Source organism: Lathyrus oleraceus, chromosome 3 (assembly GCF_024323335.1).
Source record: "Lathyrus oleraceus cultivar Zhongwan6 chromosome 3, CAAS_Psat_ZW6_1.0, whole genome shotgun sequence".
In the NCBI taxonomy this organism is placed as follows: Eukaryota; Viridiplantae; Streptophyta; class Magnoliopsida; order Fabales; family Fabaceae; genus Lathyrus; species Lathyrus oleraceus.
The window spans coordinates 239,098,900-239,170,988 of NC_066581.1; the positions used below are offsets into that span (position 1 = coordinate 239,098,900).

The 72,089-nt window shown below is 35.5% G+C and overlaps 2 protein-coding genes across 6 annotated transcripts; both read right to left on the minus strand.

Annotated features, from left to right (window-relative positions):
* Positions 1-20,725: 20,725 nt before the first annotated feature.
* LOC127126584 (uncharacterized) lies at positions 20,726-25,200 on the minus strand. Its single transcript, XM_051055537.1, has 7 exons — positions 25,013-25,200; positions 24,605-24,793; positions 24,002-24,082; positions 23,809-23,856; positions 22,492-22,581; positions 21,683-21,739; positions 20,726-21,108 (listed from the first exon to the last, which is right to left on the minus strand). Exons 1-7 carry the CDS (start codon positions 25,013-25,015, stop codon positions 20,890-20,892), a joined length of 687 nt encoding a protein of 228 aa, XP_050911494.1. The 5' UTR covers positions 25,016-25,200; the 3' UTR covers positions 20,726-20,889.
* A 20,950-nt stretch (positions 25,201-46,150) lies between these two features.
* LOC127126583 (uncharacterized) lies at positions 46,151-68,632 on the minus strand. Of its 5 annotated transcripts, none has more exons than XM_051055531.1 (18): positions 68,282-68,632; positions 67,999-68,080; positions 67,156-67,231; positions 66,312-66,394; positions 66,132-66,208; positions 64,982-65,038; positions 64,742-64,854; positions 64,401-64,480; positions 64,179-64,265; positions 49,016-49,096; positions 48,739-48,900; positions 48,550-48,654; positions 48,324-48,390; positions 48,163-48,227; positions 47,668-47,748; positions 47,394-47,522; positions 46,662-46,742; positions 46,151-46,398 (listed from the first exon to the last, which is right to left on the minus strand). In XM_051055531.1, exons 1-18 carry the CDS (start codon positions 68,341-68,343, stop codon positions 46,327-46,329), a joined length of 1,560 nt encoding a protein of 519 aa, XP_050911488.1. In that variant the 5' UTR covers positions 68,344-68,632; the 3' UTR covers positions 46,151-46,326. The 5 variants fall into 5 exon arrangements, with proteins under 5 accessions (XP_050911488.1, XP_050911489.1, XP_050911491.1 ...); XM_051055532.1 differs by having other exon boundaries at positions 46,662-46,739; positions 68,282-68,630; XM_051055534.1 differs by lacking the exon at positions 67,999-68,080 and having other exon boundaries at positions 68,282-68,631.
* Positions 68,633-72,089: the final 3,457 nt, after the last annotated feature.

Here is a 72,089-nt window from a genome sequence, read left to right on the forward strand (position 1 = left end):
GGGAATCCGAAGCTTTTTGGGGCACGCCGGGTTCTATCGGCGCTTTATCAAGGACTTCTCAAAGGTGGCTAAGCCTTTGAGCAATTTGCTAGCTAAGGACCAGGTATTTCTCTTAACAGATGAATGTTTTCAAACTTTTGAAACTTTAAAAGAAAAATTGGTTACCGCTCCGATTATAGTCGCTCCAAATTGGAATTTAAATTTTCAGCTAATGTGTAATGCTAGCGACTATGCAATTGGAGCGGTACTTGGCCAAAGAAAAGAAAAAAAAATTCATGCGATACATTACGCAAGTAAAGTTCTTAATGAGGCTCAAATTAACTATGCCATAACTGAAGAAGAATTACTTGCGATAGTGTATGCGCTTGAAAAGTTTAGATCTTATCTTATAGGGTCTAAAGTCGTAGTGTATACCGACCACGCGGCGATTAAATATTTGCTCACCAAATCGGATTCGAAGCAAAGGCTCATCCGTTGGATCCTCTTGTTGCAAGAATTTGATGTTGAAATCAAAGACAAGAAAGGATCGGAAAATTTGGTGGCGGATCATTTATCCCGCTTGGTGAATGTGGAGGTTACCGCATCGGAGAAGGAAATCCGGGAAGAATTTCCTGATGAAAAACTGTTCAAAGTTCAGGTTAGGCCGTGGTTTGCAGACTTTGCGAACCACAAGGCTAGTGGTTTTGTGCCTCCCGACCTAACTTCGAACCAAAAAAGGAAGTTTCTTTCGGATGCCAAGTATTACGTATGGGATGACCCGTACTTGTTTAAGTTGGGTAGTGATAACCTTTTAAGGAGATGCGTTACTGGCGATGAAGCGCAGAGCATCCTTTGGCATTGTCACAACTCGCCTTACGGCGGACACTATAATGGGGTGAGAACGGCCACTAAAATCCTTCAGTCAGGATTTTATTGGCCCACTATTTTCAAAGACGCACATACCCATGCGCAAAGTTGTGATAGTTGCCAGAGAAGCGGTGGGATTAGTAAGAGAGACGAGATGTCTCTCCAAAACATCCAAGAGGTCGAAGTATTTGATTGTTGGGGCATTGATTTTGTAGGACCATTCCCACCCTCTTATGGTAACGAGTATATGCTTGTCGCAATTGATTACGTTTCTAAGTGGGTTGAGGCGATTGCCTCACCTCGGGCGGATGCGAAAACGGTGATAAATTTTTTGAAGAAAAACATATTTTCCCGTTTCGGAACCCCCCGAGTGTTGATAAGTGACGGAGGGTCACACTTTTGTAATGCACCGTTGGAAAGCATTTTAAAACATTACGGTGTATCACACAGAGTGGCAACTCCGTATCACCCACAGGCTAATGGGCAAGCTGAGGTCTCTAATCGTGAGATTAAGAGAATCCTCGAAAAAACTGTGTCAAATTCGAAAAAAGAGTGGTCACAAAAATTGGATGAAGCGTTATGGGCATACCGTACCGCCTTCAAAGCTCCAATTGGCCTAACTCCTTTTCAATTGGTGTTTGGTAAAACTTGCCATTTGCCGGTTGAATTGGAGCACAAAGCCTTGTGGGCTCTGAAATTTTTAAATTTTGAAAATGATTTGGCCGGTGAGAAAAGGAAGGTGCAACTGCTTGAGTTGGAAGAGATGCGCAATGCCGCATACCACTCAAGCTGGTTGTACAAAGAGAAGGTAAAAAAATACCATGACAAAAATCTCTGAAAGAAAGAATTTGTGCCGGGACAGTTGGTCCTCTTGTTCAATTCCAGGTTGAAGTTATTCCCCGGAAAGTTGATATCAAAATGGTCCGGGCCATTTCGGGTCAAAGAAGTTAAGGAGTACGGAGCTATTGTCATTGAGGACCTGGAAAAGAAGGACAGTTGGACCGTTAATGGCCAACGTTTGAAGGTTTATCTTGGCGGTCATGTGGATCGCGAGAGCTGTGCTATTCCGTTGGATGCTCCTCTGTGAGCATCACACCGTCGAGCTTAGCCGACGTTAAACAAGCGCTTGTTGGGAGGCACCCCAACATTGTAAGTATTTACAGTTTTTTCTGTTCTGTTGTAGTGGGATTCCAATTTGTAAAACCTTGCTGAAATGTACCTGGAATGCTGTCTTTGAAAAGGCAAATGCTGTCATGCTCGCTTGATGCTCGCTAGGCGAAGCAGTAGCGAGCAGATTCGCTAGCTGCTCGCTAGGCGAAGCAGCAGCGAGCGCTGCGTGACAGCACTAATTAAATCTCAGCAGGCCATGCATTTTGGGCCCAAACAAAATTTTGTTTTTAGCAGATCTGCTCTCACGAACACTCAATCACTCTATCACTTTTTCATCTCACTCAAACTGTAAACCCTAGCATTGCATCCCTAACCTCCTGTGCATTTCAAATTCAAACGATCTCAAAATCAAGTTTGCCTCTTCTTCATTACTTTCTATTTCTTTCTGTTTCCAAAATTGCTTGAAATTTCATTTACATGAGACATTTAGGATGAAGTTGTGGTGTGGGAAACTTTAGGTTTTGCATGTGGGAAACTTTAGGTTTTGAATATGGGAATTTTAGGTTTTGCATGTGGATTTGTAATTACATATAGCATAGAACGATTCTTTTCTTGATAGATCCTTTTGTTCTGAAATTGACACCATGAGAGACTTGGGTTTTTGGAAAATTTCACTGAAAATACTGCAGAACCAAAAAACCCGTAAGGTTCGCTAGCAACTCGCTAGGCGAACCAGAAGCGAGATTTCGCTGCCACTTCGCTAGGCGAAGCAGCAGCGAGCATGGCAGTAGTTTGAATTATGTGTTGCTTTCTAATCTGTTTGTGTGTTGTGTTGCTTCCTCTTTATGTTTTGCAGATGAAATCAAGATTCGGAGCTTCGAAGAAGAGAAAGGGAGGGAACACTTCCCGTCCCGTAACAATACAATTTGACACCGACAAGTTTGTCGGCCCGAAGCAAGCCGCAAGATACGTTGCTTTGGAGAAGCGGAAAATTCTACCGGAGAAGAGATTCATCATCAACCCTGAAGGCACGAACCGAACATTCGTCGGGTTGATTGACACGAAAAAGTGGGATCGATTAATTAACCCCCTGGAGCATTATGATATTGCAACGGTGCGTGAGTTCTATGCGAACGCACTTCCATATGATGACGAGCCATTTACATGGACATCTAGAGTGTCCGGTCGTCCTGTTGCTTTTGATCGGGATGCTATTAACCGCGTCCTTGGTGAACCGCTCCAACTGGGAGCCGAGGAGAGAGACACCTACCACACAGAATTAAGGCTTCACCGGGATATGGATGCCATTTCTGCTGTCCTGCTTTTAAGAGGGAAATCAGTTGAGCTGAACCCATCTGGGGTTCCTATGAGATACCATAGGGAGGACATGACTCCCTTGGCTCAACTGATCCTGCTGTTGGTTCTGACAAACATCAAACCTAAGTCCCACACTTCTACCGTGTCGATCCCAGTGGCACACTTGGTACACTGTATCCTCACTAACGTCCAGATCGATGTGGCGAGGATTATTGCTTTGGAATTAAAGTCCGTGATTGAAAGCGGGCTAAAGGCGGGGGCACGAGTGAATTGTCCCCTTGCTTTCCCTTGCCTAATCATGAGTTTGTGCATGCAAGCGAGGGTGAGACTACCTTCTAGGGGTCAAGTAAGGATCCCGCCACCCATCGATGACCGTTACGTGGCCAAGTATTGCAGGGCGAAGAATGTTAGAGGTAGTGCAGCTGCTGAGGGTACCTGGGCTTCTGATGGTCCTAGTACTTCTACTCTCGGACCCGATCCTTACCAGCAAGCTGTCTGCAATTACAACTGGGACTGGATGGCGGCAACTCAGCATGCCATGCTCGATATGCATGATTCTATGCAGCGGTTACAGCTGCAGGGAAGTGACCCCACCGGTGATCACTCATTGATAACGCGTGAGCAGTTTCTACTTAACGCTAACTGGCCTGTGGACAGGCCTGTGTTTGGTGAGGGGGCGGGTGCTGGTGCGTCTTCTGGTGTTGCTGATGGTGATGATGATGATGATGATGAGGCTACCGGTTCTGAAGCCGGTAATGAGGAGGGTTATGAGTCCGTGGAGGGCTAAGTTATTTTATTTTTTGTTTTATGTTTTATTTCTACTGTATTTCCAGAATTCTGTATTTTGATTTTGGCTTTGTACTTTTGGGGTGTTTCGTCCCCCATGAACAAATTTAAATTTTGAAGTTAATATCATTATTTATGTTTTAAATTTTGTTTGTTTTAATAAATTTTTGGTTGGTTGAGTGGCAAACCTTCTAGATTGGTTGCTCCTCAAAGAAGTATCCAATGAAGGTGCATCCGAGCTTGGATGGCAATGATAAGAATAAACAAGTGAATAAGGCTAAGGTACATGGTTACCTCCGGCTAGAATTTTAGAATGCACTAAGAACTTTACTCTTTTTTGTAATTGAGTATTGTCTTTTTGCAACATAATTGAATGAATGTTTCATCTAGGACTTAAAACCACAAATTATGAGGAAACCTCCATTGTACACTTAAATGCTGGATTCTAATAAGTTTTGTTGATTCATTTGATTCATGCTTTGTCTTTTATTATTATGAATATGTGGAAGCAATTAGAAATGATCAAGGCACTTGTTTTCTATCGAGCACAACCAGTTCCAAATACAACTTACCTGTGAGCAGAGAGAGTATTCGTTAACCCCTTTGAGCTTAAACAGTTGAATCTCAGCTTGAAATAAAGCGAGATTTCAAAAATCTTTTTTTTACAACCCGAAAAATCTTGATTATTGTTCTTTTGCCGTAAAAAGTTAAGAGCATTCACTTAGGGTGAGTAAGAAATAAGTTGGGGAGAACGAATATGAGAATCAGTAAGTGCCACAACTCTTGAAAAACCGAGCAAGCATTGAAAATAAAAATTAGAAAAGAAAAACATCTGTTTTGTAAATATGATGTGAAAGAAAAGAGAAAAAAATATAATATAGAGAAAATAAAAATGAATGCTTGCTTGGAAGAAAAATAGTGAAAAACAAAAATTGAGTTGTGAAATAAGAGTTGTGAAGGTTTCAAATGAGAAACAAATGGAACGAAGTTGAGATGTGTGAATAATGTACAGTGAATGTCTCTTTTGCATCGGCAATTTCGTTTTCAATGGCCTTAGAAATAACCCTTGTTTGTTAACCTAACCAAGCTTCAACCGAAAAGTCCTTAGTGATCTTCGTGCTTCCACATTACCATTTATAATTGTTAGACATTGTATGAATCGAATTGATTTCTTCATTATTTGTTAGAGAGTGAGATTATTCCCGCGGTTGCAAACGCGTAAATTCTTCAATCCTTTTTCGAAGAGGAGAGATAGAGTGATTCATTCAAGATAATATTGTTGTAGATAGATACATATTTCGCATTGCTACTAAGTCTTAGTTCTTGTGTATTATTTTATTCGAACCGTTGGAAATTTGTATCTGCTGATTCGCTTGTGTTTGAGCCGTTTTATCCGACTTCGGAGAAACCTTTTTCTTAAAGCAAATCCTCTTGTCCTTCAAGGGGCATACTTTGCTTGAGGACAAGCAAGAATCTAGTTGGGGAGAGTTGTTAGATGCCCAAAAGTGCTTATTTGAGCTATCAAATGTGGGCATCTTTCACTCCATTTCCTTGCTAAAGTGTTCGAAACCACCTTTGTTTTGGATGAAATGCAATTCAATGATAAACGATCTTGGTACCTTTGATTTGTGTGTTATTGTGCAGGAAGTAGGCATGAAATAATAGAAAGTGAAGACACAAGAAATTTGGCAAAGGGATCAAATAAAACAAGCATTCATCAGCTTGCTCGCTAGGCGAGGGCTGTGGCGAAGGACTCGCTAGGCGAGCGTCCAGCGAGAGCCCAGCGAAAAGCTCCAGTATTTTACAGTGGCAAACATGACCACACTCGCTAGGCGAGCTTCCAGCGAGGTGTGTGGCGAACACGTCCAGACTTGGTGAAAAGCGCAGCCAGCACTCACTCGCTAGGCGAGCCTTTAGCGAGCTCCCAGCGAGCATTCCAGTAGCAAAACCTCTCAACCTCGCTGGAGCGAAGGTTGAAGCGTGGCCTTCGCTAGGCGAAGGTTTTATTCGCTCAGCGAACATGACAGTCTGGCAATGGTTGTTTCTCTGGGCGCAGGTGCCTCAGGTGCCTCATTTAGGGGCTCGCTAGGCGAGCCATTTTGCTCGCCTAGCGAGCATGACAGCCCAGTAGCAGCTCTATAAGTAGCAAGGGCTACTTTTTGGAGCCATACCTTATTTTTCCATACTTTTGTACTTTTTCTAGATATTTTACAGCATTGTTCTAAGGATCTTTTGTGACCTAGAAACCATTTTTCTTCATCTCTTAACCATCTTTCACAAAAAGAAGGTGGATTCCCATCCAATCTCGATTATTCGACTCGGATGTTGATCAACCTTCTTCCGAAACTTGTTGACCAAGCTACCATGAAAATGAGTAGCTAAGTCCTTCATTTTGTCAAGGTTAGATGTAGATGATCATTAGCTTTGTGTGTAAATGCAAGGATCTTCATTTGTAAACTCTTTAATGGTGAACATATGGTGAAAACTTTGTTCTTATTGAAAACTCTTTGTGTTGGTTTATGATCGAGAGATGTTTACCAACTCTTAACCTAGGTTTTCATCCAATCTTGTTTGTTAGCTAGAGATAGTAATGAATGATTTTGTTCACCATAAGGTTGAACCAAAAAGTTGTCATTTTGATAGATTGTGTTAGAGATAAACAATGGATCAAAATGGGAAAACTCACAATGTGTGTTAGAGATAAACACATTGGGAGGACTTTGTGAAATAGTTTATCATCTAAAGGAGTTTATAAGTTTTGTTGATCTAACATATACATGCAAAGTGATCGTCGAACCCTAACTTTGGCAATATTTCTCAAATATTCAAACCAAAACTTTTACCGCATTTTATTATACTTTTATGCAAGATACCGTGACAAATACCAAAACCCCATTGTTACCTTAAGCTAAGAATTAAAACAACTGTCGAAAGGCGGTGATATCTCACAATCCCTGTGGATACGATAACAAAAACCCGACACTTAAAATTACATTCAACAATTATGTTGATTATATGATTATTATGACTGAATCCATGTGTGAATTATCATGTTTATGAATATGTAATTTTCTACCATTGATGAATATTTGAATCTTTGATCATGATTATGAATGTTAGTGAGAATGATGATCTAATTGTATGTCAAATTGGCATGCCCATGATTGATTGTGCACTATAATATGTTTAATTGTGGTGATATTGTTGTGTGATGTCCAATTTGAGTTATGGGGTATTTTGAATGTGAAAATAATAATTTGAATGATGTATGAGGGTTATAGAAGAAGGGGGATTAAGATCATGGGAAAACGAGGATTTTCTGGAAAAATAACTAATGTCAATCGATTGCATGTGTACAGTTTTTGAAACAAATAACTATGTTAGTCGATTGTTATTTGGAATTAATTTATTGCATGGACTCTATAAGTGATTTTTAGGAAAGGCGGAATGAAAATGTATTTGATGCCAATCGATTGACATCTCATGTCAATCTGTTGCAGGCCAAATTTTGGAAAATTTCTGTTTTGAACTATGTTGCATTACCCGACGATTTAGGCCATAACTTTAGTGTTGTAACTCCAAATAAGGTGTCTTTTGAAGAGTTGGAGAGCTAACATACAAAGCTACCTCATGGTATTTCTTGGTGAGATAATTGATGTGCAGGCGTATGTCCAATATAGGAATGTATGTTATGAAATGTATGGATAATTATATGAATCGGTGTGTTTACTTAATGATGAATTAATGTTAAAATGATTTAACATGATTGAACTTCATGTGAATACACATTTGATGTGGTACTTCTATTTAATGATGATTTTAGTGATATTTCATGTTATTGAAAATCATGCATCATGGTGTATGGACTTCGATCCAGTTTTGGTGTGCTCTAGTCCGATGGTGTGGATCCAATAGTGAGTAGCTTGTTCGAAATGAGAATCAGTTAAGCATTACTAAAGGTGTTAGTGGCAAATTAGTGTGCTCTGGTCTGATATTGTGGATTTAGGAGCGAGATGGATATGTGTTGACCATAATGGTACCACATGCACAAGTGTCATGTTGTGTTGTGAGTCACATTTTATATAAATGTGCATGTTGTTATGAATGAGTGTGAGATTATGGTGATGTTGATTATAAATGTATGTTATGTTGTATGTTTCTCGACATTCACGTTCTTTACATTGTTCATATTGAATGTTGTTTCTCACTTTTTTGCTTCATAATGTCCATCATGGACATCTTGTAGATAATCTGGAGTGAGAATTCTTGTTATGTCTGGAAGGTGGTTTGTTAGAGCTGTTTTTCGTTTTATTTATTTATCGCTTTATCTCACTTTAGTGTTCTGATCGTGTAACATCGGGGGCGGGAGTTTGTTATGCTTTGATTAACGTTGACTTTGGTGTTTGAGAAGTTCATTAACTAATTATGAAGCTTTATTGAGGTTGTTATAATATGATTTCCGCTTAATTATGATAATTGTTTGACGAATTTTTGGAGGGATGCCGTTGCTGACACCTTAAATTGTTGAGTAAACCTTTTTAAATACGTTTTGGGGTTTAGGGTGTTACAGGGATGATTATTCATATATGGGTGGTTAAATAGAGGGATATTTAGGGGTCCTTACCCTCATATCTTCTCCCTTTTTACTATAATTTGTAATTGATGTTTTGTTCGTGGCCAAAGGGGGTTTTGACAAAACCTCTTTGAGGAGATTGATTGATAATCTTTTTACTCTCAAATATGATATGTATTCTCATAGATATATCTTGATGTCTTGTTTAACCTTGTTGATAACCTTGTCGATAACCTTGTTGATGCCTTGTTGATATTATTATCATGTTTGTGTATGGTGGTTTCCTATGATTTGTCAATCTATTCAATAGGGCGGGAGTTAGAATGTTTAATTTTGAATGGCTATGTTTATCGGTATGTTTTTGGGGCGGTGGGACCTCAAATAGTCAAAATAGGCTAGTTTCAGAAATAGATTCAAATGCGGAAATGAAATGGGGCAGAATACTCGAACTTGCTTCAAGAAGATTTAGAGTTCAATTAATTATCTTTATATGGATTTAGAGCTCAAAACGAATATTTAACTAGAATTCAAATTTGAGTTCGGGAAAGGTAAAACTCGTCCATAGCTCGCCATGTTAAGATGCATATTAACATTCTCACTCGTAAACACCACATATACAATTTTCCTAAGTTCTAACTATTGACTATTATAGGGTTCCAAATTGACCATTGAGAAAACTAGCATAACATAGAGGCCACATTTACTATCATCAATTTTTTTCATACATTGGTTGATTGTTCTTATATCTTAAATTTTCTAATGTTATTTAATTATATTTTTTTAAATTAAAATAATATTTTTTATAAATCCAATTACTCGATCCATACCAATTCAAATTGTTCATCATCAAATTGGATTGGTTCGAGTCTAATGTATAATTGATTCAATTCATAAAACTTAAGGGCATTATTTTTTGCACCTTTAGTGTTACTCACATTACCTTTGTAAAAAAATACAAAATGCCTCTCAAATACGGGAAGATATTTTCGGGTGCACCAAAACATCAGAAAAAATCTGGAACTATATTTTCGGATACTGGCATAATTTGATGACAGTCCGTCATTGCATGAATTTAGTAGAAGAATTGGATCAAAACAACTACAGATAAGCCAAAATGAAGAAGAAAGATCAAAGAATGAGGAAAAATAGTTAAGTGTGAAGATTGTTGACTTAGTGAAAATTTGGATGAAAAGGGAGCAAAAATAGTGCAACTTCCGGAAAAATCACATGCACCACCAGAGAGCATCGCGTGCTCAATAAGGGCCAGAAAAACGGCATCGCACGATGCAGGTCATCACGCGTGCGATGGTCCCTTTTCTAGGCTTTTTCTGACACGTCTGATCCATTCTGAGCTCTTTTTAAAGGGAATATTTGCACTTTTATAAGGGTTACGAAGATTTGAGAGCAAATCACAATTTGGAGAGCATGAAAAGAGATTTTTAGTGCATTTAAAGTCATTGGAGGTCATTACTTCATGGGAATTCATATGTTATTTTCATCAATCAATTGTGGTATTGTAATCTGAATTATGAGTAGCTAAGCTCCCCTATGTTAGGTTGTGTTATGATGAACTTATTTCAATATTATTGTGTAATATGTTGATTTGACTTTGTATGAACCTTTTAATCTGTAATTTCATTCAATTGTTTATTGTTCTTAATGCTTTTTTATGTGACATACTCTTTTAAATTAATTTTGGGTACATAGGGAATACTGACCCTTAGCCTATGTGTTGGACCAAGGGCAATTGTTGTACTTATGCTAGTTAAATAGGAATTGGAGACCCTGAGGAGTGACATAGGGAATTAACATTTTGTGCATCGCCCAACCCTGTTTACGCTGGCGGACTAGGGATAGAAAGCTCTGAGTAGTGGTTAGTGAGTTATTTCATGAAGGATCGGTTATAACGGTTTTATTAATTTGTTGTGGGGTTATAGTCAAAAGATCATTCATATAGGGCATCAAACATCAACAATAGAAAAATAAGGGATTCTAAAACACAATTTGGCCACTTTCGTAATTCTGTTTAATCTCTTATTTATTTTTTGCATTAAAACTCGAAAACCCCCATTTTTACTAGTTTTTATACAATGCACACATTTTGTCTTGTTAAAAGCAGTCCCTATGGATTTGATCTTTTTATTACTACAGCTTATCGGTACACTTACCGAGAAGTCATCAAGTTTTTGGCGTCATTATAGGAGACTATTAATATCTCAACAAGACGATGTTTATGCAACGTTTTACTTTTAGTCTTTTTGTATTTTTATTTTTATTTTCTTAATAATCATAGTGTTACTGAGGTATTTCCTTTTTGTGTATGCGCAACTCAGGATCGGTGTTGACACCGTTTAATCCAGAAATTGAAAGAACCGCACGTGCTATCAGAAGAGCAGTCAGGGAAGAAAATATAGCTCAAGAGATCTTAGTTAAAGATCAACCACTGATTTCTTCTGACTTTGAAGAAGAAACCATCATGGAAGTTGTACAACCCTTAACTATGGGGGATTATTGTAAAAGAACCGATGAAGGACAAGTTTCTAGAGGGTTTGTACCGGCAGACCCTGTTAACTTTGATATCAAGAGTTCAGTACTTTCATGTTTAAGATAAAATTCGTTCGACGGGAACACGATTAGAAACCTGTGGTAGCATCTAACACGCTTCTACGAAACAACTTCAATGTGCAAACCAACTGATGTCACTGAAGACCAGGTTAAATTGAGGTCGCTTTGGTTCTCACTGATTGAAAGGGCAAAAGATTGGTTACTTTGCCTTCCAAATGGAACAATCGAGACTTGGAAGGAATTGGAGGGCAAATTCCTAGAAAGATTCTTCACTACTACTCAGTTTACCAAACGCCGAGCACAAATTGGAAATTTTGAGCAACAGGAAACTGAGTCACTTTATGACTCTTGGGAAAGATTCAAACTTTTGCTACGCAGATGCTCAAATCACAATATGAATAATATGGAGAAGATGCAGAATTTTATTAAAGGTCTTAAGAGTCAAACTCATATTTTGTTGAACGCTTTCCAGGAGGTACTATCCGATCAATGACCAAACCACAAGTGAAAGACCTTATTGAGAAGATGTGTATGAATGAGTATCGTTCAAAAAGCGAAAGGCCGGTCAAGATTGAAACCGTGGGAACGCCTAAAGATATGTTAGTTGTTGATACCTATACTGCTCTTTTAGCTCATATTGAATTGTTAAATAAAACGCTAGCTGAAAGCATCTTAGATAAAGCTAACGTGAGCCAGGTACAAGCACTTAGGTGTGATTTTTATGGAGGAAAACATGCGAATGGAAGGTGCTCTTTGGAAGGCCCAAGTGAGGAAGTCCAATTTTCTAATTTTCAAAAGAATAACCCTTATTCCAACACCTACAATTCGGGTTGGAAAGATCACCAAAATTTCCGTTGGAGAAATAATCAAAATGAAAATGTCAACCAAGGTATGCAACAAGGCCAACAAGCTTTGTTTCAAAGGAAACCATCACAGTTGGAAGAGATCATGCAGAATTTCATTAAAATCACTCAAAGTAGCTTTGATCAGGTAAATAAGAACCATTAAATAATAAGTAAAAACCATGATGCGTTAATCAAGAATCTGGAGACGCGGATTGGTCTGTTATCCAGACAAATAACTGCTTTGCCAAACTCAAGTGGAGTATTTACATGTAACACTGTAATCAATACTAAGAATGAAACATGCAAGGTTGTGGAAACATATTTTGGGGTAATTACTGAAAAGGGTAAAGCTAAAATAATTAAAGAGGATGTGATTGAGAAAAAAGAAAGTGGAATTGAAAAAGATGATAGTAACAATCAAGGTGACCAAGAGGAAAGAGGAGTCACCATTAATCAACTCATTGATAAAAACTCTCCTTGGAGAAGAACAAAGAAGCATATCTTGAATGAACCAAACCCTCCTTGACCGAATTGCATAAAACCCGTGTACCCTATAATTAAAAAGAAACCAGTTCAAGACGATGAGGCAGGGATGTTTACAAAGTTCAAGGAAATGCTAGCTACTCTCCAGTTAAGTATTTAATTCCATGAAACTTTAGAGCTAATGCCTAAGTTTGCTAAATTTATGAAGGCATTACTAAAGAGTACGAAAGATAAAATGGTCAAGAAACATGTAAACATGACCGAAAAGAATGATATGATAATACCTCAATCCTTGCCACCAAAGTTAAAAGACCCGGGTAAGTTTACTATTTCTTGTAATATTGGTAGAGTGAAGATTATGCATGTTCTATGTGATCTTGGATCTAGCATAAATATCATGCCACTGAAAAAGGTTAAAGAATTGAAAGTGGATGAGATCACACCAAGTAACATGAATCTCACTCTAGTTGACTCGTCTGTTACTCAATCGCTTGGTATCTTATGAGACATGTTAGTACATGTCGATGAATTAGTGTTTCCTACAGGTTTTGTAGTGCTTGATACAAAAGGAGATTCATGAGGGTCTTTTATTCTTGCACAGTCATTCTTGGCAACTGGGAAAACAAAGATAGATGTAGAAACAGGTAAACTTATCTTGAAGTTCAATAAAGAAAAAGTGGTTTTCAAGGTGTATGACTGGACACGTATGTGGAGGACTTGAATACTTGCCACCATATGGAGGAAAAAGAATAAGTAAAGTGACCGACGTGAGGGTATCCCTTGCGTCTGATGTGCCTTAGGCATGAATCGTCAAGCTAATGACGGAAAAGAAGCGCTTGATGGAAGGAAGTCCATCGGTAAAAATTTAATTTTATGTCGTAGTGAATTTTAATTTTTAACATTGTCAATTTATGTGTTATGTTGTTGTAAGAGAAAATAAGTAAAACAAGGAAAGAAAGAAAAAGAAAAAGGGAAGAAAAGAGAAAAAGAAAAGAGAGAGGAAAAAGCTTCAGACCATGGTATAATCATGCAGGCTATCCGCGCGTGATAGGACTCTATTGCGTGCAAGATATATGCATCACACGTGTGATAGAGACATTGGGAAGATCCATAGTTCTGTTGGCATCGTGCGCACGATGAGGATATGACACGTGCAATATGAACGTTGGAAAGAGACACTGAAGGTAACTGTTTCTATTGCATGCGATAAAGGTATAATGAGCGCGATGAGCAACGTCTAGTTGCCCTATAAATGGTGATCTTCAAATCACTTTTTCTCATAATTCGTATTCTACTCCTCTACTTTCTATTCTTATCTTTGAGCTAAAGTTTTACGTAATTTTCTTCTTTTTCTCTGTGTTATATTGTTATTATTGTTGTTTTAGGTATCATGGCTTCCAAAAGAGGACGTGTATCAAGAGGCACATCATCAAGGGCTGCCCCAATGCCTAGCAATCCTACCTTCCCAAATCTAAAATTTCTCTCTAAGGCTCATCGGAAAAATATCTTAAGCTTGTGGATTACCATATTATGAGGGAAAGGGTATTTGATTTGAATTATTTGCAAGGTTTTGGAGAAGTTGGAGAGCTTTTGCAACAAAGGCAATGGATAAGTTTCAATAATTTGATTCATGAAACAAACAAGAGTATCAATCTAGAGTTTTACGTGAATACAACATTTGGAGATGCGAACTCTTATACCTCCTATGTGCGAGGTAAGTATATTGATTATTCTCCTTCTAAAATAAACTCGCTTTTAAATTTCCAACCTCCTCTAGTGTGTGCTATCATGAAGTATAGACACGAGCACAAAGTCATAAACAAGGAACTGACCCAAGTAATGTTAGATGAATTATAGACCAGAGCACAAAGTTATAGAGTGTGGTTTAGCACCACGTCTCAAGACCACCGAATTCTGCCAAATTTTGAGGGCGTGAGCCTTATTTTTTGTTCAAACTTTAGAGGCTGCATCTAATCAATCACAATTCATTATGAAGCGGTGTTTAGGTTTATTAGCTCTTTTAAGGGGGGAACCTATTAAGTTGGGGAGGTTAATAGCTAAAATTATCAAATATATGGCTAACGCTGCACAAAACGCTTGTAGGAATTTTTTTGTTATAAGTAAATTATGCAGGAGAGCAAGTGTGCTAGTTTACCCTGACGATGAGATGATCATCTTGAAAGCACCGCTCAACGCTTCGACCATTAGAAGGTTGCAAAACATCCATCAAGGAGAAGCTGCTCAAAATGATCAATACGATAATCAACCAGAAAATGATGAAGGAGTCAACCATCCAAAAGAGAAACAAGAACCATAACAAATGCAAGGTCAGCAAGCGATAGAATTTCAGAGAAGAATGGAAGCTCGCGCAATGGGGGTTACAAGATGGATAAAGGAAGTTTCACCCACTTTGCATGTTGAACCTCCGAGATTCACTCCTGCGTTTAGAGACTTCTATAATCAACAAGAAGGCCATATGCCAGCTCAGAGCTTAAGAGCCAGGTTTACATCAGCATAAGAAATGGAGAATTACTTCACTAACCAAGATAAAGAGCAAGCAAGGAGGAGAGACCACATGCGCGTAGAATGGACGAGGCAAAATAATGACTTAAACAACACAATGAATGACATGTATGATCTTTCCCGCAACAATGATATGTGAAAGGACATGTAGTTTGTTTTCAATTTTTGGAAGATTTTATTTTTAATTTCAAATGTAACCTAGAAAAGAGTAATAGCCATTATAAGTGCTTTTCCCCTTTGTACTATTCTAATAAGTGTCTTTAATGAACAAGTTTGTAGCTGTTTTTTTCCTTCATATTTGCAAGTTTAGAACTTTAGCATTGAACAGATGATTCAAAAGAAACTTTATCATCACAATAGCAACTAGCAACTTGAAGGCGAGGGATGAGAAAAGAATCAACGGACTTGTACTCAACCTACAGATACCTCATCTAGTAAGGTTTGAGCCAAATAAACTCCATTATTCACATTTCTTTCTTTCTTTATGAGTGTATCCGTGCATTATTATTTTATCTGGTTTGATCTATTTCTGATTAATTTCATCTGGCTTGACTGACACAACTGAGGCAGATTTTTGTTTATAACTTTGAGCCTTTTTAAACCATCGTGTAGTAATAGGTATATCCATTGCTAACCACTTTAAGATTAGCCTTTCTTTCAGTGACGTAGCCTAAAATTCTTAGCCATATGACTTGAAATATATTTTATTTCCACCCTCTCTTTGGAGTTAAGTAGAAGTATAGTTCCTAAAGTGTGTGAAAACGATTAAGTTTGGGGTTGCTCTTGGAAATGAGCAAAGTTTTAAGTTTGGGGTTGGGGTACTAGAGAATAGTGGCCAAAAATTTCAAAACTTATGAGAAAAAAGAAGTGGAAAAAGACACTTCTTCAAAAAAAATGAAAGTATAAGACAGGCCAAAAATATCTAGTATCGTCAAAAAGGAACAAAGAGGTATAATTATAGAAGGAGAACTAGGTATCTAAGTCCAAAGGTTTAAACCTATTTTCCTAAAATATCCTACCCAAACATAAGCCAAGTTACAACATGAAAAGACCTTTAATGTGTGTGTTGTAATTTATGTGATGAACTATATTAGAACATGATTAAGCTAAGCATAATTGATTTTGCATGTTGATTTAGAGATAACCATGACCATTGAGTGAGTCAAAGTGAGCTGAGGGACAGGTTGAGTACTCGTCAATGTTGAGGACGTTTTCCAAATTTTCCAGATGGAAGTTGGAAGCTAGAACGATGGTCAGGTAAAAGAAATATTTAATTTGGTGATGTTCAATTGTAATTGTGCGACTTGTTTTCTGTTGAAATGTGCAGTTGCAGGCGAGTTACTTGAGGACAAGCAAAGATTCAAGTTTAGGATTGTGATGACAGTCTGTCATTGCATGAATTTAGTCGAATCGGATAAAAACAAGTGAAAGATAAGCCAAAATGAAGAAGAAAGACCAAATAATGAGGAAAAAACAAATAAGTGTGAAGCTTGTGGACTTAGTGAAAATTTAGGTGAAAAGGGAGCAAAAAGAGTGCAGCTTCGGGAAAAATGACACGCACCGTCGCACATGCGATAAGGGCCATAAAAGTTGCATCGTGCGCGTAATGTAGGTCATCACGCGTGCGATGGTCCCCTTTCTGGGCTTTTTCTGGCGCGTCTGATCCATTCTGAGCTCTTTTTAAGGGGAATTTTTGCACTTTAATAAATGTTACAAAAATTGGAGTGCAAAGCACGATTTGGAGAGCATCAAAAGAGATTTTTAGGGCATTTAAAGCCATTAGGGACTATTACTTCAAGATAATTCATATGTTATTTTCATCTATCAATTATGGTATCGTAATTTGAATTATGAGTAGCTAAACTCTTTTAGGTTAGGTTGTGTTATGATGAACTTATTTCAATATTGTTGGGTAATATGTTGATTTGACTTTGTAAGAACCTTTTGATCTATAATGTCATTCAATTGCATATTGTTCTTAATGCTTTTTATGTGAGATACTCTTTAAAGTTAATTTTGGATACATAGGGAATACTGGCCCTTAGCCTATATGTTGGACCTAGGGCAATTGTTGTACTTACGTTGGTGGAATAGGAATAGGAGATCCCGAGTAGTGGCATAGGGAATTAACGTCATGTGCATCGCCTAACCCTGCTTACAATGGTAGACTAGGGATAGAAAGCTCTGAGTAGTGGTTAGTGAGTTATTTTGTGAGGGATTGGTTATAACGGCTTTGTTAATTCGTCGTGGGATTATAGTAAAAAAATCATTCATATAGGGCATCAAACATCAACAATAGAGAAATAGGGGATTCTAAAACACAACATGAACGCTTTCGTAATTCTGTTTAATCTCTTATTTACTTTTTGCATTAAAACTAGACACCCCCCCCCCCCCCCCCCCCCTTTACTAGTTTTTATACATTGCATGCATTTTGTCTTGTTAGAAGCAGTCTGTGTGGATTCGATCTTTTTATTACTACGACATTATCGATACACTTGTCGAGAAGTCATCATATTTGTCAAACCAAAAACAGATGCAGAAAACTAATATAAATTAACATTACATAGATAATGGTTAATGTAAATCTAACATTACATTTCATCATTAAGTGATGGTTGAGGACGTTTTAACATCTTTAGAATACTTTTGGTCGATCTCGCAACCTTTGCATCCACCTCGATCGAAAATTTTATTTCGTAAAGGTGAAATGTACTCCACAAAATAGTTAAATCTTCATCCGTCTTAGTCCAAACTTTATGAACTATATATTCCCTTCGTTGTCAATCAATTGTAATGATAATAGAGCTTCACGACTCTTTAATTATCCGGGTAGGGAATAGATTCTCTAGTGTGGATTTTAGATCAACAAGACGAATGATCTATGTGAACCTAAATTCAATAGTGGGGTCTCTCGCCATTGAAGTAAATAAAAGCGAGATATGAATGAACAAAATTTGACACACTTCTAAAGCCCAATTAACATTATCCTCTTTTTACTTTCTAAAAATGAAAACCCGACTGAAAAAGTCATCTTCGTATAAGTAATACCAACAATTTCCAAAAGTGGAAGCCTGTAGTTGTTGGTCTTATATGTTGAATCAATAATTAGCAGAGTGGTAAGTGTGTTGAACAACTTGATGAAATCAGGATGAGTCCAAAATATATCTCAAACGATATCTCCATCCTCGCACACTATGTACCTAGATACATAATGGTTATCATCCAAAAGCTTCAATAGTTGTTTCATTTTAGTTCTTGGACCTCTTATCGCCTTGTTATTTCGGACAAACATTGTATACTTGCTTGGTATTAGAGATATTTTGAGGTTTTTTCCGTTTCAAAGTTACAAATATGTTTTTGGGTTGCACCATGTTCAATGACATGTCAAAAACAAGGTCATTCTCTTCAAGTTTAAGGCGACATGCAATAGGATTATCGGCTAACTTGCGACACATGTCATGATTAAGTACACCACAAATCACATTAAATATCTATGTATTCTTCGTCATAAGGTGCACACACAAGTTAACAGGACACTCACATCTCCTCAAACCGGTGTCATCCCATTTTAATTTTTGAATAGAATTTGTGTACTTGTCACTTCTTTCGCATCTCAATGTCACAAGTGACTGTCTTCTATCCGAACCATTATTTGACCTCCCGATTATAATGTTGAACCCCAATTTGGCAGCCTCCATGTGCATTCATTAGAGCATATGTTCCTGAACATTATTCATTTGTAAATTGCTTACCAACGTCTACATTGACATTAACCGGTTTGACATCTCTACACATAATAACTTTGGGGACAATATCATGGTGCACGATATCTAAGGTCAATCATAACATAAAATAATTAAAAAGTGACCAAATTCGACGTTGAACTAATCTGGAAATACACTCTCATATTACATTCAACAACAATCTAGAAATGTATTTCCGAACGCAACGTTTGTTTTTTAGATACAATATCAAATTATAGGAAGTAGTGGGGTGAAAATACATATATATTACCTTAAATTCAGTTTCTTTTACTCCTTTCGATGTGAAAAAACATATAAATATTATTTTAAAGTAAAAAACTTGATTAAATATAAAACAAGGTTTTAGTATGTTTAAAAAAGAAATGCTATATGATCATGAGTAAAGCATACATACAAGATGATATTTTATTAAATTTTTCATATGACAATTTTAGAAATGTACTTAATTTGCTATTGAGTTGTTAAATTAACAAAATCATGATTATACACTTCCAAAATTAATATGGACATTTTTTTAGGGTTTTCAAATTGTGGTTCTTCACTAGTAAGTATGGGAAGAGCAATGCCCAAATTTGATTGGATTTGAATAACAAATTTGACCAAAATTAGACTGACCCATATCATAAATATTCTTAGTTTTGCTAATAAAAATTGTGTATCTGGCTAGGTTGAACCAAACATCTGAATAAATTAATGTAACATAGATATTATAAATTATGTAATTTAGATTATCCAACATAGTAAAAAAATTAATGAGCAAGCACATACGCCATCAAGCTGTTTAATTATTTATGTTGTGCAGTCGAGTAAATAAGTATAAGACTGATAAAAATTAACCAATTTAACATTTAAATAATATTATGCCGCTCTAATTTTCTATCAAATACATATTTTTTAAAAATGTTATACCATCCAATAACTTGCGGTAAATTTGTAAGTAAATCTAAAACTATTTATCGTGTATTAAATTACTTCTAATTGATATAAAACTTACATAGATTTTATGCAATACAAATTTTAATAATAATTTAAAAAATTTATCGAGCAGAATAATACTATCATAGTTAATCAAGCTAGTCTAAATTTTAAAACCTTACTAGAATGTGATTATTCCTTGGAAAGGTGTTTTTTTTATTGATATAATATAATGCTAGTTTGTGTTCACAGATTAAGAAATTCAAAAATAAAAAATTTGTATTAAAAAAAGTAATAAAAGAATTTGATAAAACTAATACATAATTTTCAAAAAAATATTTCTATATTTAATTGTTAACTCACACTACTCATAAAATATAATATAAGGAACGTCTCTGGCGCAGGTACATTTGCAATTCCATTAAAAATAAGAACCTAAGCTTACGTTTTTTTCTTTTGCCAAAATGTGGAGCTTGATATTGCTTAAAAATATAATTTAGAGCATGTAGAATGAATTCTCTTTCCATAAATCTTAACCATTAAAAATAACATTTTAAGATTCAATCCCAACTAAAAAGTAGTGAAAAGAACACAAACCAACGGAAAAGACAAAATCCCTTAAATTTGATTTAAATAGTTTTAAATTAGGTATTTTATTATTTTTCTATGACTTTTTGTGTATATTAAAATTTAAAACAAAAACTTAAATTTAAAGTTATTTAAAAATAAAAATCATTTTTAAAATATATATCTTCTAAAAAAATTGTCATTTTAATTATGTTAAAATTTTAATAATACATATTTAAATTATTAGATGTCAAAAATAGTCTTTCAATATAAAAAAAATAGTTATAAATAACTTCTACTGTTTTTTATTTAAAAAAATCACTTTTTATAAATCTATAACAAATCATGTATAAAAATGTTTTATGTTAACGTTGTTTTCCCCTGCATATGCAGTAGTAGGTTATTAAAATTTAAATTTTTCTAATACCTTATTAAGACTCACCAAAAATATCGGTACTCATTAGTCACCTAGTGATGCCACAGCTTACAAAATAGAGACAGTTCAACATCCAAAAAACTCAAAAATCTTCTGTTCCCTTGCTTCCAGCCATGTTGAATATGGATTGCAATAGAAACAGTATTTAGCAATTTATCAGTAATGATCATCATCATAATAATTATAACCATCTTCATCAGGGTAATATGTTTCATCCATATTTTCATTATTATACCAATCTTTGTCACCATCCTCATAATAATTCCCTGATCCCAGCTCACCATCCTCTTGGTCATCGTCAACCTTAGACTGAAATTTGCTGTGATTATCCGAAGGTAGATCAAATCGTACTCTCTTGGGATTACGCTCACCTGCCTGTTATATACATTAATCATGAGAAAACAGCTTCCGAAACAACCAACTGTCGATAATACCTATCGAAAAAGTTTCTTTTAAACATGTAAAACAACAAACAAAAGAAATCTCAACATTTCAATTGAATTTAGATTCATGTAACTTTTAAAGATAAGATCTGCGATAACAGCTTTCATTCATAAGATGAGTTGTGTAATAGTTATTTAGTAAAAAGTTGTTAAATAATGTAACAATACTAAGTATTATTGTTATTGAACCCATAAAGAGAAAACTAATTCAAGACTAAACTTTTTCATATCTATTGAGGTTCCAGGTTAGTGTAAAAAGTTATAGATGAACATTTTCTTTCACTAAAATATTCTTATTTAGTTCCTTAGTATTTGTCCTTAAATGCATTACAGATTTAAGTTTTTCCTCCCGGAGTATCCTTGGAACTTGTTCAAACTAAAGATATGATAACAAGCAAATGACAGAATAGATGGAACGGCTTTTACGTTTCTGCTATATCATATAAATGTTTGTCCTATAGGCAAAACTCAAGGTTGTTCAAGTAAACAGTTCAAGAGAGAATTACCGGTTCATCTTCAAATAACTTTGCCAGGCAATCGTGATTGACTTTGCTACTGAGCCTCTGCATGCATTACAAGTAAGCAAAAATATAAATAATTTCAGAACATCTTATGCCTATGATTAAAATAGCTAACATTCATGGTAGTTGCTTATTGAACTTACCAGTACAACTGTCTGTACATGATAAATCAAAAAGAGCATACACTTGGGGATGTAACCTCACCCCTATCTCAAATGGACACAAAAAAGAAGCAACGACCAGAATGCTTACCAAGCACGTGAATGCAAGGACAAAGGTTAAAGCAATTGTTGGTATTCCAAAATTATTCAGTGTCTAGAAAGATCCTAATGTTTTTATGTTTTCCACGAGCTAATAGCCCAGTGAATAAATACTAATAAATGATAAGGAAATGGTTTTCAATGAACAAATATTTCTTCAACCTTGAGTAGAATGAAGGATGTGAGGTGTTGATATATTACAAATTAAGATATGGATTTTAATTTGTATGCATTGTCAATGTAAAGTTATTTAACACATACATCCAATGATGTGATGCCACATCATTTAATGTGTTTGAAATTACTTGATTTGTCATATTAAATAAAAGATGTGGCAACACATCATTGGATGCAGTAGTATTATTGAAGTAAAAATCTCCATTAAGGGAAATTTTCAAATTCACAAATATAGGTGTTGTGTGTGTGCGCGCGCATACTCTTATTTGCATATGACTAAAAATACTAGAAGTCTAGAAGCTATACAATAGGTTTAATAAATAAAATGCATAGATAAGTCTGCTATTGAACAAATACCTTTGTTTTCACCGTTTGGCAAGTGGCCACTGCAGCAGATTGAGCAGGCTCTGAATTTTTTGCTTGTTGAGCTTGTCTCTGTTTCATTCCCTACAATAGTGTATGTTTAACAAACCAAAAGTTTATATGTTTGATGTTCTGTAGTTTTTTTTTTACCAAAATATGAATTCAGATCATTTTACAAACATGTTACTGGGGAATAAACAAGAACATGAATAAGTTCAATAGATAGACAAATGCATATATGTATTCATAGCAAAATTGACCTTTCTTGACTCCTTAGCATAAACAAAAGAAACATGCATTAGGTGTTCTGATATCACACTCCTTAGCTTTGACATTTCTTTCTTGTTTCGTCTTACTTTTCCATTTTCTATGATTATTCAATTCACCATGAAAATACATGGACATAGAAGTTGAGCTTTGTATAACAGTTAGCAATACAAGCTGGAATAAGATGTTGCAAAACTTCCAATTACCCATGGAAGAAACTGTTGGAGATGCAGTATGGAATGAAATTAGCTATTTGATTTCTAACACTAATTTTGGTGAAGTTTCATTACTAGAAAACTTGTTAGCGCAAAAGTGACACTGATAATGGTAGGAGTAGGATGGTACCATACCACTTGGATACCACATTAATGTTGTGGTATAACATGATTAATAACAATTTGATACAAAAGACTACGAACCAACACCGAATTTTACTAACAAAAGACTCCAAAATCCCAAGTAAATAGAGAAGAAATTGGGAAACAAATCACCATAATAACTACAAAACAGGGAAGCTAATCTTGAGAGATAATCTAAGATAGAGATTTAAAAATAATAATAATAATAATAATCCTGCACGTAAACTAGAAGACTCTAACATAATATCCAAATATCTTATCAAGTCTAACACCCACATTATTAAAGTTTAGGCGACATAATAGCTCTAGTCATAAAGTCATAAAGTTTAGGCGACATAATATCCAAATATAGTCATAAAGTCTAACCAGAAACAGCGTATAGCTTCCTACATGATGTGATTTTATGAGAAACTATCACATTCTTCAGTTAAAGCATACCAAATTTTAATGAAATTGGTAACAGATAGGTCAAAATCTAGTAGAGTAGACAATAGTTTTATAATTTGGAAAACAATATGCAAAGTTAATGGTCTGCTAATAAAACACAGATTAAAATCAATAACATAATGCACTTTTAACATGACTTATGAAAGTAGAACTACAAATATAACAGTGGACTTCATTGTAAAAGTGAAAATTTTATTTTGCAGCTGACGATCTCACTAAAAATTGATTCAAGAAATACCTTTCTGGATTTTGGCATTGCTGCAGCTAATTCCTTGGCTACTTGCTCCTGAAAGAAAACATAAAGCTGAGTGAGTTCCGGTGCACATTTACTCCAATAAAATACTAACAATCATGATAGAGAGTGGAATAACTAACATACTACATTCTCCAGCACTATTAAAACAACAAATATAAAGTAAAATTTTCTGTACCAAAAGATACTCGCGGTTCGAGTTTTCCCATATTTTCTTCTTGTAATTCTTCTCTTCCTCATTGAAAAGGTACCGATCAATCTATGCAGCATGTCGGCAGCAAGAATAATCAGTGTGTTATGCATGACAATGACCTGATAGTACATTAGCATAGACACAAATATGTGTAATACAAAGCAATATCAACGGCCTAGCAACAAACAAAGAAATAAATTTGGCCAAGAGAAACAATAATCATTTATGATTATCAATCACACAAACTGGGCATAATTAAGGGTGGAGCTTATTACTGTTGGATGTTGGATTTAAATCTCAAACAAAGTTTATGGATCATATTGATTTGTAAATAACTGTGAGTAGGTGAATTATTTTGTTTCCATAATTAATTTTTCCACTTCAAAACAATGCAACAGTAATTTGAAGCTCAAACAGCAGATGTGTATTATGATAAACCACTGTAGCACCGACCCCTCTGAAATATAGTGTGTCAGTATCAGTGGCGGTGTCGGACACCGACACTTGTGATTATTTCAAACTATTACAATGTCTTGTGTGGTGTTTGTGCCCGTGCTTCGCCGAGAAAACATTCTACTTGTTATTCACCTCTCGGTCATCAATATCAGAGAAACTTTCTAATTCATCTTGAGAGTCTGCACTGGTGTCATCTTCACTATCATCACTATCTCTGTGCTCACACAGTAGATCTTTTGAAGTAGATCCTTCGAATTTACTGTTTGGCAATACAGCTGGCCTTTTTTCATGCTTTTTCGCCATTGCATTCAACTTCTCAACCTGTAACCATAATAAATTGATGAAAATTTTCAATTAACTTTCAAATCTGAACATGACACTGAGAGAAGAGACAAATTCATGAACAAGTGTATAACACGATGATGATCACTCTTGAAGAAGCAAAAGCTTGAAAGGAAACGGAATCTAAAAACTAAATTGATCGGGGATAAATATAGAAATTGAAAAACAGAGAATTAGAGAGAAGGGGAAGAAATATACCATCGGAGAAAATGTAGAGAGCCTGAGATGGAATTAGCCGGAGACGGAGACGGAAGAGTGAGAAATCGGAAAGCAGGATAAAATCTCAAGTATCCCGTCAAGAAAAACCCTAGTTTTTTAAATTTGAGACCGCTATTTTCGGAATTTCGCCAGCGAATAAAACGTTCCCGCGAATTCAAACAGCAAAAAAGATTTTTTTTTTTATAGAAATAATCTATTTTTTCATAGAAATTGCCAAAATACTCCCTCGTTTCAAAAAAATTCTCAAACTACCTCACTTTTAAGAGGAGGCGTTAATTCAATTGGCGGCTCCTCTTAAATGCTTGAATGGAGGCGTCAATTGGATTGGCTAGGGCATGTGTCATAGTCAATCCAATTGGCGTCCATGTGTATTACTTGAGAGGAGACGTCAATTGGATTGGCACCTCACTGTAAAATGAATTTTTTTTGTTAAATGGTATACGTGATAGATAAATTTGAAATATGACCAATTGATATTAATAAAATTTTCCGTTTACACAAAAAAGCCTAATGGTGATGATCGGGATCACCTAACCGACCTCCGGTCCCACATCCCCTAGCTACCCTAACTCGTGGCTCTAACCCACGTTGGTGATTCACCACTGGTATTTGAGCATCTGAGGGGCCAAGAGCGTCACTACCAACTACAGAAGATGGTCTGTTGAGGTAGTCAGACAAGTCGGCATAGTCTTCAGTATGCATCGATGGTGTACCACCGTAGCTGAGCTCATGACCCATGCCAGAGAAGTTGGATTGTGGATGACTCATTGATGGGCGACCGGGATGGTTGAAGGGAGACATGGGTGTGAACGATGCGTCGAGGAAAGGTTGGAAAGGTTGTTGGGGTGTTTGGTAGAGATAGGGTTGTTGGATGTTTTGGTTTTGTGAGGTTTGGGCTCTTTGACTATGGTAGGAGGATGGGCGGTTGGTGTTGAATGATCGTTGGGTGTTCTGGCTTAGGCGACTTTGGTAGGATGATGGGATGGGTGTGAAGTGATGTTGAGTCTCAGGTTGATGGTCAATTTGTTGGTGGTGGTATGTGGTATGCTCTTTGTATTGGGGTTGGGTGTATGGTATGTTTTGGTTGTATGTTTGTGTGTTGGTTGAACGGAACGTTTGACGGACAGGGGGTTGTGTGTATCCGGTATGACACTGTTGTTAGGGTTTTGATGTTGAGGTGTCAGGTGTGTAAGTCATCTGGCGTGGGTCATACAAGTACGTATCCTCGGCGATGAACTGAAAACCAAGCGATCTGTACCAAGCCATATAAGTACGACTTGGTTTTTCTTCAGTTGACATGACTGTGTCAGTTAACACATGGTCATGACGGTGCTTCCATTTGCGACACTCCGATTTTGCGAAGCTTTGCCATTGATTGAAGTTCCATTGGTCGTTAACTTTGCGTAGGTGTCATTCTCCTAGGCTAGCTGGGGGATCTGGGATATTTTGGGGCATACCGAACTGCAACTTCACACGATCGTTGTTGTGCATCTTCACAGTTGTGAACCGTATTATCGGTGTGCATGCAGTCCATACGGTCGCGTCTTCAGCGTTGACCTCATGGTTATGATCCAAATTAAGGTATGGATGCCAAATGAACTAAAATGTAAAAGAAGATAGGATTACAATCTAGGTAGAAGAAGTTAATAAAATATAACGAAATAATCAAGTTATTATCCTTACGTCTGTCGGTCGAAGGTGATCCAACAGGTTGTGATACTGAGTAATAAAGTGTCTTGGACATCTGTTGTAACTCATACCACGTGCAGACCATCTACACCAAAAAGTCAAAAAATATTAGTTGGAGGTAATAATCTTTAAAGAAGTAAGTAAAGATATAGAAATTTAAACAACTTACTTTTGTGCATACGGAAATGTGAAAGGGTTGTTATTGACGGGTGCTAGAGACGGTAGTCTTGACCAACCTCATGCTTGTAACAAAACAGCACATCCAAAAAATGTAGATGTATCTTTGTGTGATTTTTTGCACAAGGAGCTATAGAGATAGGCTAGACAAGCAGATCCCCAGCTGTAACTTCCTATTCTATCTACATGTCTAAGTAGAGGTAAATACATAATATGCATGCTAGAACCATTACCTTCGGGAAATAAAAACGAGCCAATTAACAGCATAATGTAACACCTAATTTTTATTATTTGAGCATCTTCGGTAGAATGTTCATCTAAGTATAAACTATTATAGTAAGACTTAAGGCGTGAAAGTAGTATACCTTGACCTCTTGCGTTATCATCTAACAAATCAGTCTCTAAGAGATCCATGCAAATTGAATTTGCATAGTTGGTTTTACCATTAATAGCCTTACCTTCAATGGACATTTCCAAAAGCATGTAGACGTCTTCTAACGTCACAGTACACTCACCGGTTGGGAACCAAAATGTGTGTGTCTCTGGTCGCCATCTTTCGCGTAAAGCTATGATGAATTTGTTATCTACGGACCAAGACAAAATCTTGCTTATATGACCAAAACCGACGAGTTCAACATAAGGTTGAATCATCGGGTCCATATGGACATATCCGTGGACCCGAGTCCGGAACCTTGATACATCCTATAAAAGAAAGAACAAAAAACTTGACTAAGTTGGTATGTTAAAATAAAAGGGGGTTGGTGAAGATGAAAGAAAAAAAGTTAACAAAAGAAAAAACTTACATATGTTGCGATGTTTGCAACCGTTTCTCTATGTGATTCGCCCATTATGAGGATAGACATTTTGTCGGGGGGTTGATACAGATGAAACTACAAGAAATTGTTACAAATGAAATTGTAGAATAAGTATTGTATAAGAAGTAGTGAGAGTGATGGTGTGGAAGAAGTGTTGATGGAGTGGATGTATTTATACGCAAATGGATGGGAACATGAAAAGTTGTGCTTGCATGGTGTCTCCAATTGAATTGGCGACCATGTACAACCCTTAAGAGGTGTCTTCATTCAAATTGGCGCCTCCATAGGGATATGCATGCAAGACCTGGGTCTGATTGCTTGGTTTCGAGGTCTTCATGCATGCTTTGACAAGGTGTCGCCAAATGGATTGGCGCCCATGTGCAAGGAATGAATGGGGGCGCCAATTCATTTGGAGTGTGTGTCTGCATGTCTGGCACGTGGTTGTCCTCTCTCTTGCATACTGAACATGTCACTTCTTAGTAGCTTGCATGGTTGACACATCATTTCGTAGTAGCTTGCATGTGCGACACGTCACTTCGAACTAGCTTGCATGTGCGACACGTCACTACGAACTAGCTAGCATGTGAGAGATATCATTTCCATATTTAAGTGTATTACTATCAACATCCAAGACACTTCACTCACATTCATCTGCAGCAAGAAAATAGTTTTCATTTGCACAATGTCATCTTCACCAAAATACAGTGTTAATGTTCACTATAACGGTGAAACATACGAGTCTGAGTTGTCTGAGTTGTATACAACCTTCTTGCATTTGAAAAAAAGAATACAATCCTGTATAGGATCGGGTATTGTGTTAAAGATCACGTATCAAAATCCAATATTTTTTTAGAATAGTCAATGCAAGTTTTTCCCCTAAAGGTACGAGACGATGAAGATGTCGAATACATGTTTGTTAGTCATGAACATTCAGGCTGCAACTGTATTGAGTTGTACAGTACTCTTTAATCATGTATACCATCTCAGCAGTCACAAATACCAGTCAGGATGAATCTGGTGAATTTGATCCATAATGGTCAGATGACGTCAACCCAGAAGCAGAAGTAGAAATGAATGTCGTTGATGAAGAAGAAGAGGAGACCGAGATATAGGTTGATCACATGCTGAACAACGACATTGAAGATGATGACCAACCACCACCAATACCTCCTAGTCATGTCTACAATTCGCCTTAACATATGACATATATGGATCTGCACGACGATGAAACATCCAACAGTGTTTTCTATAATCTGTATCCGAGATCAGAAGGCGAATTAAAGGTGGGAGACATGTTTCGAACCAAAGAAGAATGTGTTATAGCTATCAAAAAATTCCACATGAACAACTCTGTTGATTTTACAGTGAAACGCATTAATTCTAGAAGGTATGTTATCGAATGTCGTAACATGCTTTGTAAGTTTCGTTTGGCTGCGTCTTACAAAAAGGAAAATGACTCTTGGGAGATCGCTTCAATAGACTCACCTCACAGTTGCATTGTAACTAACGTTGAACAAGATCACCGTAAACTAAGCGTTGCGTTGATATGTCAAGACATTCTGCCGTTGGTTAATAAAGACCCATAAGTGAAGGTGAGGATAAATATATCCCATATCATAACAACATATAATTATACTCCATCTTACAAGAAATCCTGGATTGCGAGAACAAAGGCTGTTGAACAAGTATTCGGCAACTGAGAGGATTCATACAAGGAATTGACACGATTTTTATGGGCACTAAAAACATATGTCCCAGGAACTGTGGCAATTATGGAGACATTGCCAACGATGATGCCAGACGGAACCTGTGCTACAGGTAATAGAATTTTTCACCGTCTCTTTTAGGCATTTGACTCATGCATCAAAGGTTTCACATTTTGAAAACCTATTATTCAAATTGATGGCACTTGGTTATACGGAAAATACAAGGGTACTTTGCTCATGGCGGTTGCACAAAACGGCAACAACAATGTCTTTTCCATTGCCTTTGCTCTGGTTGAAGGTGAAACGACTGGTGGATGGGGTTTCTTTCTTCGACATCTCAGAACGCATGTGGCTCCACAAGCCAATCTCTGTTTGATTTCTGATAGACATGCTACCGTTGAGAGTGCCTACAACAACCATGACAACGAATGGCATGATCATCCTTCTACCCATGTCTATTGCATCAGACACATTGCACAAAACTTTATGCGTGCTATAAAAGATAAGAATCTTCGCAAGAAGGTGGTGAATGTTGGGTATGCTCTAACTCAACCGTCATTTCAATATTATCGTGATGAAATTAGACTATCTAATGAAGATGCAGGGAGATGGCTAAATAACATACCAGTAAAGCAGTGGACAAGGGCATTTGACAGAGGTTGTCGATGGGGCCACATGACAACAAACCTTGTGGAATGCATGAACGGGGTATTCAAATGAATTCAAAATTTGTCGATATCCGCCTTGGTAAGATCGACCTATTATAGGTTGGCTTATACGGTCGCAACCAGAGGTGAAAGATGGAGTGCGGTGTTAATGTCCGGGCAAGTATTCAGTGAGTGTTGCATGAAGGTCACGAAAGAGGAGAGCATTAAAGCTAGCACACACGCGCTGTAACAGTCTTTGACCGTCATAGGCAAAATTTCAGCATCCAGGAAACAATGGATCACAATGAGGGGAGACCAAATTTAGCCTATGATGTTAGACTAAACAAAAGTTGGTGCGATTATGGAAAATTCCAGGCCTTCCGCATTCCTTGCTCCCATGTCATTGCAGTTATACTCGTCAAGACGCTTACAACCATTTATCTGATGTGTACAAGACCGTCACCGTCATGAATGTATATAATCAAAGCTTCTCGGTACTACCAATGGAGGAATACTGGCCTCCATATGAAGGTGATATAGTTTGGCACAACGACGAGATGCGTAGAAAGAAAAAAGGAAGGCCAAACAGCACATGTATCAGGACAGAAATGGATTCCACAGATAAAATGATAAGATTATGTAGTATCTGTCGTCAACCAGGACACAACAAGAACAACTGTCCCAATCGATGAGCATCATCTGGGTCTTAAACTTTTTGTAACATTGTATTTCTGTAACCTTCAATCATTATATATCATTAAGTTTTTGTTACAACGAGGTTCACAATAAACATCAGTACAAAATAAGCTATCTGAAAACAAAAATATTTATAACTGATTACAACAATCAAATTGATGTCATCTCGATCGAACATCATTTTCCTAGCATCCTTGTCAGTCTTCATTCGCACTCAACCAAAGATACTATCGAGTCTCTCAATACTTCTAATTTTTTTTCCTTCTGGTATTTTCCCATCTAACCAATGAACCAGCTCCCTCTTCAGTCGATCGAACTTAGTGATGTTCCAGAACAACATCAACATCTGAGGTTTCTCTCTCGCATAAATCATCTTTCCGTATCAGCGATGAACACCAAACATGATTGCCAAATGATTAATTGAGATGTGGAACAATGACTCACACAACGCATCTATTTATAACACAAAAATTGCATTTTACACTGAGGCGTCAATCCAATTGGCGCCTCCTCTCAAGCTATACACAGGGGCATCAATCAAATTGGCTAGGGCACCTGCCCTAGTCAATCCAATTGGCGCCTGCATTCAATTTTTAAGAGGAGTCGCCAATTGAATTGGCGCCTCCTCCTAAAAGTGGGGTAGTTTGGGAATTTTTTTGAAACCAGAGTTTTTTTGGGAATTTCCTTGAAAAAGTGGGTTATTTTTGTAAAAATTTCAACAAAAAAGAGAGAAATTTTTGTGTGTGGTAGCCTATACTATAGTACTTTTTTTAGTTAAGTCGGTTCAATCGGTTGTACTTGAAAACTGACGTGTAGAAGAATCATAATTTAAATTGAAAAAAAAATTTAACCATAAAATTGAAAGTTTAAACAATTTATAAAGTTAGATCAAATTTTATTTTTAATTATAAAAAGAGATTAATTATTATGCAATGTTATTGTAAAAAAATGTATATTGTCAATTCATCACCATCATAATTTATATTATTTTATAAAAGGTTAAAATAAAAATCAATATATTTTCAACATCTAAATTTATAATTAATTGATTGCGTAAAATATTTTTGCACCGTCAATATATTTCAATTAAATTCTTATAAAAATATAATAAAAGTTTTGTATTGAATTAAAAAATTTATTGATTTAATAATCTTCTTGTTTCTCTAATCACTTTAGTACACAATAGTATAAAGAAATCAAATAGAAAAACTAAAATAAAAATTATTTTTAATTTCTTTATTATATGAAAGTAAATTTTGTATAATAATGTAAAATACATAATAAAATATTAATTTATTATTATTATTATTATTATTATTATATTAAAATAAAAAATTTAGGTTTATCGCAAATTTGTTAGAAATTCATCACAATCTATGGAGAATTTTTATCAATCTTGATGAACAAGATTGCTATCAACCATGTAATTACAATGAAAGAACAATTAAGAAAGAAAGAAAAAAACGTTGGAGAAGAAGAATAATTTTTGCAGAGTTTTCCCTCTGCCCACAACCTGAGGAAAGCTTCTTTATTCACTTTGCAACTGCAAAATTCTGTGAATACAATGTTATGACTTTTATCTTTTCTTCATACAAGAATAAGGGTTACTCCATTTATTTATAAATTTAGGTTAACTTACTCCCTAAGACAAAGCCCAAAATTATAAAAGCCCAAAATAGATAATACTACTAAAATAGGCCTAAGTCGAAATCTTGTGTGAAGCAACATGCTTCAACACTTCGACACACTAATACAATTCGATACACTAGGCTATTAAACACATCCTTGTTCTGTCGAGCAACCTGCTTCGACACAAGGAATTATAATTCAACACACCACGTAATTCATTGTGTCTAAGCTATCTACATTTATTATAGCTCTTAGTCTTCTGAGCATTTCGACTTGCACTCCCTTCGTCATGATGTCTGCAATCTAATTCTCAATTCTGCAGTTTTCCAAATTCATCTTCCCATCTGCTGCCTACTCTCGAAGATAATGGAACCTTATTTTGATGTGTTTGCTTCGACCATGTGCTTTCGGATTTTTTTGCCAGATTGATAGCTGACATACTTTCGATCTTCATGGTAATTGCTCCATGACTCTTCGTTGTTATTTCTTCGACCAAATTCACCATCCACTTGCTTGACATGCACAAAGGGAAACAACTATGTATTCTGCTTCGCACGATGATAATGTCACTATTGGCTCCTTTCTCGAACTCCAAGCAATTGGTGCACCACCTAACATAAACACATAGCCAGTTGTGAATTTTCGATCCTCAGCATCACTACACCAACTCGAGTCGGTGTATCCTACTAGCTTGGATTATTTTCCCTCATCAGCTGCAGGAAACAAAATGCCATAGTCGAGAGTTCCTTTCAGATACCTTAGTATCCTCTTCGCTGCGGCTAGATGTCATACATTTTGCCTCTGCATGAATCTACTGACCATACCTATATTGTATGTTAAGTCATGCCTTATGTGACAAAGGTATCAAAGTGACCCAATAAGTCTTCTATATTGGGTTGGGTCGACATCATCTTTATCTAAATCTTTCGACAGTTGTAATCTGGGCTCAACTGGAGTCGAAGTTGGGTTACAATCTTACATCTCAAATATCTTAAGTATTTCTCCTACATGCCTTCTTTCATGCATCATCAAACCTCTACCACTCTTGTAGAGTTCGATGCCAAGGAAATATGAAATGTCACCCAGATCTGACATTTCGAGTTCCTTGTTGAGATCACCTTTGAAGTCTTCGATCTTGTTCTTGTAGCTACCTGTTACCAACAAGTCATCGATATAGAGACATAGTATAAGCAAGTCATTCTTTCTTCTTCTTACATATACTCCATGTTCAGTTTTTCACTTTACAAATTCCTTCTCCCTTAGAAAGCCATTTATCTTCTTGTTCCAAGCTCTTGGAGCTTGTTTAAGTCCGTACAGGGCTTTATGTAGCCTGTACACCTTTCTTTCTTCGCCTTGTTTCACAAACCCATCTCATTGTGCAACATAAACTTCTTCTTCTAAGGGGTCATTCAGGAATGCACATTTCACATCCATCTGACACATCTTCCAGTTGTTCATGTTTGCTAGACCAACAACCAACCTGATTGTTTCGATCCTAGCAACAGGTGTAAAAACTTCATCGAAGTTGATTCCTTCTTTCTGAAGAAATCCTTTCGCTACAAGTCTCACCTTGCGTCGAGTCACTTCTCCTTTGGGATTCAACTTCACCTTGTATACCCAATTCACATCGATTTCCTTCTTGCCTTGGGGCAATTCCACAAGTGACCAAGTGTTGTTGACTTCGATTGACTTCAGTTCTTCGTTCATTGCTTTCACCCACTTTGAATCTTTCAATGCCTCAGCTGCATTGACTGGTTCGACATCTGCGTAGAAAGAATAATGTACCAATTCACCTTATTCATTGACCATATCCTCTTATGTAATCACACATTCTTGCAACCTTGTAGACATGTGTCTTGTTCTTTGAGGTCTGCTTGGGCCTACTTCACCTCTGACTTCTTGTCGAACTTCTCTTTCGAATTCACTAGCTGGTTCATTGCAAAGTATTCTCACTGAATCCTTCTTAACATTCTCATCCCAGTCCCATTCCTTAAGATCATCTATGATCACGTCTCTGCTGATCATCACTTGCTTGTTCACTAGGTCGAATAACTTGTATCCTTCAGTCGAATGATATCCTATCAGGATCATCTGGCTCGACTTATCATCAAGTTTTCTTCTCAACTGATCTGGAACATGTCTATGTGCTATAGATCCAAACACCTTCAGAAGAACCAAGTTAGGCTTCACATCATACCAACATTCTTCTGGTGTGATTCCTTCTAGCTTCTTCGTCAGACATCTGTTTAGGATATATGTTGCAGGCGACACAACTTCTCCCTATAATTCTTTGGGTAGATGCTTGTCTTTCAACATACTTCTCACCATATTCATGATGGTTATATTCTTCCTTTATGCGACTCCATTCTGCTGTGGAGTGTAGGGTGACACTACCTCATGCACAATCCCTTCTTTAACACATAATGCATCGAAGTCTTTCGACACATATTCTCCACCACCATTAGTCCTAAGAATCTTGAGCTTTTTACCACTTTGTCTTTTGACCATAGATATAAACTTGGCAAATACCTCGATCACTTCACTTTTCTTCTTGATCACGTGCACCCACAGTTTTCGAATGAAATCATCTATGAATGTAACAAAGTATCTGTTACCTCCAATCGAATCCACCTGGATAGGACCTTATACATCAGAGTCTATGACTTTAAGAATTTCCTTCGACCTGCTTCATGCATCCTTACTGATGTTGTTCTTGTTCTGCTTCGCCTACACACATTCTTCACACACTTAGTTTGGAATGTCGATTTCTGGTAATCCTGAAACCATATTTCTTCTCTTCAAATCTCTGATGTCTTTGAAATTGAGATGACCAAGACTATAATTCCATATCCATTCATCTTTGTTGGTTGTTGTTGCTAGGCACTTATGCTCCATTACATTAAGCTCAATCTTCAAGGTTCTATTCTGAGACATTGGAGCCTTCAAGATCAACCTTCCATTTGAGTCAATAACTCTCATGATGAACACACTGGTTTCTTGAATGAGAGACAAAATTGGGGTATGACATAAGGGACCAAGCATGAAGTAAATAATTCTAAATCATTTTCACACCTTTTGCTTGCACACTTTCATCATACCTTTTCCAACTCAATGAAAATTTATCATGAATATTTTCTAAAGGTTGACATGATTTGAAGATATATCATGAACACTATAAAATTAATTTTTTTCATCATTCAAATTCACCTCTTTCATCAAATATTTTAAAACAATTCTTACTAATTTTTCTAGTGTTCATACAAAAATGACTTAAACGATTTTACTGCATAATTTTCATAATTGAGAAAAAGTTTCATAAATCATTGAGCAATTAATGTTTATACATTATTAAATTTTTCATTGAAAGAGAAGATTAAAAATTTCAATATATTGGAAAGCATTTAAATCTGTCTATATTCATTTTCATACAATTTGTTGTACTTTTCACAAAGTGTGTAGTGATTTGTATTTGTAAGAAAGTTGTATTTTTCACCATGTGTGTGGTGATTTGTATCTGTAAGAAAGTTGTTGTACTTATTACAATAGTTTGTAAATAGGGGGGATTATCTTTCTATTTGTCGAAAAACTTTCTTTGAATTTGGGCGATTCAAAATCCACCATAGATGTTGGTATGTTGTAAAATCAAGGAAGTGATGTACTTCTTTGTTGTTGTTAGAAGATTGTAGGAGAGGTCTTGGTATAAGACTTGTACAAAGACCTAACAACATTGAAAATCTCCCACAAGGATGTGAGGGGACTAGATGTACACTTGATTGGACAAGGAAACTAGTATAATTCTCTGTGTCACTTTATTTTTGCTGCATTTGCTTTTCTGTTTATCATTAGTTTATCGTTCATAATTACGAAAAATTTCAAGAAACCAGAAAAGTATCATAAGTATCTAAAAATATATTTAAACCTAATTCACCCATATTAGGTTACAATATATACTTACATTTGGTATAATAGCAGGTTAAGGTAACTTGCTCCTAAGATCCATAAGATGGCTTCCACAAATCTGGTTTTTAGAGATGGTGGTAGTAACAACAAACCTCCTTTATATTGTGGTGAATATTATGATTTTTGGAAGATCTGCATGAAAGCATATCTTGAGGCACAAGACGATGTTATTTGGGATGCTCTAGAAAATTGTCAGTTCGTTCTCAAAAGTGTTGTCAATGACGATGGTACATCTAAGATCAAAATTGCTTGGAATGAAGATGATAAGAAAAAAAGTTCTCTATGACAAGAAGGCGAATAACATGCTACAATCGACACATGTAATGGATGATTTCTTTCGTGTCTCTCAATGCAAAACAGTGAAAAAATGGGATATGTTAGAAGTCACTCATGAAGGAACCTTGAAAGTGAAAATATCAAAGTTGAATACATTATATCAAGAATACGAAATGTTCAGGGTGCGACCCCGATAATTAATTATTGACTTGCATAAAAGATTCAAACACTTGACTAACCACTTAATGACGTTTGGTAAGAATTTTTCTATTGATTATCTAAATCTTAAAATTCTCAGGTCTTTGACCAAGGAATGACAGCCGAAAGTGACGAGGATATCAGAAAAGAAGATCTTATCCAAAATGATTTCTGCAACATTGTTCGGAAATTTCCAAGAGCATGAGATAAAACTTGAAATATTGGAGAAGCATGAAGTCCAAGTAAAGAATTCAAAATATATTTCCTTAAATATCATGACAACAATCATGAGTATGAGTCCTCTAATGATGAAGATGACGACCTAATTAAGAAATTTGTAAAATTCTTGAGAAAATAAAGGACAAAGGATACAAGTCTTAAAGAAGTATCAAGAAAGAAAGTTACTTGGTTTAAATGTAGAAAAAGAGGACATGTCGAAAATGACTGCCCTATAATTCAAAAGAAGAATAAATTCATGAGAAAGAAAGACAAAAGGTCAAAGAAAGCATATGTAGCATGGGATGACAATGAAATAAGTTTATCTTCAGATGAAGATCATGCAAACAAGACATTGATGACATCACATAATTCAAGTGATGAAGAACACGAGTTTAGTGATTCTGAAATGATGATAGCCCGTCATATGATGAATTACAAAGTGTTTTTCATGAATTATATGATATATTTTTGAAACTTTCTAGCAAATATTCAAAACAAGAGAAAACTATTTTAAACCTAGAAAGTTAGGTTAATAATACAAAAGTGGAGTTAGACTTAATAAAAAATTCAACATGCAATAACTGTTCATCTCTTGAATATTGTCGAATTAAACCAAATCATTGCCAAATATGAAAAAGGACAAATTGACTTGGATAATGTGTTAAGTAGTTAAAGATTTTAAAATAATAAATATGGACTTGTATTTTCAAATTTTGATAAACCTAGTACAAATTAAACTATATTTATAAAGGCAACTAGCAAATTCAACGATAAGGAATCAAAGAAAGATTATGTTACAAATCATCATAAAAGGCCTCATGGTAGAAAGAACTTTTATGTTAATAAAAAGAACCATGCTTTTAGACACACTTGTTTTTATTGTAATGCAAAAGGTCATACTTCTAATACTTGCTACATAAGAAATTATGGTATTTCTTATGGTGAGTATGTACGAGTGAGGAAAGGATCTAACCCAAGAGGATCCAAATAATATTGGGTACCTAAGTATTACTAATTGTTTTGTAGGTACTTGAAGACCATATGTTATTTTTGTCAAATCAAGATCGATCTTTCAAGATACAAGACCATATGATATGGTAATTCTAAAACTTTCATTGATTGAAAGATGCTTTACAGAAGCATCAACTTGATATCAACTTTGACTTCATATGATAGTATTGTGAAGAAGATAAGCATTTTTATATCTTTATATCATTTCCCTTATATTATTATACTCCTTTGGATTTTACACTTTTTTCTTTTTGATAATGTCAAAAAGGAAAGAAGAGGGATGATTATTTTTGTTGTTTTTCAGGATACTAAAGACATAATAGCACAAATTGCAAAAGAAATGGCGAAATATGCAAGATTGAGGAGATATAAAAGATATGGGAGAAATCAGGAGTCAAGCAAAAACTTTTTATCAAAAGGATTTGTCATCATCAAAAATTGGGAGATTGTGAAGATGATATGATCATTCTTCTTATTTTGATTTTGATGAAGACAAAAGGCTATCTTAAGAAGAAAGATCAAAGAATAAAAAGATTAAATGAAGTAATCAAGTATAAAAAGGTCCATTGTCATAAGATTGATCCCAATAAGAGATCATGTTTATGCTAAGGTATAATATTTTAAATCATTATTTATAAGAATCAGGTGCTCATAACTTTTATCTCATATCTTATAGAGTTTGACAACATATTGTTACATGATTCACTTTTAAAATGGATTTTAACTTATTCAATTTTCGTATTTTTTTCTCTCTGCCAAACCATTTCTGAGAAAAATGAAAAATGAAATTTGTTTCCCTATCTAGTAAACCTGTTTACCTAGTGTATTTTTCAAAAGGGAAATTTGTTTCCCTCTCTAGTAAACTTGTTTACCTAGTGTATTTTTCAAAAACTTTGTATGTCTAATAACAAGGAAATTTGTTTCCGTGAAAGGGTAAATCAATTTCCCTATGTTAATTGGTGAAAAATTCTGAATCATTTTCACACATTTTTCTTGCACACTTTCATCCTACCTTTTCCAAATCAATGCAAATTGATCATGAATATTTTCTAAAGGTTGTCATAATTTGCAGAGGTATCATTAACACTATAAAATAAAATAAAAATATCCTCATTCAAATTTACCTCTTTCATCAAATATTTTTATTGAGTTTTCAAGTATTCATACAAAAATGACTTAGAAACTTTTACTGCATAATTTGTATACATTGAAAAAAAAATCATAAACCATTGAGCACTTAATATTTATATATTCTTAAATTGTTCATTGAAAAAGAAGATTAAATTTTCAAGAACGTATTTAAATCTCTAAAAACGTATTTAAACATCAAAAAATCGTCGTGATCGTCGTGATCATCGTGATCTTCTCGAAGAATTGAGGACCACAAGAAATCATCCAATCTAAAATGTCATTGAAAATATTTCTAAAGGGGTCACAACCCGACATTCCCTTAACCAGGTATGTAACCATATAGCTTTTGTTTTCCAAATTAATCCAAAAGGCATCAATGAAGTTCTCATTGAAAAACATCAATCTCTTGCTATGAAAAAAAAAGTTAAATCAATTTGCAAGTAACGCTTGGGAACTTATTCTCAATCCTTCGGCTAATTCAATTATTGGAGTCAAATGAATCATTTGTAACAAAATTGATGAAAATGAAATGTTAAAAAAAAATAAAGAAAGACTCTTTCAAAAATGTACGATCAATAGAAGAGTATAGATTCCAATGAAACCTATGCTCTTGAACTTATATTAGAGAGAATATAGATTCCAACAAAACCTATGCTCTTGTATATATATTAGAGACCATAAAAATACTTTTAATCTTTTCCTGCATTTTGAATTAAAGCATAATAGTCGTCCCTTCAGACTAACACAAAAAAGTAAGTTTATATTAATTTAAATATGTAATCAATCCTTATAAATATATTACACTTTAGTATTAATTTATTGAACTCTAAACCTACTCACGAATTTTTTTTTTAATAATCAGATTTTTTTAAAAAATTTCAAAAATACCCATTTTTTCAAAAAAATTACAAAAATGGGCAATTTTTGCCCTAATATACACATAGGCGCCACCCTAGTTGGCGCCTACCCTTAAAGGGTAGGGCAAGTCGCCACTAGGAGTGGCGCCTACCCTTAAATCTTTTTTTTTTTTTTTTTTTTTTAAATTTTTTTTAGTTTATGAATTTATATTTTTTATAAATTATATTAATTTATATTAACACATATATATAAATAAAATTATTTACAAGATATATATATATATATATATATATATATATATATATATATATATATATATATATATATATATTAATTTATATATATATTAATTTAATTTATAAGTAATTAATATTATTTATAAATTTTTGGAAAAAAAATTAATTTATATACGTGTAAATAAATATTTATACACATGTAAATTAATATATATATATATATATATATATATATATATATATATATATATATATATATATATATATATATATATATATATATATATATATATATATATATATATATATATATATATATATATATATATATAAAGATAAAGATATAAAGATAATAAACAGAAAATATTTTTATTTAAATAATAGACAAGACAAATATTACAAAGATATGATTAAAATGCATTATTAATTTGGGATTTATCACATATGATGCGGTCCATGGTACGATCCGCACGGGGGAGGTCTAATTACTCGCCTAGACGGGTGGTAGTGTTGGCATGCATTGGTGCAGACTAGGTGGTAGTGTTGGCATGCATTGGTGCAGACTAGGTTGCACTTGTCTTGTCTTGGGGAAGACTTGGTGGAACCTGATGATGCAAAGGTGTGACACGTGGAAGGCATGCGTGGGAATCTTGCAGAATAGGTGCAGGCTAGGTGGTAGTGTTGGCATGCATTGGTGCAGACTAGGTTGCACTTGTCTTGTCTTGGGGAAGACTTGGTGGAACCTGATGATGCAAAGGTGTGACACGTGGAAGGCATGCGTGAGAATATTATTTAAAATAAATAATCAGGTTGTTTAAAATAAATTATTAAGCTTAAATAAGATTGAATATTATTTTAAACACATAATGGAAAAAAGAGGTAGTTTAGTATTGGAAGTGTGATATTCAGTATTGGAAGTTCAAGAAGTTTAAGTTTTTGGTGCAAGCAAAGCTAAAGCCGAGACTGTAAGGCATGCGTGGGAATCTCTGAGACTAAGTTCAGGCTAGGTGGAGGCTAGGTGGATAGGTTGGCATGCATTGGTACAGACTAGGTGGGAGTGTTGCATTCAAAGGTGTGACACGTGTAAGGCATGCGTGGGAATCTTGCAGACTTGGTGGTGAATACTTTTGAGGAACAGGCATGCGTGGGAATCTCTGAGACTAAGTTCAGACTTGGTTGAAGACATGCATGCAAAGATGTGTCAGAATCTTGCAGTATAAATATTCACACACATTTTCACAAAGGTATTCACAATATCTTCACAGCAATCTTCACAAAACCTTCACAATATCTTCACAATATCTTCACAAAACCTTCACAAAACCTTCACAATATCTTCACAAAACCATCACAATATCTTCACAAAACCTTCACAAAACATGGCATCTTCATCACAATACAAAATCAAAGCTCACGTCAATGGTGAGACTTATGAATGTGATATGTCTGGCTTCCTATTTAGAAACACCGAATGCACTCGTTTTTGTCTAAATAGAGGAGCTGACTTCTCTTATCTGAAAAGGAAGATTGAGTCCAAACTAAGACAACCCGTGTCCCAAATTTTTTATCAACAACCTTTTTTTTCAGAAAATAACTCTGTCAAGTTTTATAAGTCATTGATTCAAAATGACATGGAGACAAAATACATGTTTCGTAACCATGAGTATTCTGGTTACGAATACATAGTGTTGTACATTGTGTTGGAACAATTTCAACCAGCTCAGAATATTCAGTCACAGGTTATTGATCCTGTGATTGATGACGAACAAAATGTTGAGCACCACGTTGAAGACGATGTGGTTGATGATGCTGAAGACGTGGTTGATGACTTGGTGAACCGTGATTCTGAAGACGAAGACCAAGTTCAAATACCTATAGCGCAACGCTACTCACCGCCTGCGCACTTCACAACACTTAACTTGGGCGAGGATGAGCCCTCATCAGATATGTTCTACAACCCATATATGAGGTCTGATGAGGACTTAAAGAAGGGTGACCAATTTCGGACCAAGGAAGAGTGTCTGTTAGCAATAAAGAACTGGCACTTGAAAAACTGTGTTGACTACGATGTTATCAAATCAAATCCGGAAAGATACGTTATTGTATGCAAAAATCCGGAGTGTGGGTATAGGTTGATGGCATCCTACAAGAAGAAACATAATGCGTGGGTGATAGGGTCCATTTCTCAAGCTCACATTTGCGTCAACACCAACATGGCACAGGATCATCGCAAACTTAGCCATGATATGATCTGCCATTCCATATTACCTCTAGTTGAGGCTGACCCGTCACTGAAGGTCAAAACAATTATCTCCCATTGTGTGGCTGTTTTCAAATATACACCGTCATACAGAAAGGCTTGGTTAGCGAAAACCAAGGCAATTGAACTGGTATACAGTAACTGGGAGGAATCATACAAACAACTACCACGCTACCTGGCTGCACTACGATTGTATTCACCTGGGACGGTTTCTATAATGGAGACCTTGCCGGCACAATCCCCTGACGGAACTCGTCTAGAAGGTAATGGAATATTCCATAGACTTTTCTGGGCATTCCGTCCCTGCATCATCGGTTTCACATTCTGCAAACCACTTGTTCAAGTCGATGGAACTTGGCTGTATGGGAAATACAAAGGATCGTTACTGATGGCGGTCGCACAAGATGGAAATTCTAATATTTTCCCAATAGCCTTTGCATTGGTAGAAGGAGAAACGGCTGCTGCTTGGAGTTTCTTCCTTAAGAATCTCCGAACGCACGTGACTCCACAAGCTGGCATCTGTGTTATTTCTGACAGACACGCTTCAATAGACAGTGCATATAATAATCCAGCAAATGGTTGGCATGACCCCCCGTCTACCCATGTCTACTACATCAGGCATATTGCTCAAAATTTTATGCGGGAGTTCAAGGATAACTTCTTGAAGCAACATTTGATAAACGCGGGGTATGCATTAAACCAACCTGGATTCCAATACTACCGCCGGGAAATAGTGTTGGCAAATTCTGATGCAGGGAGGTGGATCGATAATATCGACAGAGCGAAGTGGACTAGATCATACGACGATGGGGTAAGGTGGGGCCACATGACAACAAATCTTGCGGAATCAATGAACGGCGTGTTTAAGGGCATACGTAACCTCCCGATAACCGCATTGGTGAGTGCGACCTATTTTCGGATGGCAACGTTGTTCGTAACAAGAGGCAGGCGCTGGCATGAAGTGTTGCAGACGAGTCAAGTATATAGTGATGCCTGCATGAAGTTTATGAGGCAGGAATCTGCCAAAGCCAGCAGCCATCGGGTTACCGAATTCGACCGCCATGGCCACACTTTTAGTGTCAAGGAAACAATTGACCACAACCAAGGGCTGCCCAGACAAGAGTATAGGGTCCTAATACCAGACCGTTGGTGCGACTGTGGTCGATTTCAGGCCTATCGTATGCCTTGTTCCCATGTCATTGCAGCGTGTTCACACAGCCACTTCGATGCATTATCGCTAGTGTCTCCGATCTACAAAGTTGCAACATTGCTCAATGTATACGACAATCCCTTTCCGGTGGTAGCATTGGAGGCGTATTGGCCAGAGTATGACGGGGAAATTGTTTGGCACAACGAATCGATGCGGCGGAATAAAAGTGGTCGCCCAAATAGCAGGCGCATTAGAACTGAAATGGACGTCGCAGAGAAAATGCAGAGGAAGTGTAGCATATGTAGACAACTAGGGCATAATAAGAACAAATGTCCATATCGTGGATCTAGTTCCACAACTTAGTTTTCATATTCATAAATCTGTGTACCAATGCTATTTATCATTAAAGTTTACTTTTTATTCCAAATAGAAGATGACACTTGAACAACAAACACAAACATCTAACATTACAACACCAATTACTAAAACCAAAACAAATACTGGAACAAAAACAAGTACTAAAACAAGAACCAGTACTAGAACAATAACAAATACAACAACAACATGACAAACGGATGTTCCAAAATTTCATCTCCATTGGGGGTTTCAAAGGCGAGAAAATAACATGCCCATCCCTTTTTAAGATTACTTGTTCAGGATCCGGGCGCCTTGATGATGTTCGCTGCCATGACGATGGTCTTGGGGATGCCATGAACTCAACTTGATAGAGAAAGTAATAGGAAATAGTGGTGAAGAAAATGCAAGGAAATAACACTTTATTTATAGGAAAAGATCTGGGTTGTACACCAATCTACTTAACCCTAATTAGTGTCGCTTTGATTAATTAGTCTTATGGGGAATTAGGGTTTCAATTAGGTCATAACTACCAAACTCTAATTATAACCGATCAATAAACCCTAATTATAATTGATAAATTAACCTTAACATCATTAATATAAATTAATATAATTTATAAAAAATATAAATTCATAAACTAAAAAAAATTAAAAAAAAAAAAAACATATTTAAAAAAAAAAAAAATAAAAAATTTAAGGGTAGGCGCCACTCCCAGTGGCGCCTATGTACAAAATTAGGGCAAAAATTGCCCATTTTTGTAATTTTTTTGAAAAAATGGGTATTTTTGAAATTTTTTTAAAAAATCTGATTATTAAAAAAAAAAAATCCCTACTCACACCCATCTTTTTCAACTAACACATAAGTTGAATTACCCTATCCACTCTATTTATTTAATTTTAATCTTTGCGAGTACATGTATTTTTGTTTATAGTCATTGTTATTTTATTTTTGTTTATGTAAAATTGTTTTGTATTAAGACTAATCCCGGTAATATGTATGCAATGGTGTAATTGGTTTCTCTAATATAGATGATTAAAATCAAATACTCAAAAAATTAAAGAAGACAATTCTAATATAAACTAATATAAATCATTTTATATAATTGAAAATTAATAGATATTGCAGCACATAAATAAAAATTGATATATTTTGATATTTATAAATCAAAGTTTTTTTTAAAATATTAATCAAAATCTAACATTCTAAGATAAAATAAATATAGATTTTAAACTCATAAAAGTTGACCTTAACAACCTTTAATTCAACATTCAAAAACATTATAAATTAGTAGGCTAAAATATAATATTCTGCAAAACAGGTTCCAAGCAAGGATCGAACCACAAAGTATTAGAAAAATAAAAAATACATTCCACCACTAAGCCAGTTAAAATCTAATGCAACACTTTTACAATGTAAATATAAGACAGATCAAATAAACCTATTTAACAATTAAATAGCATTATACCATTCAATAACTTTTCTTTTTTGACAGAAATAACAGGAATACCATTCAATAACTTTTTATCAAAAATATATATTTTTATAACTAATCATATAGTTGAAAGCTAAAATGTGTTTATTCCAATAAAAAATGAGTTTTTCATCATAAAATGATAGAAAAGGCTCTAATTAGTGTTAAGTGTAAGATTTTTCTGGTCTATTCTGTTGTGTCAATTTGCTGGAAAAGGACATCAAAACAGAAAAGAGTACTTACTACTCAACGAGGAAGAAAGAACCATAAAAGAGTACTTACTATTCAATTTAGCTGTTGATATGATTAAATATATTTTCCCTTTATTTTGATAAATGTTTTTTAGCATGAAATACAATATCCTCACACATTTTATCTCAAATGGAGTACCTCTGCTAGTTAAAAGCTACCAAGATGAAGGATATAGCAATAACCAAATATTACACTAATCTAATTTGATTCCTTCCCATTTAACTGTTCATTGAGTCAAGAATGAGTTCCCAGAAAGAGGAAACAAAATTAATCAATACCCTTTCCAATTCTATTGATGTTCAATGTTAATGCACATGGATTGAAAATTTGTAAATGCATATATATTTGGACTACAACATTCTTATTTAATTCTCTAGTGTTATTTTAATTTTTTTATTTGATATTAAATTTTTAAAATAACTTGTTTACATTAGTACATTATGAGAAAATAAAAAGAAATGTAACTCATAGGAATTGAGCCATGAACCAACAAGTTACACTCATTTAGCTCAAGTGTATATATATCATGCATACACGTATTAAAAGGAAAAGAGTTCAAAAGAGAATTACTGGTTCGTCTTCAAATAATTTTGCAAGGCAATCAAAGTTGACTTTTTTACTAAGCCTCTGCAAATGATACAAGTAAACAAATATTGTTTAAAATTAGTAATATGTAAATAATTTTAGAAGATTTTATACATAATAAGTCAAGAACAAAACACACAAATGGATGTATTCTCATCTCTATCTCAAAAAGAGACAAAAAGAAGCATTAACTAAAATGCTAAACGAGCACATAAATCCAAGGACCATTAAGGGAATGTAAAAACTTCAAATTCACAAATATAGGTATGATAAAATGGAAAGAAGGGTCAGCTATTGAACAATACCTTTGTTTTCACCATTTGGCAAGCGGCCTCTGCAGCAGACTGAGCAGGCCCTGAATTCTTTGCCTCTTCAGCTCGTTTCTGCTTCATTTCCAACAATAGTGTATATTTAGCAAATCAAAAGATTATATGCTTGAGGTCTTGCAGTACTTTATGGAACATTAACCAAACTATCTAGTAGAGTAGACAATAATTTTATAATTTGGAAAACCATATGTTATCCAGGAACTTAAAGCACATGACTTCGTCCAATTCAAAAGACTAGTCTATTAAGTGGAGGAGGCTTGTGACTTAAGTAGTACCACATTGAGCACTTTTTTCTACTCAATGTAGGACTCCCAACATTGCCACACCCTTTAAGAACCTACGTCCACTGCAGCTTTCATTCTATCGAACCAATTCGATGGCAGCTCTTTTCTCTCTGGCAGTTTAACTCATCTGTCAGTATTTAGTGAAGCACCTTAATCCAGCCTATAGGCAGCCATTTCTGCGGCCCAACTTTCAATGAGAGCCCAATTGTTAGGACAAGCACATTCGGAGAGCTCAACCCAAAAGACTAGTCTATTAAGTGCGAGAGCCTCATGGCTTAGGTACCACATTAACTCCTAACACCATATGCTCTAATTTATGGTGCGCTAAAAGAGCATAGATTAAAATCAATGATAATGATGTGATACAAATCTAACAGAGGATTTTACAACTGACGATCTCACTAAAAAGTGATACAAAAAGTACCTTTTTGGATTTTGCCACAGCTGCAGTAGTAGATTCATAAAGCTCTCTTGATTCTACCGGACAATTTTTCATATTTTCTTCATAAATTTTCTTCTCAGCTGCTACAGCTGCTTCCTTGGCTGCTTGCTCCTGAAAGAAAATATAAAGTCTAGTGAGATCAGGTGCACATTAACTCCAACAAAGTTCTAACAATCATGATAGGAAGTGGAATAACTAACAGACTACTTTATCCAGCACTATTAAAACAACAAATATAAAATAAAATTTTCTTCACCTCGAGATACTCGCGGTTTGCACTTTCCCATATTATCTTCTTGTAGTATTTCTCCTCCTCATTGAAAATGTACCCATCAACCTATGCATCATTTTGGCAGCGAGAATAATCAGTGTGATATGCATGATAATGATCTATAGTATAGTAGCAACATACACAAATATGAGAGAGAGAGAGTTGATTATAGTAATAATAATGATTATTCTCACTACTTACTATTATCATTAATATAATTTCCTATTTTTCCTTTCTTGAGAAATTCTATCTTGTATATAAATTTGTACAACCTCGTTGTGAAATGTATAATGTATGTTATTCATTCTAAATTATTCAAGTAGCTCTGCAATATTTAAGACCCAGTTTCCTTAAGCCGGATCCACTATTCTAATAGGCATACAATACTTGGTTGGTTCCACATAGATTACTTTGAATAGTAGATGTTTTATATAGACTAAAATTGAAAGCCTGACTGATGACTTGGTGACAATTCTTTACCTCATGATCATCGATATCAGAGAAATTTCCTGATTCATCTTGAGTTTTTGCACTAGTGTCATCCTCTAAAATCATTTTGAGAAAATTAAGAATTAATTAATAGATGTAAACCGAGGAAATCTAGATCCCCTAGAAAGAGAAATAGGAGCATGCGGCAATACGTTCTAGCGCCGAGGCAGGCATGTCTTCTTTCTGTCCCTGGCATGTGTCATTTGATGCCTTCAGCACCTAACCAAAAGAAGGGGGGAAAAGATATTTGAATATTGTGTTAGTTTAATGTCATCATATGCTGCATGGAAAGAGAAGATGGAATTGTCAGTAATTAGATGCACATATATTAATTGGTGAGAGAAAAACTACTTGAATTCCGAACAAAGGTACACTTACATCTGCATTTTCCTTAGAAAGTGTTTTCTTTACTCTCTCCCTCTCAGCACGCTGGAATGCAGGAGGGTCCAAACCACCACTGAATCCTCCCGATAGCATATCAAACTGTAAGTGTATCCATAGTAAACAGTGAAAACCAGCATAGGATTAAAACATGCTAAACACCTTGACAAGAAGGAAACTACTAACATCCTTGTAACATGTTTTACATAGTCCTAGTGCAAAATAGGGCACGTCGCTATCTTTGTGTTCGCACAGTAGATCGTATGAAGTAGATCCTTTGATTTTACTGTTTGGCAACACAGCCGGATTTTTTTCATGATCTTTTGCCATTGTATTCAACTCTTCAACCTGTAACCATAATAGATTGAGGAAAATTTTCTATTAACTTTCAAATCCAAAATGTATAAAGCTTTGATCAACCAAGTGTAAACAGAGAGCACGGCACTAAAAGTCAGACACATACTGTCAAGCTAGAAGAGTCCGTGTTCTCAAATTCTATCAATCGCTTGGTTAAAGTTGCCTCACATACATGGACGATTCTTAGCTGCATTGTAAATTAGAAAATCAAAAGATGCCTAATATAAGAAAATTACCAAGGCTCAAATATAACAGCAACTAGAACATAATGAAATCCAGACACAGCACTGAGTGAAGAGACGACTTCATCAACAACTGTATAACTAGTCTATCGAAAAGCTCATTGTCAAATGTTACCGCAATTCAAGAACAAAAAGCCTGAAAGGAAGCAGAATCTAATCCCACATCCCATCTTGGCCTAAAAAATATTCTACTGTTTAATTTGTACAAGTCTATCTTAAGTTTTCGGGGCCATGTGTCAAAACAATTAGGAGCCCTATTTTACCACATTTAACAGTGACAAATATTTATGAGACCCTATTTATCCCTGATTTAAATGTGTCAATTTTCAGACCCTCTGCAGTTGCCTGCCTTGCACGCTCTAAAAGACGTCTGAGTGTACCCATACATCTGATACACAACATAGATCTCCCCCTTAAAGCACTAATACCAATAGCAAATACAAATAATAATAGTGATAAATCATAATCCAAACCATAATAATTATGGAAAGAAAAACCAAAGGTTTGAAAAATAGCAAACAAGCAATCTTACTGTCAATATAATCCTGCAATCAAATTTTACTTATTCATGTTTCATCCATCTTTGTTGTTTTGTGTTTTTTTTATATTTTTTTTTGTTGAATTATAATTCCTTGTGTCGAAGCAGGTTGCTCGACAGAAGCATGGAAGTGTGTGTCCAACCACCTAGTGTGTTGAGTAGTGTTAGCTATTTTTGGGCTTTTATAGTTTTGGGTCTTGACTTTAAGTCCAAATTAACCTAAATCTATAAATAGAGGGAGTAACCCTTATTTTTGTAAGAGAGGTGAATAGAGTATTCATAACTTTGTATTCCCAGTATTTTGCCGTTGAAAAGTGAATAAGAAGTTTTACACAGTTTGTGGGCAGAGAGAAACTCTGCAGAATTATATTACTCTTCTCCTTCATCGTTCTTTACTTTCTTTCTCAATTGTTCTTCTCTTTTCATTGCAATTGTGTGGGTAATAACAATCTTGTTCATCAAGATTGATTGAAATTCTCCATAGGTTTTGGGGGATTTCCAACATCTGGTATCAAGAGCTCCGGTTCAATCGATTCGTGGGAAGAAAATCACCATGACAACGAATCATCCAAACGGGCATTTTCCAGCAAATCTTCCGATTCTCAAGAACAACAATTATGAGAATCGGTACAATCAGATAGAGGTCGTGTTCTGTTATCAAGATCTTTGGGATCTTGTGAAGGAAGGAGTAGCAACGCTTGCAGAAGCCGCGACGGATCAAGAAAAGGCTGCACATAAAGAATTGAAGAAGAAAGATTATAAAGCTCTCTTTATAATCCATCAATGTGTTGATGCAAATAACTTTGAAAAGGTTAGTGATGCAGAATCAGCGAAAGAAGCATGGGAAATTCTGGAGAAATCGTTTGGAGGCGCGGAGAAGGTGAAAGAGGTGAGGTTACAAACTCACAAAAGAACGTATGAATTGATTCAGATGGAAGACAATGAAAGCATAACTGATTTCTTCACCAAGGTTACGAAACTGGTGAATCAAATGAAGGTATGTGGAGAAGTGTTGACATCAAGATCTGTTGCTGGAAAGATCTTGAGGTCGTTGGCTCCAAAGTTCGACCACATGGTAGTAGCCATAAAAGAGTCGAAAGATCTGTCAAAACTGACAAAGGAAGAGCTTCAAGGGACGCTTGAATCTCATGAACAAAGAATGGTTGAAAGAGCTGCAGGAAAGTCGAAGAGTGATATGGCTTTGCAGGCTCAATCAGCAAAAGAAAGAAAAGGCAAAGGAAGTTGGAATGGCAACAAAGGAAGAGAGGGTTACAACAATTCGACTGGTCGAAATCAACAAGAAGCAAACGGGTCGAATCAGAGAAAACCCTGGAATCAAGGCAACCAAAGAGGTGGTGTTGCAGGTAGAGGAAGAGGTGGTGGTCAAAAGTCATACAAGAGTCACATTCAGTGTTACAATTGTCAAAGGTATGGTCACTATTCTAGTGATTGTCCAGAAAAGCAAAAGAATCAAGAAACTTATGCAAAGTTGGCAAAACATGAAGAAGAAGAGACGTTGTTGATGGTTACAACAAGAGAATAAGAGAGATTCAAGGACCAGTGGTACTTGGACTCAAGATGCTCATCACACATGTCTGGAAGAAAATATTGGTTTGTCAACATAAAGTCCTCAATGAAGAACATGGTGAAATTTGCAAATGACAACACTCTAGCTGAAGGTGTCGAAAAGAACTACAAGGTGTCGATCGAAGACAAGATGATGAGAGTTCTCAACTCAAATGGAAGGTTGATCTTGAAGGCTCAAATGTCTCAGAATAGAACCTTCAAAATTGAACTAAATGTGATGGAGCATAAGTGTCTTGCAACAGCAGCCAACAGAGATGAATGGATATGGCATTACAGACTTGGCCATCTCAATTTCAAAGACATCAGAGATTTGAAGAGAAGAAATATGATTTCAGGATTACCAAAAATCGACATTCCAAACGAAGTCTGTGAAGAATGCGTGCAATCAAAGCAGCATAAGAACAACTTCAGTAAGGATGCAGGAAGCAGGTCGAAGGCAATTCTTGAAGTCATATACTCTGATGTATGTGGTCCTCTCCAGGTGGATTCTATTGGAGGTAACAAATACTTTGTCACATTCATAGATGATTTCAGTCGAAAACTGTGGTCTTACCTGATCCAGAAGAAAAATGAAGTGATTGAGGTATTTTCCAAGTTTAAATCTATGGTCGAAAGACAGAGCGGTCGAAAGATCAAGATTTTGAGAACTGATGGTGGTGGAGAATATGTGTCGAAAGACTTCAATGCATTATGTGTGAAAGAAGGGATTGTGCATGAGGTGATGCCACCTTACACTCCACAGCAGAAGGGAGTCGCAGAAAGGAAGAATAGAACCATTATGAATATGGTTAGAAGTATGTTGAAAGACAAGCATTTACCCAAAGAATTGTGGGGAGAAGCTGTGTCGACTACGACATATATCCTGAACAGATGTCCGACGAAGAAGCTAGAAGGAATCACGCCAGAAGAATGTTGGTCTGGTGTCAAGCCTAGCTTGAGTCATCTGAAGGTGTTTGGATCTATAGCATATAGACATGTGTCAGATCAGTTGAGAAGAAAACTTGATGACAAGTCCAGTCAGAGGTCCGACGAAGAAGCTAGAAGGAATCACGCCAGAAGAATGTTGGTCTGGTGTCAAGCCTAGCTTGAGTCATCTGAGGGTGTTTGGATCTATAGCATATAGACATGTGTCAGATCAGTTGAGAAGAAAACTTGATGACAAGTCCACTCAGATGATCCTGATAGGATATCATTCGACTGGAAGATACAAGTTGTTCAACCCAATGAATAAGCAAGTAGTGATCAACAGGGACGTGATTATAGATGAGCTTAAGGAGTGAGATTGGACTGAGAATGTCAAGAAAGATTCAGTGAGAATCTTTTGTGATGAACCGGCTACTGAAGTCGAAAGAGAAGTTCGACAAGAAGAAGTCAGAGGTGAAGCAAGTACAAGCAGACCTCAGAGAATAAGACACATGCCTGCAAGGTTGCAAGAATGTGTGATTACATCAGACGATGTGGTTGATGAAGAAGGTAAGCTGGTACATTATGCTTTCTACGCAGATGTCGAACCTGTCAATGCAGCTGAGGCATTGAAAGATTCGAAATGGATGAAAGCAATGGACGAAGAGTTGAAGTCAATCGAAGTCAACAACACTTGGTCACTTGTCGAATTGCCTCAAGACAAGAAGGCAATCGATGTGAAGTGGGTATACAAGGTGGAGTTGAATCCCAAAGGAGAAGTGACTTGACACAAGGCGAGACTTGTGGCAAAAGAATTTCTTCAGAAAGAAGGAATCGACTTTGATGAAGTTTTTGCACCTGTTGCTAGGATCGAAACAATCAGGTTGGTTATTGGTCTAGCAAACATGAACAACTGGAAGATGTGTCAGATGGATGTGAAATGTGAAGTTTATGTTGCACAACCAGCTGGGTTTGTGAAACATGGCGAAGAAAGAAAAATGTACAGTCTGCATAAAGCCATGTACGGACTTAAACAAGCTCCAAGAGCTTGGAACAAGAAGATAAATGGCTTTCTAAGGGAGAAGAAATTTGTAAAGTGCAAATCTGAACATGGAGTATATGTAAGAAGAAGCAAGAGTGAATTGCTTATACTATGTCTCTATGTCGGTGACCTGTTGATAACAGGTAGTTGCAAGAAGGAGATCGAAGACTTCAAAGGTGATCTCAACAAGGAATTCGAAATGTCAGATCTTGGTAACATTTCATATTTCCTTGGGATCGAATTCTACAAGAGTGGTAGAGGTTTGATGATGCATCAAAGAAGGTCTACAGACGAAATTCTCAAGAGATTTGAGATGCAAGATTGCAACCCAGCTTCGACTCCAGCTGAACCCAGATTACAACTGTCGAAAGACTCAGATGAAGATGATGTTGATCCAACCCTATATAGAAGACTTATTGGGTCACTTCGATACCTTTGTCATGCAAGACCTGACTTAGCATACAGTGTAGGTATGGTGAGTAGGTTAATGCAGAAGCCAAAGGTATCACATCTAGCAGCAGCGAAGAAGATACTAAGGTATCTGAAAGGAACTCTCGACTATGGCATTTTGTTTCCTGCAGCTGATGAAGGAAAAGAATGCAAATTAGTGGGATACACCGACTCAAGTTGGTCTAGTGATGCTGAGGATCGAAAATCCACATCTGGTTATGTGTTTATACTAGGTGGTGCACCAGTTGCTTGGAGTTCGAGAAAGGAGCCAGTAGTGGCGTTATCGTCATGCGAAGCAGAATACCTAGCTGCTTCTCTTTGAGCATGTCAAGCAACATGGATGGTGAATCTGATCGAAGAGATAACATCAAAGAGTCATAGAGCAATTACCATGAAGATCGACATCATGTCAGCTATCGATCTGGCGAAGAATCCCATAGCACATGGTCGAAGCAAGCACATCGAAATGAGGTTCCATTATCTTCGAGAGCAGGTAGCAGATGGGAAGATGAATGTGGAACACTGCAGAATAGAGAATCAGATTGCAGACATCATGACAAAGGGAGTGCATGTCGAAGTGTTCAAGAGCTATGATGAATGTAGATAGCTTAGACACAATGAATTAGGTGGTGTGTTGAATTGTAATTCCGACAAAAGCAGAGAAGTGTCCAACTACCTAGTGTGTTGAGTAGTGTTAGCTATTTTTGGGCTTTTATAGTTTTGGGTCTTGGCTTGAGGTCCAAGTTAACCTAAATCTATAAATAGAGGGAGTAACCCTTATTTTTGTAAGAGAGGTGAATAGAGTATTCATAACATTGTATTCACAGTATTTTGCAGTTGTAAAGTGAATAAGAAGTTTTTCACAGTTTGTGGCCAAAGAGAAACTCTGTAGAATTATATTACTCTTCTCCTTCATCGTTCTTTACTTTCTTTCTCCATTGTTCTTTTCTTTTCGTTGTTATTGTGTGGGTAATAACAATCTTGTTCATCAAGATTGATTGAAATTCTCCATAGATTTTAAGGGATTTCCAACATTTTTTGTCTGTGTTTTATTTAAACTTATTTAATTACTTTTTTTTTTATAAAATCTATAAGGTGCCAAAGATGAAGAAAAAAAATTCCAACCAGAAAAATTGACACCTTTATTTTTTATCACTAAAAACAATACCTCAACCTAAAATGTTATTAAAAAATTAAAAAATGAAACAAAATCCACGAGGACTAGACAAAACTCAAAAAAGAAATAAATGGAAGCAATGATCTTGATGAAATATTTTTCATTATTTATTTATTTGTTCAATTAAAAGTATTAAAAATTAAATTGAAAAAATATAAATAATTTTTCTACATAGAATAGTTTTGGAATTTAAATATAATATATATTTTATTATGTTACTATTTAAGAAAAAAAGATATACATTTGTAAATACTAACAACCAATCAATGACTTGTATTCTGTCAAATTGTTCTTAATTTTAAAAATATTTTACTACTATTTAATATGTATAAAATATATGAAATCAAATTCAAATACATGATATCATCTCCTTATTATAATTTATCTTTATTTATCATCTTATAATATTTTATTTCTATGCATCAAAATAAATCTTTTAAAATTTCCGTCTTGTGAATTCTAATATCAATATCAATATCATCCCCCAAATTTTCAAAAGTCAATTAAAAATTAGGTATAATATAAAGTTTGTCTTAAAACTTATATTATATAGATATTATGGTGAGTCAGAAAAAACAATAGATATAATGTTATGTACACACGGAACGTAAAATGCATATTAGCTTAGTGGTTGTAGATTATTTTCACTTAAAAGGTCAGGTCATGAGATCAAGTCCTTTTGAGACTATTTTTTCTTTTTCTTTTTTTTTTCAAAAATGTGGAATTCAACTTTTGAATCCGTAATCTTAACTCAAAAACACAATCAAAATCAACCGCTACACCAGAAAAAAAATTATACAATTTATATACATGCATCTTACATTGTTTCTATATTATTTTTAGTTTTTTTTAGTTTAATTAAAAATTCTTTTTTTAGTGAATTATTAAATCATCAGTGGATCGATAAATCACTATTTAATTCAAATTACTTTTTGAATCATTAATTCACTAGTTGGATCGATAAATATATATAAAAAATTAAATAAAGCGTGACATTAAATTTTATATTTTAATTTCTAAATGATGCAAAATTTATTTATTTACCTTTAATCTTATGAAAAATATGAAACAATAACAATCAAATTTTATTCCACTAATTTGGTCAAGTAATGATTAGCGCAGGACCAGATAGGAAAAATCACGATTAAATCCCCGCAACTCCGATCAGAAGGAGATTTGAACCCTTTAATGTCAGAACTGGTCTTCAAATTGGATTAGTCGGTCTAATGGACCGAATATTGGTGGTAAAAACCAAAAAGAAAAAGTTGGACGAGGTCGGTTCCATAGATTAAATTACGGAATAGCGTTTTATCAAAGATCATGTTTCTCCGACCATAGTTGACCTAGTGGTTATTGACGTTGGACTTGGTAGAGAGGATTACTGTTTGATCCCCACAATTGCGATTGAGAAGAGATTGAAACCACTTGATGTCAGAACTAACCTCCGAACTGCATTAATTGATCTAATAGACCGGACCCACAATTGCAACCGGGAGGAAGTTGAAACCATTTAATGTTAGAACTAACCTCTAAACCGAATTAGTTGGTCCAATGCACCGGATATTGGTGGTGTGGTGAAAAAGAAATTATGTTTCTCCAATTAGATGATTTTGATTTTTTAATAATTTCTATTAGTGTTTCTAGATTTTCTCTATTTTTAGTTGTGTGATTCCTATCCAACAAATCTACTCTCTTTATAACATTTTATTTTAAAATTGTATGTTAACATATTATACATAAAAGAAGCGAAATTAGTTAATCTTTAACTTTTTAAGCTATACAGTTAAGAAAAATAAATGTTCGTAAAATTTGTACCCAAAATTAATAAGGAATGATTATATAATAACGGTTGAAAGAAAAATAAGCAAATCATCATTAGCTATAGTGGTTTCTTATATGTTAATTAATATTGACAGGGTCACAAGATCGAACCCCCACATCTTCATTTTGATATTACCTTTTATTAAAAAGAAATACATTGCTAGGGTCACAATTTTTTTAACTCCCCACCGGCACATTTTCTGATTTTTTTGAAAAACATGCGGCTTGGGGATTTATTCTAACTACATCTTTAAAGATTTTTATACACTTAATATTTTATTACTATGATAAATCAACCATTAGTTTCATATTAACTTACACTTTTTGTAGGGTTTTTTTTACCGAGATAACCCAGTTTTTCGAAAAAATTCCCAAAATATCTTAGTTTTCAGAAAATTTCCCAATCTACCCCACTTTTACGAGGAGGCGCTAATTCAGGAGGCGCCAATTGAATTGGCGACTACTCTTAAAAATTGCAAGGAGGCGCCAATTGGATTGGATAGGGCAGGTGCCCTAGCCAATCCAATTGGCGCCTATGTGTAATTTTTAAGAGGAGGCGCCAATTCAATTGGCGACTCCCTTAAAAAAGCCTCAAATGGCAAAACCTCCAACATGAAAGTTGTAGATCTTTTCAAGATAATGAATTTGAACATAAATTTTGCATCATTTGGATTTTGTATGAGAAAGTTATGGGCAGTTGAAGTTGGACTTCTGAGTTTTTCAACTGTTATCTGACCTATAATGTTTTGTATTATTGCATGTGTTTCTGTTAGAGTTATGAATTTTTGTCCAACATAACAACTGAAGTAGACATCTTAAATTTTCCAATCCACTTGGTCCCACCTCAAAATAATTAAAAATGAGTGAGTTAGGTCCTTGCGAACTTGACCCAAAATTAGGGTTTCTGTCAAAACATGTGTATGTGAATTTTGCCAAAAGGGACCAACTTCAAGCCCTTCTGTTTGAATGATAAAAGCCTCAAATGACAAAACCTTCAACATAAAAGTTGTAGGTCTTTTCAAGATAATGAATTTGGACAAAAAATTTGCATCATTTGCATTTTTTATGTGAAAGGTATGGGCACCTGAAGTTGGACTCTTTGACATTTCAAGTGTTATGTGGCCTATAATGTTTTGTATTATCATATGTGTTTATTTTAGAATTATGAAATTTTGTCCAACATAACAATTTAAGTAGACATCTCAAACTTTCCAATTCACTTTGTCCCACCTCAAAATCATAAAAAATGAGTGAGTTAGGTAGTTGACCCAAAATTAGGGTTTCAGTCAAAACATGTGTATGTGAATTTTGCCATTAGGTAGTTGACCCAAAATTAGGGTTTCAGTCAAAACATGTGTATGTGAATTTTGCCAAAATGGAGTTTAGAAAAAGAAACCTAATGTTTGGAGTTTACACAAAGATAAATTTGATATAATACGAATTAATATTAATAAAATTTGGAGTTTACACAAAGAATCCTAATGATGATGACCGGGATCACCTAACCGACCTCCGGTCCCACATCCCCTAGTTACCCTAACCCTTGGCCCTAACCCACGTTGACGATTCTGCACCGGTGTTTGTTCATCTGATGGTCCAGGAGCGTCATTACCTCCTACAGGAGAAGATCCGTTGAGGTATTCAGCCAACTCAGCATAGTCTTCAGTATTCAATGATGGTGTACCGGCGTAGCTGAGCTCATGACAGAGAAGTTGGGGTGTGGTTGACTCATGGATGGGCGACCGAGACGGTTGAAGGGAGACATGGGTGTGAATGATGGGTCTAGGAAAGGTTGTTGGGGTGTTTGGAAGAGATATGATTGTGGGATGTTTTTGTATTGTGATGTTTGGGGTTCTTGGCTACGGTAGGAGGAGGGGTGGTTAGTGTTTTGGCTAAGGCGACTTTGGTAGGGTGATGGTGTGGGTGCGAAGCGATGTTCGGTCTGAGGTTGATGGTCCATTTGTTGGTGGTGGTATGGGGGATGTTCTTGGTATTGGGTGAATGACATGTTTTGGTTGTATGTTTGTGGAACGGAAAGTTTGACGGATAGGTGGTTGTGAGTAACCGGGCTGAGAATGTTGTTGGGGGTTAGATGTTGATCCTTCTTGTGTGTAACTTGTTTGGCGTGGGTCGTAGAGGTACATATCATCGGCGATGAATTGAAATCCAACCGATCTGTACCAAGCCATATAAGTACGACTTGGTTTTACCTCATTTGGCATGACTGCGTCAGTTAAGACATGGTCATGACGGTGCTTCCACTTGCGACACTCCGATCTTGCGAAGGTTTGAAGTTCCATTGGTCGTTCACTTTACGCATATGCCATTCTCCTAGGCTAGCTGGGGGGTCTGGGATATTCTGGACCATACCGAACAGCAGCTTCACACGATCGGTGTTGTGCATCTCCACTGTTGTGAACCGTATTATCGGTGTGCATGCTGTCCATACGGCTGCGTCTTCAGGGTTGACCTGATGCTCATGATCCATATTAAGGTATGGACACCAAATGAACTGAAATGTTAAAGACGATAGGATTTAAATGAATGTAGAAAAAGTCAACATAATATGACGAATTAATGAAGTTATTTTGCTTACGTCTGTCGGTCGAAGGTGATCCAACAGGTTGCGATACTGAGTAATACAGTGTCTCGGACATCTGCTGTAATTCATACCACGTGCCGACCATCTACACCAAAAAGTTAAAATAAATTAGTTATGGATACTAAACTGTAAGGAAGTAAGTAAAGATATAGCAATTTAAACAACTTACTTTTTTGCATATGGAAAAGTGAAGGGGTTGTTATTGACCGGTGCTCGAGACGGTAGTCTTGACCATCCCCATGCTTGTAGCAAAACAGCACATCCAGAAAATGTAGATGTGTCTTTGTGAGAGTTTTTGCACAACGAACTATAGAGATAGGCTAGACATGCAGATCCCCAACTGTAACTACCTATTCTATCTACATGTCTAAGTAGAGGTAAGTACATAATATGCATGCTAGAACCACTACCTTCGGGAAATAAAAAGGATCCTAGTAACAACATAATGTAACACCTAGTTTTGATTATTCGAGCATCTTCGGTAGAATGCTCATCTAAATATAAACTATTATAATATGACTTTAGGCGTGAGAGTAGTATACCTTGACCTCTAGCATTATCATCTAATAAATCAGTGTCTAAAAGCTTCATGCAAATTGAATTTGCATAGTTGGTCTTACCATTAACAGCTTTGCCTTCAATTCGTAGTCCTAAAAGCATGTAGACGTCTTCTAACGTCACGGTACACTCACCGGTTGGAAACCAAAATGTGTGTGTCTCTGACCTCCATCTTTCGCATAAGGCTAGAATGAACTTGTTATCTATAGACCAAGACATAATCTTGCTAATCTGACCAAAAAGTGTTATATTATTTCTATTATAGGATGTATCAAGGTTTCGAACTCGAGTCCACGAATTTGTCCCAATGGACCCGATGATTCAACCTTATGTTGAACTCGCCGGTTTTGGTCAGATTAGCAAGATTATGTCTTGGTCTATAGATAACAAGTTCATTCTAGCCTTATGCGAAAGATGGAGGCCAGAGACACACACATTTTGGTTTCCAACCGGTGAGTGTACCGTGACGTTAGAAGACGTCTACATGCTTTTAGGACTACGAATTGAAGGCAAAGCTGTTAATGGTAAGACCAACTATGCAAATTCAATTTGCATGAAGCTTTTAGACACTGATTTATTAGATGATAATGCTAGAGGTCAAGGTATACTACTCTCACGCCTAAAGTCATATTATAATAGTTTATATTTAGATGAGCATTCTACCGAAGATGCTCGAATAATCAAAACTAGGTGTTACATTATGTTGTTACTAGGATCCTTTTTATTTCCCAAAGATAGTGGTTCTAGCATGCATATTATGTACTTACCTCTACTTAGACATGTAGATAGAATAGGTAGTTACAGTTGGGGATCCGCATGTCTAGCCTATCTCTATAGTTCGTTGTGCAAAAACTCCCACAAAGACACATCTACATTTTCTGGATGTGCTGTTTTGCTACAAGCATGGGGATGGTCAAGACTACCGTCTCTAGCACCGCTCAATAACAACCCCTTCACTTTTCCATATGCAAAAAAGTAAGTTGTTTAAATTGCTATATCTTTACTTACTTCCTTACAGTTTAGTACCCATAACTAATTTATTTTAACTTTTTGGTGTAGATGGTCGGCACGTGGTATGAATTACAACAGATGCCCGAGACACTGTATTACTCAGTATCGCAACCTGTTGGATCACCTTCGACCGACAGACGTAAGCAAAATAACTTCATTAATTCGTCATATTATGTTGACTTTTTCTACATTCATTTAAATCCTATCGTCTTTAACATTTCAGTTCATTTGGCGTCCATACCTTAATATGGATCATGAGCATCAGGTCAACCCTGAAGGCGCAACCGTATGGACAGCATGCACACCGATAATACGGTTCACAACAGTGGAGATGCACAACACCGATCGTGTGAAGCTGCAGTTCGGTATGGTCCAGAATATCCCAGACCCCCCAGCTAGCCTAGAAGAATGGCATATGCGTAAAGTGAACGACCAATGGAACTTCAACCCTTGGCAAACCTTCGCAAGATCGGAGTGTCGCAAGTGGAAGCACCGTCATGACCATGTCTTAACTGACGCAGTCATGCCAAATGAGGTAAAACCAAGTCGTACTTATATGGCTTGGTACAGATCGGTTGGATTTCAATTCATCGTCGATGATATGTACCTCTACGACCCACGCCAGACAAGTTACACACAAGAAGGATCAACATCTAACCCCCAACATTCTCAGTCCGGTTACTCACAACCACCTATCCGTCAAACTTTCCGTTCCACAAACACACAAACATACAACCAAAACATGTCATTCACCCAACCCCAATACCAAGAACATCCCCCATACCACCACCAACAAATGGACCATCAACCTCAGACCGAACATCGCTTCGCACCCACACCATCACCCTACCAAAGTCGCCTTAGCCAAAACACTAACCTCCTACCGTAGCCAAGAACCCCAAACATCACAATACCAAAACATCCCACAACCATATCTCTTCCAAACACCCCAACAACCTTTCCAACCTTTCCTAGACCCATCATTCACACCCATGTCTCCCTTCAACCGTCCCGGTCGCCCATCCATGAGTCAACCACACCCCAACTTCTCTGGCATGGGTCATGAGCTCAGCTACGCCGGTACACCATCATTGAATACTGAAGACTATGCTGAGTTGGCTGAATACCTCAACGGATCTTCTCCTGTAGGAGGTAATGACGCTCCTGGACCATCAGATGAACAAACACCGGTGCAGAATCGTCAACGTGGGTTAAGGCCAAGGGTTAGGGTAGCTAAGGGATGTGGGACCGGAGGTCGGTTAGGTGATCCCGGTCATCAGCATTAGGATTCTTTGTGTAAACTCCAAATTTTATTAATATCAATTCGTATTATATCAAATTTATCTTTGTGTAAACTCCAAACATTAGGTTTCTTTTTCTAAACTCCATTTTGGCAAAATTCACATACACATGTTTTGACTGAAACCCTAATTTTGGGTCAACTACCCAACTACCTAACTCACTCGTTTTTTATGATTTTGAGGTGGGACAAAGTGAATTGGAAAGTTTGAGATGTCTACTTAAATTGTTATGTTGGACAAAATTTCATAATTCTAAAATAAACACATATGATAATACAGAACATTATAGGTCACATAACACTTGAAATGTCAAAGAGTCCAACTTCAGGTGCCCATACCTTTCACATAAAAAATGCAAATGATGCAAAAAATTTGTCCAAATTCATTATCTTGAAAAAATCTACAACTTTTATGTTGAAGGTTTTGTCATTTGAGGCTTTTATCATTCAAACAGAAGGGCTTGAAGTTGGTCCCTTTTGGCAAAATTCACATACACATGTTTTGACAGAAACCCTAATTTTGGGTCAAGTTCGCAAGGACCTAACTCACTCATTTTTAATTATTTTGAGGTGGGACCAAGTGCATTGGAAAATTTAAGATGTCTACTTCAGTTGTTATGTTGGACAAAAATTCATAACTCTAACAGAAACACATGCAATAATACAAAACATTATAGGTCAGATAACAGTTGAAAAACTCAGAAGTCCAACTTCAATTGCCCATAACTTTCTCATACAAAATCCAAATGATGCAAAATTTATGTCCAAATTCATTGTCTTGAAAAGATCTACAACTTTCATGTTGGAGGTTTTGCCATTTGAGGCTTTTTTAAGGGAGTCGCCAATTGAATTGGCGCCTCCTCTTAAAAATTACACATAGGCGCCAATTGGATTGGCTAGGGCAGGTCCAATTGGCTAAAAGTGGGATAGATTGGGAAATTTTTTGAAAACTGGGGTATTTTGGGATTTTTTTCGAAAAACTGGGTTATCTCGGTAAAACAACCACTTTATAATGTTATATCTCAAATATGTTTTTTTAAAAATCATTAATAATTTGAGAAATTTTCAATGATTTCATTTTCCTTTGTGTTTGTGTATGTAAAGTGAGTTGGTATATAGATGTATAAGAACCAAACCAATTATCTAATGAATCCAACAATATAATCCAAATAAATTAAATTGATTTAGTATTTTTACATATTCAGATCAAAACTGAACCATATAATTTTATTACTATTTCTTTTATTTCATACTATTTTAGTAACTATTTCAAAAATATGTTTTGCTAATATTTTTTTAATCATTTATATATTGCCTTTTTTTCTTTACAGCTTATGTATTACTTGAATAATATACAAAATATATATATTGTTTTACAAAAAAGTTTATTTTTAGTTGCACCTCTAAATGTGTATTTAAAAAAAATGCATAAACTCATTTAAATTAGTGCTGATAAAATATTAATTTCGCACGTTTACCTATGTATAAATTATAAATTTTTAGACGAGTTCCACCTAAATGTAGGTGAATAATGAGTTCATGAATGTTAAAGGTTAGATGGAATTATTGAAGGGATGAGAGGTTGCGATGAGAAGAATTGGGGTGCCTAGAAGAAGAGTGTTGAAAGAGAAGTGGAATGTAAAGGTGAAGGAGTTGTGTTTGTGAAGAGATTAGTAGTAGTGAAACGACGGAGTAAGAGTGTAGAGTGGAGGCGGGCTGCGATGGTCGCCGATGGAGTGGAGTTATAAAACAGATATGACCATGTAATTAGGAAAGATTGTACTTGGGTCAACTAACTAGATTTTCACCTGATTTATCAGGTTCTATCAGTTTAGTACTAGTTTGATAGCATAAACAGTCCAATGACAGGACTGGACCGGTAAAGTGTCAGGCTCAAGAGATCGGTCTATTCTGGTTTTCATACTTTTTATCCTTTCTATTTGCTATTTCTTTAATTTAAAATCATACATCTTCAACTCAAACAAAATAAAAATATTTGTGAAATTATAAAAACGTTAGAAAATGTTAACTGACTTACAATATCTGACTTGGAGAAGTTATGACCATGTGCAAGAGCAGAGATGTATAATGCAGCACCAAATAATCCACTAGGTTTCCTCCCTGTCTGTTTTCAAACGTTAGTTAGCAATGCAATGCCTTAATGATATAATAAATTCACAATTGGTGTCCAAAACTAATGTTTTGTTTTATCCAAAAAACTCAAAAACTGAGTAAAAATGCATGGTCAACAAAAAGTCACCTGCATCCAGTCGCGGTTCATACTCGCAATGATGTTCAGTGCGGTTTCAGAGACAGCCACATTTCTATGGCCTAACAAATCTACATGTAAATCAATCTAATAAATAATAATGTTTCCTTTCTCAATTAGAAAAATAAGTGGGATAGAAAATTGAAATGAAAAATGATAAAACCAAGCTATTATAAAATTCAAACAAATACGGTGATAAAAATATCTATCTATTTTTTGAAGTGTGAAGAAAATTTCACTGATCTGCAGGGCAAGACAACCAGACTGTTCATCCTATGCACCAAAATTTCACTTATCCAATCAAACAAACTGAAGTAAAGCAGGATACTTACTATTAGTATATTTATAGAGATAAAGACAAGGATCGATAGGCTTTTTAACAATTGGGTGATTTTCAAGCCTCAGCACTTCACAGAGCTGCAAAAAAACTGCTCCAAGCATGTAACTGCACAACAAAATCATTCAAACAAGATTCATAAACACAACAGAAACAATATTTTGATATACGTAAATCAAATAAGGGAAATATAAGCAGGTAAGAACTCCAACCGCAAAAAGAAAAGCTTACTCACACATTTATCCTTAAAATATTTGAAAAGTCAATGAGAAAGTATGGCTTTTTGTTTTGCCTGCAAGAAGAAACATAATTCAGTATGAAAAGTAAAATAATAATGTTGAACTTCGAACATTGTTGTACAACATCAATGACTAAAAAACTGAAATATTAAGAGAGATTACAAGGGGTAACAGAAGAAGAAGCTTTCTTTGGCAGGAAAGCAAAGGTAAAATTCATAGGAAAATAGCGGTTATCTTGCTACCCGCTCTGTTTATACAGTCAGTTGGCCGTGTTAGTGCTAGTAGACCTCCTACTAATCACGTTTATGTTAGACGTAGGCCCATGTAATGTAATTATGTGTTTGTGTTATCATGTGTTGTGTCTTTTAATAGAATAAGGATGGGAAAAAAGTCCGATTTGATTGTTTTGTGTGGTTTAGGTTGGGAGGAACTAAGATCTGATACTATCAGTTAGTTTGTTGCATCAGCAGTTCGCACATTCTGTTATAGTCTTAACATAATATAACTGACTTCTGCATACTGGAAAGTGGAAACTTATCTATAGCACAAAGAGTTCTTATTTTCTCTCTTTGATAATACTTTCTTCCACTTTCCTTTAATTTCTCAACTTGTAGAGCAGCCTCTGACTGTGTCTACACACCATACCATCAAAACCAGTAACGGTTTCAAAATTTTGAAAAGACAGTTTTACTACATCAGTACCAAGTTCATCCATAGATTGGAATTGGAAGCTCTCAAGCATTCATTTGAAATTAACTTAAGAACATAACTATCTAACTTCGTATTTCAACTTCGACCTTGAAAGCATTTTTTTCTAGTTTCACAAACATATAACTTATGTCCAAATGAATATACAAGTTTGTACCTGCAGGCAGCCTATCAGGTATATTGAAGTAAGAAAATGAGATGCATGCTTATCATTTGAAGTACGCAAATAATAAAAACATGAATATTTTATCTGTTAATAAAAATAGAAAAATAATGGTTTGAAATTTATATCAAGAATCTAAACAGCTTAGGAAAAAGGGTCTTCAAAATTTTCACATCATGTAGTTATTTATTGCCACTAGAACTCTAAAATGATAAATAAGTGAAGGTATTAGAGATACAGGTTGATGCAAAACCCACACCAAAAAGATTCCATACCGGAATGCAATATAGAGACATGCTGCACGTACTTGCTCTGATTTACGTCCTCGGGTGAAATTTTTTTCAAGTGCTATCTTCAATATGAAAACCAAAAGATTGGTTAAATAAAAAGAAACCAATTTCATTTGATATATACAGAAAGCAAGGACATGGATGAAATTGAAAATATTAACATACTTCATAAAAGGCCAAAGCTTGGCGGATCATATCTTGCTCACTTACTCCAAGGTTGAGACTTAAGTACTCCATTTCTTTAGAAGCTGCACGCAAAAGAAAATTTGCACATGTGAACATAAATAGTTGCACGTATGAAATTATCTACGGTAACTATTAATAGATAAGTACTAAAAGACAACTATCAAAGTTTTCCTTTTATACCCGTTTTCCCTTATACAGTGAGGTCATCAAATGCACAATATCAATTACATTGACTATTGTGAGTATTGTTAGAGTATACTTTACTTGATTAATCTTAATATGAATGTTAAACACTAAACTTATTATTGGACCACAATGAGGAATGGCCTGAACAAAAGTAGCAAAACTTGACATATTCAACACTAAGTGTGTGTTTGGTTCTGCGTTGAAGAACAATGGTTTTGAGTAAATTGATTTTGTAAAATTGATTATGACTAAAAGTGAGTTGAAGGTAAAGTGATTTATGTTTTGATAAATTGCTGCAAAAGTGAGTTGAACAGTAAATTTCATTGTAAAAATCACGTTTAGACTCAAAAGCCACAAATCCTAACTTCAAGTATAATCAATTCTAGAAAGCATCTATCCGAGAGCAACCAAGCATGTTAAAATCAATTCTTCACATCCAGGATTAATTATGGATGCTCCAAACAGAAAACCAAACAAACACTAATACATTAACAAGATCAATCACTCTCACGTGATGTATATCTTGCCAAATAAGAAAATCAATTGATATTAAACAACACAACATTTTGGAAGCCATCGCAACAATTACATTACATCATGCATGTGGAATCAGTAATGAGGTTTAACAAAGATATACCTCTATGTAAAGTCCTTTCACGTGAAACAGAAAACTCATTTAGAACCGCTTTTACATAACTTCCAGATAACTTGCTCTATTAAACACAAATAAGGAAAACCATAATAAAATATGTAACAAAAAAACTGGAGTGTAGGGTGTAAAAAAACCAAAAGACAAAAGAAATGCTACTAGAGAACACAATCAAACTTGTCTTTCTCATGGGTCACCCACCAATAATCAGGAAACCTAAGTTACAAACACCAGACCAAGTAAAAAAGTTAAAACATTCTCTTTTGATAAAGGGGAATCACGTAATGTGTTACAACAAATCTCATGTTGCATTTCGGAGAAAATCTTTACTATGAACTTTGAGGAATTTGGATACCCCCTTCTCCTTAAGGACGCGACAGTGTCATGTTCTACAAGATAAACACATTTCGCAATTTAAAAGACCCAGCACCACCTGTGCAGAAGTAATCAACCCAGATTTGGATCTCCTACATGTGCAACAAGAGAAACAAAGATAGCGCCAACCTAAACCACACAGGGTTCTTTTATTGCATGAGTGCTAGCATAGTGTGACAGTCTAGCTTTGCAATCCAAAGGAACGAGGTTTGAATCCAACCAGGGAATATGTGGTGTTTTCCCCTCCCCTTAAATAAACAAACAAATAAATAACATAATCCCTTCCTTACTAAGAAAACAACTTTTCCTTTCACTCACCATACTCGCAAATTAAACTTAAACTGCAAGCAATCAAAATCCCCATTACTCCTCTATCATTACACTACATCATCAATTTTTCACCTCAAAGTCCTCTACCCCGAACAAAACCACCTTACCCTAACAATCCACAGTTACCTTTCCTGCCGAGTTTTTAACAAAAGTCGGCTCCTCGGTAAAATACTGATCTTCCAGCACCTTACCACAAGAACTACAAGTTCTGAGAACCAAAAAACAGAACAAAAAAATCAATACATGTTAGCAAATTTTCAGTTTCACTACACATTCCAAGACCTCAAAAATAAAAACAGTTCCAAATTCAAAAATCATTACGAAACAAACAGAATGTAAACATATAATTAGAAAGAAAGAAAAACAAAATCGTAGCTATAATCAGTGTTCAAGCGTGAAGATTACTCACAAGTAACAATCATCGTGGCGCTCCGCGAAAACATCTTTGACACAGTGATCACAGAAAACCATTGGAGCTTGAAAACAAATCTACAGAGTGAGTGAGGAGGTGGATTTGAAAAGCATCCGAAGAATATTGAGTTGAAATTGTGGAGGGAGGGGTTAGAATCGTGTTTGAACTTTGAATTGTTAGTTAGGGTTCATCGTAGAGAGTGCCAGTGTCTAAACCGCCAAATTAATTGATTAATTAGTACTGTAACAACTAAAATTTTCAACGATCCTGGGAAAATTAACTGAAATTACTCATTCCGTAAAAAGAATGAAATTATCTTAAACATAAAACGGAAGAAAAGAAAGAATTAGCTCAAATTATTAAAAGACTTCGATATCACATGGATTTAAATTTAATTCATATTCACACTAAATCCAATATTATTTCAAATAAAATCTAATATCATTCATTTTTTTATTCTTTTTCATTTTACTAAAAATCAAGGTATACAAGTAAAGTAACGTGCTTTATATGTGTTAAAAGAGGTAATGTGTTTCACTAAAAAAAAAGTCAACTAATATAGTAAATTAATGAATTTTTATTAAATATGTATAAATTATTTTGATAAATAAACGGGAAGCTAAGACAAAATAAAAAATTGCTATTGATTATTGTAGGACAAACCAAATTTAACTATATGCATGGTTGATGTCACGTGACTTGGTTGGGTAGTCTCTGATCAATCGAATTGATTATGAAGATCAAAGATAATTCGACATTATAAGGACAAAAAATTTCAAAGGAAAGAAATATCAAGACTTGTTTTCTTTAGTGTCACTGTTACAACAATCGTGACTTGAATCAGATAGATGTGGTTGTAGAAAATCACAGAAAAAAGAAGTCAATTCCTACAAACGGTGTCATTGCAGTGGACTTAAGCTTTTGGTATGGTGGAGAGGAGATTGACCTACAAGGTTAACACTCAAACCAGAGAACAATGAGAAATGTGTGAGTGATGATTTGAATTATATTTTTTTCTTCATGTGACACCTTTTATGTATGAGAGTTGGTTATGGTGTTCAAGATCTGGATCCAATATGGACTTTCTCTCATTAGGCCTTTGACCGGCTCAAAACAATTTGTGGATCTATGTGATTGCAGGTGTAATAAAAAAGTGATCCAAGATAGTGAAGCTTATGGATAGCAAGATACAAATCATTCAATAGTTGCTTATGTTTGACGATGACAATATTTTAAGTCAAAAAATTACTAAAGATAGCTCAAGCAGTCAAAGATGCACAAGATGGTTGATCAAGCTATCCTTTTGAATCAAGTCTATTTGAAGGTCAACATTTAGTTTACTGACTCTCAAGTGAAGACTTAGGAGTTATGATCATTAGTTGTTTAATCTTTTAACATTTTAGATTATGGTAACTAACATGGAAATATCTCAAGTCTCATCAAGAAGATCCAAGGCTTTGAGTTTAAACTAACATAAAAAATAATGATGTCAAGACTTGAAGCCTCGGAGTGTGAAAGAGAGAAAGTGGGAAAACTCTTCTGATCGTAGCCGTGTGAGTGATCAGTATATTGTAAAGACATAATGGTGTTTCTGGAAGTATTATGAGTAAATCACATATACACCACACACACTAAAAAGTGTTTTAAAATCTCTCTTTTAAATTAAAATCATAAAAAAATTGTTTTTAGAGCCTACCTAGTTGTTTAGGAAATTGTTTAATTGATTAGCAGACTTTTTGCAACTGCCTAATCGAATAAATGATGGACATTTAAGTGTATATCGATTGTGAAAGTCTCTTAAAGATTGGTAACGACCATATATCCAAACATTCCATTTTGGACAACAAGAATCGATTATTTACATTGCATAATTGGAAGGTCATTTATTTGCCCCATGGATTGTTTCCAAATTTACACAATTTCTTGGTCTATAAGTAGAGAGCTTCTCCATCATTTCAAAACATCCAGAAAACACGAAAAATCTCACTTTTCATTTCTCTCACAATCTTTCTAAGTTCTTCAAAATTTTCTCATACATTTTAGCCATAGTGCTTTGAGAGCATTCTTGAGTTTAGTTTAAAATTTCGTTATGGGTGAGGGCTTAAGTAAAACTTTACCAAGAGTGCAATTCTCTCTTGAGTAAATGATTCTTCCTTAGGAAGTTATTATTTTTGTTGGGCGCTAAACCATTAAAAAAGCTCTTATTTATGTTTAGGGTATCAATTTAAGTCTTTGTTTGGTTTGTGAACTCCGCAATTGAAAAAGTTCTCTTTTGATTCGTGGAATCAGCTTGTAAAAATCTCCATAACGGTTTTTGAGTTAATTTCGGTTAAAAGCTCTATTTGTTCAAGTTCATCCTGGTGTAGAATATCTTTTGGCTTTTGAGTTCATTCGGGTATAAAACCTCAATAGGTTTGAGAGATGTGTAGTAATATCTCGATTTGGTTCATGGTCAGCCAACGTAAAACCTCGGTTCAGTTCGGAGGATAGCCAACTTAAAACTTCATCTTAGTTCAAGATCAACCTGTGCAAAATCTTTGTTTCTTGTGAAGACTGGTCGCTTTAACTAGTTTGTTGTTTGGTTTGAAGATTAACCCCTTCAAGCTCTACTCGTTGTTTGGTTATAAGTCATCCTGAAAACTTCATTTTCATGTATAAGTGGAGTTCGTGGGCTTAATCTTCTAAAAGCTCTCAAGATATATTGGGGAGAAAACTAGATCCCTTCATTAGACCGAACCTCTATAAATATCTATGTCATCTCTTTTATTTTCTGCTGCTGATCGCGACTTTATGAGTCGAATTTGGGGTACAAACTGCAAGTGCACAGTTCTATCGCGTAGTTTTAAAAGATATCGATCCCACAGGGACTTATGAATCGATATACCATTTTCTAAGGTTACTTCGTAAAGCTAAGGCGGATGATACTTTGATTTTTCGGGGGAAAAGTTAAAACTAAAATAAGATCTAGATTAAATATCAATTAAGCGGATATCGGTATGTAGTTCGTCGTAATTAGGGAATCAAATCTTCGTTGGTTTCTTGGTTTTTTAAAATAAATCTTTTCAGTAAATACTATTGATTAAAAGTCTTTTCTCAAACTCTCGCTCTGTTGAATAGACTATGACTTTATATTAACGCAGCTGTCACTTATTGGTTAAGTCCAAAATCACTTTTTGAAAACAACAGAATCTATAGAAACTCTTTTTAAGAAAACACTAATCGTTTAAACACCCTCGTCTCAAACTCTCGCTCTGTTGACTTAGATTATATAATTAAATTCAAATGCTTAACTCTCGTCCTCACATTTAACTTTTAAAAATACTTTTTGAAAAAGATTAGAATTTAATTAACTCTAAAAATTGCTTACGCCCTGATTTAGAATTAATGCTCAATTTACTATGTCCAGTTAAAAACTCAAACTCTCGTTCTATTGAATTTAACTTCTTTATGTCTTTTACTCTCGTACAAAAACTTTGTTATTAAACCTGTAAATTGAGACCATAAAAAGAGTGACTTTATTTTTAAACGTAATTTAACCAACTTAGTTTTGATTCCTTATTCCGCTTACTTTACATACCGATACCTAAATAAATTAGCCGGACACGTTAAACAGACCTAAACAATGCTTAAATAAATCCATCTCAGGCAAATAATATAAATAAACAATAAAGTAGGGCATATATAAATTCAAACAATAATTAAAGAATCTGAGTAATTAATAGCAGTCTTGAACACTCCACCACAGACCGGTTGGATTTGTTCTTGAATTCTTCAATCGGACAGGAAAATAAAAAAAATGAAGGAA

What these genes read in the sequence shown, in the direction of transcription:
- LOC127126584 (XM_051055537.1), bottom strand. An exon ending in CGAACCGCGAGTATCTTTTG is followed by an intron (nt 23,857 to 24,001) that starts GTACAGAAAATT and finishes GTTTTCTTTCAG; the next exon opens with GAGCAAGTAGCCAAGGAATT. An exon ending in GCCAAACGGTGAAAACAAAG is followed by an intron (nt 21,740 to 22,491) that starts GTATTTGTTCAA and finishes TAATGCATGCAG; the next exon opens with AGGCTCAGTAGCAAAGTCAA.
- LOC127126583 (XM_051055531.1), bottom strand. Translation starts at nt 68,343, where the DNA reads ATGGTTTTCTGTGATCACTGTGTCAAAGATGTTTTCGCGGAGCGCCAC. An exon ending in CGCCACGATGATTGTTACTT is followed by an intron (nt 68,081 to 68,281) that starts GTGAGTAATCTT and finishes TTTGGTTCTCAG; the next exon opens with AACTTGTAGTTCTTGTGGTA. An exon ending in TGAAAGGACTTTACATAGAG is followed by an intron (nt 66,395 to 67,155) that starts GTATATCTTTGT and finishes TTTTGCGTGCAG; the next exon opens with CTTCTAAAGAAATGGAGTAC.